Source organism: Octopus bimaculoides, chromosome 9 (genome assembly GCF_046866305.1).
Source record: "Octopus bimaculoides isolate indiv1 chromosome 9, ASM4686630v1, whole genome shotgun sequence".
Taxonomy (NCBI): Eukaryota; Metazoa; Mollusca; class Cephalopoda; order Octopoda; family Octopodidae; genus Octopus; species Octopus bimaculoides.
Genome location: NC_142936.1, coordinates 35,686,069 through 35,758,157, shown reverse-complemented (window position 1 = coordinate 35,758,157; position 72,089 = coordinate 35,686,069). Strand labels below are relative to the sequence as shown.

General features: G+C 37.2%; 2 protein-coding genes across 5 annotated transcripts; one reads left to right on the top strand and one right to left on the bottom strand.

Annotated features, from left to right (window-relative positions):
• Positions 1 to 18,917: 18,917 nt before the first annotated feature.
• Positions 18,918 to 33,583, top strand: LOC106874298 (trafficking protein particle complex subunit 5). Its single transcript, XM_014921979.3, has 7 exons — positions 18,918 to 19,003; positions 21,633 to 21,721; positions 22,676 to 22,802; positions 24,222 to 24,279; positions 28,100 to 28,159; positions 30,769 to 30,833; positions 32,244 to 33,583. Exons 1-7 carry the CDS (start codon positions 18,941 to 18,943, stop codon positions 32,340 to 32,342), a joined length of 561 nt encoding a protein of 186 aa, XP_014777465.1. The 5' UTR covers positions 18,918 to 18,940; the 3' UTR covers positions 32,343 to 33,583.
• On the bottom strand, positions 33,401 to 66,141 carry LOC106874297 (biogenesis of lysosome-related organelles complex 1 subunit 6). Of its 4 annotated transcripts, none has more exons than XM_089357430.1 (8): positions 65,997 to 66,141; positions 59,652 to 59,867; positions 56,774 to 56,846; positions 53,852 to 53,948; positions 52,591 to 52,678; positions 52,087 to 52,173; positions 41,428 to 41,582; positions 33,401 to 33,785 (listed from the first exon to the last, which is right to left on the bottom strand). In XM_089357430.1, the coding sequence occupies exons 2-7, from the start codon at positions 59,814 to 59,816 to the stop codon at positions 41,463 to 41,465; spliced, it is 630 nt and encodes a 209-aa protein (XP_089213556.1). In that variant the 5' UTR covers positions 59,817 to 59,867; positions 65,997 to 66,141; the 3' UTR covers positions 33,401 to 33,785; positions 41,428 to 41,462. The 4 variants fall into 4 exon arrangements, with proteins under 4 accessions (XP_089213556.1, XP_089213555.1, XP_089213557.1 ...); XM_089357429.1 differs by lacking the exon at positions 33,401 to 33,785 and adding an exon at positions 35,929 to 36,583; XM_089357431.1 differs by lacking the exon at positions 33,401 to 33,785 and adding an exon at positions 36,665 to 37,145.
• Between the last annotated feature and the right edge of the window lie 5,948 nt (positions 66,142 to 72,089).

Here is a 72,089-nt window from a genome sequence, read left to right as displayed (position 1 = left end):
CATCACATCACAACACACCACCACGCACACACCAGCACTGACCACTTCCCAGCCCCACATTTTCACACATACACATACAAACACGCACACGTCAAGATCACCAGCCCTCTTCCACACGCACATACAAACTCTCTTATATACACGCACGTGCACCTTCGTTTTGGGATCACCACTACTTTATTATCTCCCCTGCTCCCTAGCTTTCCTGTGTGACCCTTCTGTCCGCCATTCGCCATGATAGATCGCTAGCCACTACACATTCTTTATTTTCTCTCCTTGTTTCTTTCTGTGTTCCTTTCTGTGGAAGAGCGTAGGCTCGAAAGGTTAAAGACTTTTTCACTTCCCGAGCGTTATACTAATACATCTGTTTGTTGTCTACACCACCTGTCTTCGTCTTTTTTTTTTTTTTGTGAATTCTCTCCTTACATACATACATGTGTCATTACACAAAAAATGCATCGCTTAACGTATGTATGTGTGTATATGTATTTGTGTGTAAATGTATAAACACATTACACGATAAATAACAGATTATATACTGTGTAATATGTTTATACACACTTATATGTGAGTATGTGTATGTGTGTGAGTGAGTGTATGCATATATGTATGTATATACATGTATGTATGTATGTGCATGTATGTATATGCATATATATTTGTATGGTGCGACTTAAATTGCATGAACATGTAACAAGTATTAGAAATCCATGTATATTCTTATACATCGAAAGACAAAACAAAAAAGAAAGCTAGAGATATTCGTCTTAAAATATTTTGTATCTTATTACGTCACCTTCTACATGTTTCGGTGAAGATTACTGAAGACTTAGTCTAAGCCAGGCACGTTTTCTAAGTTTTGACTTCATCAGAGATTCATACAAAATGCATAACTTTTATCAGCGCTTCTTTAGGTAAGAGTCGAATAAGAATAAGAAGCATAATGTATGTGTTTTTATGCTCAATACATATATGCCCTGTGCAAAAAAAATCATTTAACATTGAAAATAATTAGAAAAATAGTAATTCTTTTTACTATAGGCACAAGGCCTGAATTTTTAGGGAAGTAGGCTAGTGGGTTACATCGACCCCTGCTCTTCACTGGCACTTATTTTATCAATCCCGAAAGAACGAAAGGCAAAGTCCACCTCCGTAGAATTTGAACTCAGTACGTAAAGACAGACAAAATGCCGTGAAGCATTTTATCCATGCTAACGATTCTTCCAGCTCCCGTTAATTAGAAAAGTAAGATTGTAATTTTTTTTTTTTTTTTTTTTGTCTTTAGCTTCTATTTAGAAATCAAAGTAAATGTCTACTATTCCCTTTAAACTTTGCTTTTGGGGCCTGTTCATCAATGTTTTGAAACTGACCTATTTTCCATTACACTTCGGACAGATTCAGCGCAGTGTTGCTGAAGCAGAAATATCGTTATAGCAAATATTCTTCTCAATACCACAGATTTGATTGTCAGTTGCTTGACCCTAACCACTTGAGCATGTCCTTTAGTGGCTGACAATATGTGCATCTCTGATTATGAGCAGGAATTGAGGGGGAGCATCATAGCCATGTGTTGAGAGGAATTTTGGGGGTTTGAATGAATATAACAAAAGTAAAGTGTGGAGGAAATATTAGCCATTTTTCACAACTTTTAGGGGCAAGCAAATAGGAGATAACAGTTGCTACCCAAGGACAAAAATCGTGTTACACAATGGAATAATTATTTCTGCACAAGGCCTGAAATTTTGTGAGGAGTGTCTAGTTGATTGCATCGACCCAGTACGGAACTGATATTTATTTTATCGACCCTGAAAGGACGAAAGACAAAGTCCACTTTGGCGGAATTTGAACTCAGAACATAAAGGTGGACGAAATGCCGTGAAACATTTTGCTCGGTGTGCTAACGATTCTTCCAGCTCACTGCCTTAATTAGAAAAATAACACCAATTGAATAGCGTTACCTCATGGATAATGGATGATTAAGATGTCGATAATTCCTATAATTTTCTGGTTTGAAAGCATGATACTGCTATGTGGTTCGTTAATTGCTAGAGTACTTTATTCTCCGCTAGATCATGCAAAGCCTACAATCTCTTTTGTTACCTTTGTATGCTGGAGCTGTGACTATAATACTTGAAATCGGTACCCGTTCATTTTAAACTCCATATGTATTCTGCTGGTGATGTAGAATTGCTTAATATTGTGTTATCATATGTATGTTTATGCATATTATACCGTTTCTTGTTTCTTTATTGCCCACAAGGGGCTAAACATAGAGGGGACAAACAAGGACAGACAAAGGGATTAAGTCGATTACGTCGAACCCAGTGCGTGACTAGTACTTAATTTATCGACCCTGAAAGGATGAAAGGCAAAGTTGACCTCGGCGGAATTTGAACTCAGAACGTAGCGGCAGACGAAATACCGCTAAGCATTTCGCCCGGCGTGCTTAACGTTTCTGCCGCCTTATTATACTTATTATGCATATTATACCGTTTCTTAGAGGGATTTCCATGTGGAGCTGATACAATACCCATGATTAGTTTGAGTAATGACATTGCATTTATAAATTACTTTACTTAAAAGGCAACTATTTTCAGGAGTAGCGGATCTACAGTTACATTAAGGTGAGTTAATCGAGTCTTTGAGGCCCTATAAATCTATATTTTACCAGTTGATATTCATATTGTTTTCCTCCACTATTACTATTGTGTTATTACTATTGTGTACTATTACTAATGTTAGTCTTTTTGCTATTATCCTTGTGACTGTTTTGATTCTTATTGTAGAAAATTTTATGATAGGGAAAGGTTCTATGTTAGTATCCTTTATGCATAGGTTTGTATCATTTCATCTCTTACTCTCTGAATAGTTACACTTACTTTGTCACAAGTGAGAACTAATTTTTTTCTCTACCTTTACTTTTAGATTGAGTAATTAAGAGGATTAGGTCATTATCCCTACTTTTATTCCTAGAATCACTTGTCATAGATCGAGTACTGGGATTTTTATCTGCATTTAGGTTTTTGTCATTATATAGCTAAATAAGAATGTTTCGTCTAAAATTGAAGTACATTCGGTGTATTTGTCATTTTTAAGAGACATTCTTTTCTACTTCAGGCACAAGGCCCGAAATTTTTGAGATATTGGAGAAGTTAATGTTATCAGCTACAACAGACAATTGAATGTGAGAATTTCACCGTAAAAAAAGGGATCTATTTTAAAACGGGGGCCACATTTTTCATTAATGTTTTACGTAGTGTTTTTGGTACGGAAAGACTTTCAAACTTCGTATACTTATCTATTTTGTGTTATAGAACAGAAAAATATTTTTGTATTCGAATTTATTTCATGTAAAAAATTGTCTTATTTCGATAATTTGAACCAATCACTGACAAGTATTCAGTTGTTTACATTTACTCCTTTGGCTGATTAAGCGATGTAAAGCGTATTTAATCTCCATACCTTCGTTTTATTTGCTTTTTTCATTTTAAATTTGCTTTAACCCTAACCCTAACCGTAGGGTTAGGGTTAGGGTTAATTGTTTCAGAATCGTTTGTTTATGTAGTCGGCACTTAATGTATATCGGCTGAATGGACGTCAGTGATTGGTTGAAATTACAGAAATACGACAACTTTAACATGGAATAACTTATGGATTTCTTTTTTTTTTAAGAAGACTAAGAGAAAAAGATGTTTTATATGACACATTCTACCAGTGTTCCAAGTTTCAAAGTGTTTCGTTAATGAAAAATGTGGCCCCCGTTTTAAAAAAGATCCAAAAAAAGATGCTATGGTAGTCAGATCGCTCTTGTGTACTAGTGGTAACATGTAACCCAGTACAATCTGTCGTATGGTCGGGTCGCCGACATTAAACTGGCAACCCCACCAAGCCTGCTTGGTGAGGAGAGTGCTTATTGGGCACCCTGCGAGATAAAAAAATTAAAAAACGACAAAAGGCGGAAGAACTCAACGGCCATCCAATATTGTGTAAGAAACGAAAAGGGAAGAAAAGGGATGACTACCTTGTATGGAAAGATCAACAGAACGAAAGGAAATAATGAGGGTGAGACGGTGACTCAGGAAAATCACCCGGACGGAGGTCTTGCGCGCCACATTTTTGTATTCAACGGTCGAAAGGCTGAATAGTACGACCGAATCAAGCACCAGGGTTGGGTGTAGCAGTCGGTCGTACTGTGAATCCAACGACTACACTAATCGACGGATTAGTTGTTGAACCACGTCGAACGATGATGATGATGAGGAGGAGGAGGAGGAGGAGGAGGACGACGACGATATTTATGCTTGAGTGAAGTTTTCCATAACTATGGTATTTACGTTTGAATGGAAAGTATATCACTGAAAATCTTAAGTATGTTTGTTCATACGTTCCTTGAATAAGAAGCATGAAACCATGTTACGGTTCTTTTCCTTATTTACTTAGTGTTAGTGTTATCAGTAGAAATTTGATCTGAAGTATTTTTGTTATTGCTGCAATCCCTAGATTTAAGCCAGTCACAGTTTTTTGGTACTACAATTAGAAGAATTTTCAGAAGAAAATACCTCTGCGTTCTCAACCTTACCACTACAGTTATTCTTTTTTCCCTTATTACAGGTGCAGAATTTATTGTTTCATCTCATATCTAATACGGTGATAGTTCTACCGCTGCGTTTGTCTCTTAGATGAGTTTATTACTATATCAAACGCTCTTCCTTAATCAGTTCTAGATCACTTAGTCGTATTTTCAAATCTATTCATTATAATGCTACAGTAGTTAGTAACTTTTAATCGTTGAAGATTTTATGTCACCCATATCGGTTTGTAATTCTCCTGTATTTTTATCTTTATTTTAATAATATTGATTGGAAGACCATTTATTTGGATCATTATTTACTTTTTGTCCAGTTTTTATCTCTACGATACGGTTTAGTTGTTTAAAAATGGACTATAAGCTTTTTTTTTTTGCTTTTTTTTTCATTATAGCCACTTTTTTCAAGGCATCGTTGTTATATTCTGCATTATCATTGAATACTTGTTCATTTGCTGACAATATTGATAACCTAAATGAAATATTTCTAACAAGATTATCTATAACAGACCTAAGATGATTAGAATGATTGTGTATGAAATGTAGGTTTTCATATTGCTTATGATAAGGATAGTGCAAGCCAGTGTCAAGATCAAGAAAGTTCACCTCTTTTGTTCAAATTAAGACATTTAACCTCTTTTGTTCATCTTTTTTAAATAAAGAAGAAAATACGAAAGATGGTTTGGGGATTTTTGAACACTAGAGTTTCAGAATCTGAAAATTTTATTATTAAACACCTTTTTTAAAAAATCAATAAAGAATGCCAATCCAATGTTTTATAAATGTAATAATTGGGTTACCCTTATGGTCTTTCAAATTAGATTTTGAGTTTTTACATATAAAACGCTCCATTGTATCAACTAATTTGCGTCTATTAACGAACATGTCTCCGCCCGTTGATTCTATTTCATGTCATATTATCCATATTTTTGTATTTCAGTTATATAGTTATTATATGTATTTATGTCCATGCTATAGAGTCCCAAATTTCTAAATTTAATATTCTTAACTAAATGGAATAATTGCTCCTGAAGTAGTCCAGTTCCTCATGCTGAGAAGGGTTTCGGTATTTGAACGAAAGGAAATCTTTTATTTGCTTCAATCATTAGACTGCGGTCATGCAGGGGCACCACCTTCAAGAATTTATAGTCAAATGAATTGACACTAGTACTTATTTTCTTAACCTTGGTACTTATTCTATCGGGTCTTTTGCCGAACTGCTAAGTTACGGGTCACATAAACACACCAACATCGGTTGTCAAGCGGTGATGGGGGTGGGGACAAACTCAGATACAAAGACATACGCACATAGATATATACATATATATATCATCATCATCATCATCATCATCATCATTTAACGTCCGTTTTCCATGCTCAAAAATGGTAAGCTGGGGAACTGCACCAGGTTTCAATCTGATTTGACATGGTTTCTACAGCTGGATGCCCTCCCTAACTCCAACCACTCCAAGAGTGCTTTTTACATGATTATATATATATTCTTTTACTTGGTTCAGTCATTTGACTGCGGCCATGCTGGAGCACCGTCTTTAGTCGAGCAAATCGACCCCAGGACTTATTCTTTGTAAGCTTAGTACTTATTCTATCGGTTCTCTTTTGCCGAACCGCTAAGTTACGGGGACGTGAACACACCAACATCGGTTGTCAAGCGCTGGTGAGGGGACAAACACAGACACACAAACATATACATACACACACACACATATATATACACACATATATATATATATATATATATATATATATATATATATATATATATATATATATATTCTGTGTGAGTTAGAGGTTGAGAAACCAACTAAGGGATAGTACCTATCCAATATACTCTTGGTAGTGTACCCAATTATTCTTACCCAAGTGCTAGTTATCTAGTTATTGCGTGGCAAGCTCGCAATTGAGTGTTATATATGGGCGGGTGTAAGAAGTGGTTTACCCTTGATTTGTACTTCAAATAAGAAAGTGGAGAGGATACAAAATCGACAGACATCAGCCGGTAAATATTCTAGTAGGTCTATTTATTCTAATGTATTAGATGATTACATACACATGTATTAGTAGTACAGAAATGAGCAAATGAGCAAATTGCTAGTAGGCATGGTTTCTAGATTGTCAGTTCCTTACGGCCGTTTCTGCCAAGAGACAACGAGATCCTCCAGGTTATTTCCAACTCTTCAGTTTTCTGCAGGGATGGGCAGATAAAGCTTGGATGATGAATGTGCCTCTAGGCTTCTTCACAGGGTCTAAGTGGTTGTGAGGGCTAATACATATAAGAAACAGTTAATAATAGGTACAGTGTGTTTGTCTTTTTAAAAAAGAGCAGAAAAATAATAGGAGTAAGAATAAAAACAAACATGAGGATGTGAGTGAAGTACATCTTAGTATAATGATTTGAGTATAGCAAGGGGAAATAAGAAACAGACTTCCCGTGATGTATTATAAGATCCATGTTATTTTGTCCAATAGGGGATAGGTGAATATAGTCGTTCTCAGGAGGAGTTTTTTCAGGAATGGTAAATTTAGGCAGTAGTTCACATTATGTTTACATAGAAGTTCAGTGGTGGGTTTGAAGATATGGTCCGTGTTACGGAGGTGAAAGTTTATATGTAAAGCGCCAGTTAGTAGGTGCAACGTTGCGGATGGTATGGCATAAGCAGCTTATGATGATGAAACCATCTTGGGAAATTTAGTATATGAGTGCATTAATGAGAGAAAGGAACCAGGTGGGGCCAAAGTGCGATGTTAGTGTTCGTTACTTTTTGCCGATCAACAAGTTTCGGAATCCCTATGTGGCTCATACCCACACCCTTATCTCCACACATATACACACACGTATATATCCATTTCCACACCTATGGATGCATATGTGTGTAAACACCCAAAAACCCATGCCTTCTTGCATAGCCTCTCATATAACTGGTACTAATGGTATTTAGAGAAGGTGCACTTGGCCTTGTGAAGGCAGGAAACGTTTCTCTCCTTAAGAGAATTAACAAGCGGAAGGTTGGCTTTAATCATGAAGAAAATTTCATTTACACAAAGCATACATTTCCTATTCTTTGTATTATACGCTGATGAATAACTACAGGTTAGCATAACAAATAACCACCACTCGTCCGGTCCGGTCCATTTTTGTCCCTATTTACGAAATCCTCCTTCTTCCGCCCTCCGTCAACAATAAATCCCCTGTCCAGCTCCTATATCACAATAATACTAGACGTTTAACTTTATACAGTAGATCCCCCTCATAGATAGATATATGTTTTGTATTTCTATACTTTTATACGTTTATACTCTTTTACTTTTCTTATGCTATCCTATAGGATTCTCTTCCCTTACTTCTAATTGTTTTAGTTATCGCACTTGTTTACTTGTTTTTTTAATTTTATTTTGCTCGTTTACTTGCTCATGGTGGCCATTGTTTTATTTATTTATTTGATTTGTTTTTGTTTTATTTGTTAACCATCAACGAACCAGAACCATGTCATGGTTTTCAAAAAAATAGCTGACCACTTAGGTTGTAGGACTGACCATGTCCTTTAGGATTCTCTTCCTTTAGTTCTAATTGTTTTAGTTAGGGTGGTCGAGGCGGTCAGAGATGACGGTGAGAGTAAGCAATGTGAAAGATAGTGGCGATGGTGGCGAAGGGGAAGGCGGCGAAGTCAAAGGTATTGATGGTGGTGGCGTCAGAAGTCTGAATGGTATGTGTATGGCGGATGTGGTGGTGATAGTGGTGGTACTGTTGTTCATCATGCAGCTTTGTAATAAGTTCCAAGTCAACAAATTATATTATAGGAAAGTTGGTTATACATCATTAGATGTATACCTGACTTTCCTATATAAAATTATAGAAATATAACGGAACGCTGAACTCCGGACTATCAACTTATACAACATTTATTCAGGTGGTAAATATATACATCTTTAGCTCTTGTTGTTACAGCTTCTGATTGTGTGAGCATAGTTGTTGGGACGTTGTTATGTAGATGTAAGCGAGCTGTCGAGTGTAAGTCCGAAAGATGGAGAGTGACAGCTATACACGTAAAGAGACTGTCTCCAGAGTTGGGTGTTGGAGACACTTCTTGACACGTCCATGCTCTATTGCTGGCCAGCAAGAAAGAGAATGAATTGAGCGGGAACGCTTGGTTGTTTAATTCTACGCATGCGTGAGACTACGCATGCGCACGGCGTTACTACAGGGCTCCCTTGCCAGTGCGAGAAACGCACGATAATATTAAATCTGTTAGAACGCCTGAGGCAGGATGGCCACTGAAAAACCACCCACAAGATGTAGCACAAAACACACATAAAAAAAAATGAAAGAAATGAAATGTACACTCGTGTGATACATGCATGCAATGTACAAATGAAAGAAAAACATGCAATATGGGCAGTAAATGCCACCTAGTAAAAAACAAATGAGACAATGAGAAAACAAATCGTGATGACTACTGTCCAGGAACTGGAATCACGGAATGTGAAAGTCTGAGTGTTTGTTTTTACTGAAAGGAAAGAAAATGTATGAGTGCTCAAGTGTGTGTGTGAGAAAAAACACAGAACATAGTAAAAGTGTCTGTAGAGACAAAAAATCCAGTTCGTATAAAAGTTACACAAGTTGATTTTGAATGTCCGCACTCAGGAAGTTGTGGTCAAGGAGCAGAGCTATAGTTGAGCGTCGGAATGCTAGTTGTGACCGGTTACCCGGTACGGAATATTCAATGAAAGTTACACAAGGAAAATTTTGTCTGTTGATCGTGAGTGGAAACATCCACTCTAACAGAGTCGACAAAACCGAGTGTGTTGATATTGGTGTGTCCCTGGTGGTGGGGTTATTGGCGCACGACATTGTGGTAGACAGTACATTGATGTTCTGCATGTGTGGTGGTAATGATCTGTTGAAACTTGGCGACGTCGGGGGGAATGCTTGTAGTTGGTAGTAGTAATTGTCGTCACGGTGGTAACCTTGGTTGAACGAAGCTGGTGATGAAAAGCTGTTCGTTGATGAGTGTTTGAAGAGGTGCGCTTTTACAGACAGTCGACAGGCAAATCTCTGTACGACCATTTGCGAAAACCTCGAAGAAAAATTTTCTTAACCCAAGATGAAAAAACGACCGTGCGAACTCAAAAAGGAGAAATGGTGACGAATGGAATAACAGAGGACTCCTTTTATTTAAACGTGTCACACGGTCGAACACCAAAATATATATCAAAGATGATATACAAGTAATTACGTTATACTACGAACATTAGTGAATTCGTAAATACCAGTAATGAGACGATAGAAAAGACAACCATATGAAATGAATAACAAGAGTTATTGTGTGGCATAAAAGATGTATGTATATGTGAGAGTGTGAATGCGACATATAAGAACATGATAAAAAGCAGGCCGTCTATATATATGTGAGATATCACAGCAGAAAGAAAGTCAGAACACGTGAAAGTTTTATACCAAGTTCTTTGAGTACACAATTGGAAAGTCGCAGGCTGTAATTCTTGTCTGTTTATCGTGAGTGGAAAAATCCACTCTAACAGAGGCGAGAAAAAAAACCGCGCTTGTTGGTGTTGGTAATACGTAGTTCAGTCTCCATGGCCGTATTTGTTCTTTAGTCGGGGTTCACCAGTTATAGGTTGGTAGTCCAGAGTCCATGCTGCGTTTGTTTCTTCGTCGAATCACCACTTTATAAGAACGTGGGTTATTGCAGCTCAGTGGGCTGCGTGATCGAATCACGTCGGGGGTCACCAGTATAGGAAAGTTGGTTATACATCATTAGATGTATACCTGACTTTCCTATATAAAATTAAGAATATAACGGAACGCTGAACTCCAGACTATCAACTTATACAACATTTATTCAGGTGGTAAATATATACATCTTTAGCTCTTGTTGTTACAGCTTCTGATTGTGTGAGCATATTTGTTGGGACGTTGTTATGTAGATGTGAGCGAGCTGTCGAGTGTAAGTTCGAAAGATGGAGAGTGACAGCTATACATGTAAAGAGACTGTCTCCAGAGTTGGAATGTTGGAGACACTCTTGACACGTCCATGCTCATGGTCGGCCGACCGTAAAAGAGATAGAATTAAGCGGGTACGCTTGGTTGTTTAATTCTACACATGCGTGAGATTACGCATGCGTGAGATTACGCATGCGCACGGCGTTACTACAATATCATTGTTTTGATGAAAATTGTACATTGCTTGAAAAATGTTGTTCAAGTTTAATAAAATTTAGTATGTACTCAATACACGAAGTGTCATTGTTGGGCCCAAGGCCTAATGAAGAGCCCTCCGCAGGAGCTAGCTTAAAAGCTGCCTTATCGGGCGACTTTTAAGCTAGTTATACATAAATAACAAAAATAAACCGTGCGACTACCAGACACAAAGAAGCCTGTCGTGTGTATATAATTGTGTGTGTGTGTTTGTATTTGCCCACCACCACCACCATCACCATCGCTTCACAACTGATATTGGTATGTTTACGTCCCCGTAAACTAGCGGTTCGGCAAAAGAGACCGCTAGAATAAGTACGAGGTTTACGAAGAATAAGTCCTGAGGTCGATTTGTTCGACTAAAGGCGGTGCTCCAGCATGGCCGCTGTCAAATGACTGAAACAAATAAAAGAATAAAAAGATATTATTAACGCTTTAAGGTTTTCCTAAATATTATGCATAATAGCAACGTTTGGTAAATGTCTGATGAACTGTGCCACTCCACGCTATTGATAAATTTACGTAGCTCTTAAGAAATCTATTGCACTTAATCAAGTGTAAGTAATGTGGTTTAAAACGGAATGGTACTAAAACAATTGTAACCAGTATTAAAGTAGGCAGTGCCCCCGCATGGCCGCAGTCTAATGACTAAATCAAGTAAAAGATAGAAGAAATGTGTTGACGGAGTTGTTACACAGTCGTATGTACATAATGCCTTGTGGTATTTATTCAGGAATAGAACCTTTATACCTTTGCAAAATCACACTGGTGGAAGTCCACATCCAGCAAAAATTGAGATATGCGCCTGTCAAGAGAGTAGCTTTAATTTTCACATGCCCTCAGCAAAGCACGATATTTTGTGCTCGGATGTGACAAACTTATAACAGTAGAGCACTAGATCGTAGACCACTACTCAATATATTTGCGACAGACTAATTGGAAGGCAGCACAAATTTTCAGAAACCTGAATGAAAGACACTTTGATATATAATTTGGATAATATAAACAGTAGTCAAGAATCGAACAACTACTAATGGTTTAATCTTGAATTAATTCTTTCTATCTATACTCTACAACATTGTCAGTAATGTGATTACAAGCAAGCCAACTGATATAGACGATTGCCTGATGTCTGCTGTAATGTGTCCACATTTTATACTTCACGCGATTAAATTCGGTGACACAGAAAAAACATCTGCCTCAAAACAGTAATGAAATATGTACCAACTCATTGACATCGTTAAGACTGACATGGTCTGAATTCCGCCACGAACTCACACAGGAACTACAAAATTATTACCAATTTCACAGACACCTTTTTATTGTGCATGGCATTATTCTACACAAGGACCGCGCAGTTATAAACCATCTTGAGGGAAGCATTTCACTCTTCGTTTTATTTCGCACCAAACACATTAATATTTAAAGTTGGGATCATATCGACCATTACCATACTTCAAAGCTATATCCACATCGTGGACGGCTTCTAATCCATCTAACCGTGATATTAGCAATATTCTGACGCTTAAGCCTGGAAATATCGTACCCGAATGGTGCCTTGCGAATGATTTACTCGGAGACTGACAGAGAGTATAGCCAAACCACCTTAAGCGTCTTGTGAGCAGAGCTTGTTGCAGAGAGTTGATGCGGTAGCTGTCGTATATTGGGGTTCGAAACGATGTCCTATGGACGAACACGCAGAATTCGTCATAACCAGTAGTAGTCGAAGACTTCGAATTTTCGGAGGCTTTCATGCTTCACTGGCCAGGATTCGCACCCATATAGAAGGATGGTCCGGATGAGCGTTTGGAAAATATGTGTCCCTTACACCACAATTGTCGCTGATTTACCTATTTCAATATATTTTCTGTTCAAACTACATCAAATACCTCACAGTTATCGATCTCATTGGTCAACTGTCGAAACATCTTCGAAGAGACAAATGGATTTAGTACCCGTCTATGTTGCACATTCGTCACATTCGGCATCCTAGTGGAACCATCTTCCAGCACGCCGGACACTAACCCGGAATGTCTGAGGGTCCGTGCTATTGCTAAATTGTAGTTGAACCTACATAAGGTTCATTCAGCTGCGTATCTAGCAATCCTCGTCACCAGGCAAGCCTAGTTGGGATACCGGTTTAGTCACGAACTACCCAGGTTATACTAGATTTCATGTTACCAGTAGCACTTAACAGAGACATCACAAGTAACCTGATATGCAGAAGTACCAATAGAGAGGATGTATCAATCGTTGAAGCACAACGTCAAGGAGGCGGCTAAGAAACATCTTGGTGTCACTAAACGTCAGCATAAAGAGTGGCGGAGTAAACCAAACAGGCTCGTAACAATGGCTCTAACGACTATCGTCGCCTCAGAGGACTGATTCCTTGGGAGGACCAGAATTCTTTCTGGCACTCGATTGCTACGGATATGGAGAGTACTGCCTCAGTCAGCGTTTCAAGAAAGTTCTGTCGATTCGGTCACTAAGTTCCATTTAACTTAGTTAACCGTGGTGAGTTGTGGGAAGTAACGATTGCAGATGGTTTTTCACCAAAACTTCTGAACCTGCTGAAAGCCTACTATCATACAACATGAACAAAGGTCCGGTTATATGGACAAGAATCACCGTTTTTCGATGTCCGTTCCGGGGTTCGACGGGGTTATGCGTTATTTCCAATCCTGTTCAACTATGCCATCGACTGGATCACGAAACATGCTCTGACAGAGTTTCTAGATTTTACAATGGGACCGAACTTTGTTCTCACCGATCTTGATCACACTAACGACATAGCGACCCTGAGGGACAACTATGCTGACCTCCAAACTGCTATCAACAATATTAATAACTGAGCTCTCAAGATCGGCATGAAGATAAATATGTCCAAAACCAAAATTCTCGTGGCAAGGATCCCATCCTCGGAAACGTTATCAATGGTTCTCAATGGTTAAGTCCTCGAAGAAGTCGACCACTTCAATTTGCTTGGATCGGCATTCACGGCAACCGGGCAGAGAAAGGACGAGATTGACCTACGCGTCAACAGCGCTTGTCTGTCGCCTTCAGAACTACCTTTGGCCGCCACGAGAGATCAAAATTCTCACGAAAGTGCGTATTTTCCAAGCGTTCATCCCGACCATCCTTCTCTATGGGTGCGAATCCTGGCCAGTGAGAGCTGAAAACTTCCGAAAACTCGAAGTCTTCGACTACTACTGCCATGAGGCATCATTTCGAACCCCAAAATACGACAGCTGCCGCATCAACTCTTTACAACAAGCACTACTTGCAAGATATCTAAGGTAGCTTGGCTTTACTCTCTGTCAGGCTCCAGAACTGAAGTCATGGCTGGCGACAGTAAAAAGAGATGTGGAAGTAGACTCGGGCCCCTGCATCTATAGTCTTTGGCAGTGGAACCGGAAGTGGGTATCCATTATAGCCCCGACTGCAGCCGACCATGGGATATGGTCCGTATCCGTGAGCGAGTGGTGAACTCGCTGGTTGGAGACGGTTCAACCTACTCCGGGTGAATGCTGCTGCAAGTACAAGTATATTTCAATGCTCGTGTAGTTACTGCAATATAAAAGTACTTTAACAACTATGTGTGCCCTCTACATCACAATTTTCGCCGCTTTGCCGATTTGCCTATTTCTGCTCTCATTGCTCATCTGTCGAAATATCTTCAAAGAGGCAAATAGTTTTAGTGCCTGTCTATATTGCACATTCGTCACATTCAGCATCCCAGAAGAACCATCATTCGAGTATGGATCGGAGTTCCTATGAACAATAACCTAAAATGTTCCGAAAAATTGGGGCGTATACCTTTCCTCTGTGGCCTTTCCACATAGCCAAAATTATTGTAACCAGAGCGAAGCGCTTTATAATTTCAACGTGCAATCCTACAATACTGTAACACAGACATGTGTAAACTGCAGCCCATGAAACTTCCTAATTGGCACGCCTAACGAAAAATTATCTGGAATTGTTTTAGTGGTGCCGGCCCGCCTGATGATGAACCATGTCTCATGCGGTCGACTCTCCAAAAAGGTTGCTTATGCCTGCTGCTGTAACACAAGTCTGATAGAGGTACAAATTTTTCCCAGCGGGGTGGCTTCTATATCACTCATCCAGTTACAAATATCAACCAAATTCCCTTCAAATAACATTTCACCATCTTAAAGAAAGGAAGAACCTGTCAGTTAGTGAAGTCGTGGTAGTGTAATCCTAGTGCAGGCTTATGATGGAATCGTTCATGGTTGGAGCGGTTTCGTCACAGGTCAGCTTGATCAGAAATTATCTAGGATGAAACAACACAAGCTTTCCCAAGCAAAGTGCATTTTCAGAAGACGTGTTCGTGACTTTATGACAATTCCATAGCTCGATCAGTGTGTCTTGAAAGTAAACTGGTCTATGAGAATCACTCAGCAAAATAGAAGATCCCTTCGTAAATATTTGCTAGTCCAGTCTGCCAGCACTCGGTTTGCCATTCAAAAACTGCATCCTATATTATCAAATACAGCCAACATTAATAGCATCTCCCTCGTCTACGATCTCAACAAACCTTAGTAATCGTATCCATGCCGTAGAGTTAACTCCAACTATGGAGAGCATGACGGGATAGATCTACCAATCTACCACCAATGAAGTATCCTGTATTGAGGTGTTCCAGTCCCAACACTCACTATTTGGATAACATGGCCTAATTAGGCAGCTTATCTCATGTTTTTTTGTTTGTTTGTTTTTCTGTGTTTTGTTTTGTTTTGTTTTGTTTTGTTTTGTTTTGTTTTGTTTTGTTTTGTTTTGTTTTGTTTTGTTTTGTTTTGTTTTGTTTTGTTTTGTTTTGTTTTGTTTTGTTTTGTTTTGTTTTGTTTTGTTTTGTTTTGTTTTGTTTTGTTTTGTTTTGTTTTGTTTTGTTTTGTTTTGTTTTGTTTTGTTTTGTTTTGTTTTGTTTTGTTTTGTTTTGTTTTGTTTTGTTTTGTTTTGTTTTGTTTTGTTTTGTTTTGTTTTGTTTTGTTTTGTTTTGTTTTGTTTTGTTTTGTTTTGTTTTGTTTTGTTTTGTTTTGTTTTGTTTTGTTTTGTTTTGTTTTGTTTTGTTTTGTTTTGTTTTGTTTTGTTTTGTTTTGTTTTGTTTTGTTTTGTTTTGTTTTGTTTTGTTTTGTTTTGTTTTGTTTTGTTTTGTTTTGTTTTGTTTTGTTTTGTTTTGTTTTGTTTTGTTTTGTTTTGTTTTGTTTTGTTTTGTTTTGTTTTGTTTTGTTTTGTTTTGTTTTGTTTTGTTTTGTTTTGTTTTGTTTTGTTTTGTTTTGTTTTGTTTTGTTTCGTTTCGTTTCGTTTTGTTTTTGTTTTTTTTTCAAAGAACTTGGCTCTGATAATGAATAAATATTTTATGGATAACAGATTTACTTCTGAAATATTCAGAGGTCTTTTTATCATATTGATTGTTGCCACTCGAAAATTATTTTCGCCGTCTGTTTTTTTTTTTTTGTTGTTTTTGGGGGGGTTTTTCAGATCCATTGAGGTCATTTTTTTTCATACAATTAAAATTCGCCTTCAATAAAGTATTTCAATTCTTATTTACATATTTTTCTCTTACTGTTTACAAAAAGTTGGTAAAAAATTAAGTGAACTTCAAGCTGCTTACCAGTTATCTCTATTGTCTTCTCCGGATTTCCATTTTGGCATTTCAGTTCATTTCTTGATATGTCTGCCCAAATACATTTTCTGAATTTTCTTCTCGCGTATTCCCTTTACCAGAATCAATGAAATAAGGTTATTTTATTATTATTGATGCTCATTTCGACGAATTAACCAATAAACCAGGTTTAAGTTGCTGTAGAGTCCAAGGGAGATAACTATAGTTGTTCCTTTTGAATCCGAGTTTGAACTATCTGTTGGGTTACTGAAGCACTTGTTTAAAAGGCGATGGGACTGAACAGTGGTTTAAATACATTACACAAATTAGCTTCATTCTTTCTGGTTCTAAATCCAAATCCAACCAGGATTGCCTTAGCATTTTCATCTCTAAGTGATCAATAAAATTAATACCAATTAACTTTATAACTTTGGCATTGCATCTAATAAAACCATTTAGTAACCAATGCTTTGAAGAGTCACATCTTCTTCTCTCCTTGAAATTCTGGGATACCATACCAATATGGAAAATTGTCATTTCTGAAGTTACAACAGGTAAAGGCTGACAGAATCGGTAGAGCAACAAGTTGCTCTTAATCTGTCGCCTGGATTAACACTGTCAACTAGCCCTTGGGTGTTTTTGCCAGAGTCCTTCAGCTGTGAGAGATAAAAGGTAAGTGGCGTCACTGTGGTTGGTGATATCCCTTCCCATGTGGACTGGTGTTGTAAGACATAAGCATACCGGGATTGGTTATCTGTATAGGATTCCTAGTGAATTGCTTGCCCGGGATCATATAATACTGTTTAAGGTGGATCTCTTCAGGTACCAGATTATCCAGTAAATTTGTACCTACTAATGTTACTCGTAAATCGCATATATTCCCGTATATCACCGAACAGCGATATCAGAAACATAAATAAGAAGCCTAAATATGTTTACATTAGCATAGTTTTATGTGGGTGAAGTGAACATTGGTAAGAAAACGAAAGAATTCGAAATGAAAAAAATCTTTTAAGAATTACATCAAAATTATGTTGATTTTAGTTTTTGACCTTATTGTTACATGAGGTATATTAAAGAATAACGTTCACATTTTATATACCATTTTCTTTTATATTTGAAAACTTCTGGTGTCATCCTTCTTATTATGTCATTCGAGCCGATTCGTACCCTACTTGTAATTCGAAACTTTAGGGAGAGCCGAAGATATAAAAGTAATATCGGGTCCTAAATTCTGCTGAAGCAAGATACAATGCAGAGTGACTTTGTGGTGAAATTATTTGCTATAGAGTGAAGTTGTTTAGCCCCAGGTCAATCCCGATCAAAGGCCTTCCAGGTGTTACCTTGCCGACGTTTTTTAAAATGTATCAAGAACTGTATTTTCGAATGTATCCATCAACAATCAAAGCTGGTTGTGTAAAATTTGTGGAAATTCAGTATTTCTCATTACAAGTTCATCAATTTTGTAAAATTAATTTATTCAATTAAGAAGTTATATTGGGAGTTTGGAATCAATGTTATTCTTCTGAAAATTGATTGTAATGTGTCTCCCAAATCTTGTCATGAATATTTGTTTTAATAGTTTCTTGAGTAACGATACATTTGGAGGTTGAATTCATAGAGCTGAGGGTAGGAACAAGAGATTGGATATTTGGAAATATTTCATTTTAGTTTTCTTCTCTATATAGGTTACAAATTTTATAGTCAGTGAAAGAAAAATACGGTCTTTTACATCCAATTATAGACATCATTTTAAAATGAGATTAGAAGTGTCAAAACGCGTGAAATACATCTGAAGAGCATCTTCAGAATTTATTGTAAAAAAAAAAAAATTCTGAGTATGGGAGCAGAGTTTCGGAAAATTCACTCGAGTCTGCTTTCTTTTCTCATAACTTTCAGAAAAATGGGTATTTTTTAATGAAATTTACTACAAATACCTTTCAAATGGTGTAGATTACGATTATATCGGAATTTTATATATATATATATATTTTAAAAAATGGTGAACTCGCATACATACATAAGGCATTTGTAAAAAAATTTCATCAAAAAAAACACCTATTCTTCTGAAAGCTACGAGGTTACAAAGCCGACTCAGGTGAATTTTCCGAAACTCCTCTTCCCACTCTCGGAAAAATTTGTTTACTACAAATTCTGATATAATCAGAATCTACAGCAATTGAAGCGTATTTGTAGAAAATTTCATTGAAAAATATTATTTTTTTCTAAAAGTTATGAGGAAACAAACTTGGTGAGACACAGTTGTGTGGATATCCCTACCATAATGTATAGTAGGGGCATTCGATTCAAATATAAACCCTCAATAAATATTAGAATAAGTAAAATAAAGAAAACATTTTTATCAACAGATATGTGTTTGAGAAACAATGGAAAAAACAATCAGTGCTACGAGAGAAAAAATCACTGACGGAAGACATTGTAAACTAGAGTAATTTTTCTGTAGGACCATATTCTCTGTTTACACCGTGTTTCCGTCAACATGTCGGGTGGAAAGCAGAGAATTTCCAATCTCGAAAAACCACTGGGCAAAGGAAAGCCCGAAGTAAGTAGAAAATATCAATTAACTTATGTGTTGTATCTATTTTACTTTATATGTTCTTTATGTATGTGTAATCAATTAATGTACCGTATGCTGATTAAACGTCAGCGTAGAAATTGTCGAAAGGAAAACTGCTAGTTTCTTGTCTTTTCAATTTCAAATAATTTTTTTATTAATCGAATCTTAATTATATATATATACTTACAATACATGTCGGGTATTTTAGATAGAAAATCTAATTAATGAGCTTTTAGATAGGTATAGCATTTTATTTTGCCTGGTGTTTTAAAAAATGGGCGTTATTTTTATGTCTCTTATTTGCTTCCCAGACCTTAGTTATATTGGTCTATAAACCAACTTACATGTCTGATTACAGTCATTTCTCCTCGATATTAATGTTTTTTAAAGAATATGGACTTTCCTGGCTATAATCTGGAGCCCTGTCTTTAATCAAAATATTTATTAATAGTTTTAGAACTTGATTTCAGTATTTTGCCATTTCACTTATTTACATTGTCAATGCGCTTGAGGAGAGCATGAACGTGATTGATTTCCATCCCATCACTTCTCTTCTAAATCTGAAACTTTAATGCCTAAGAATCAGCATGTTGGCACTCAGTCGTTGTTAGAATTCTGTTAAAGTAATGGTTTTCAAACTTTTACTTCGTGGCACAGAGAAAATGATAGTAACATTTTATATATATATGGGCGTTGGGTATACAAACTTACATTTGCTTTTATTAGAACCATCAAGTTGCTAATGTTGTTTTATTAGTAATACTTGCCTGTAACAAAAAAATAAATACGTAGTTCAAGACACTGAAGCATTAGTTTAAATTTTTCTCAAGTCTTAAATTCCACTTTTAAAAACCAGTGACACATCTAGATTCTACTTGTAATGCACCATCAAAGAATCAGTGTCTTTAAGACTTCTTGATTTCTTTACGTACAACAGACGTTGACAATGCTAAGTTGATATATTTAAAGAACTCATCTTTACTATTAATTTGTTGTAATGTCCACATCATAAATATTGGGTTTTAATTATAGTAGCTAATTAACAAAATCATTTGGGCATCGGAGTACTTGCAATATTTGTTCCAATCCCCTGTACTCTGTCAACTTTGCTTTTCATAATAATACTTGCTGTGTCTGGAGAAAGGGACAGTGTGTATTAAAAATGCAAGCCCTCTGAGACCAGTAATTTGCTGTTATTAAAGTTGCATTGAAACTGTTGCAGATCAAAATGTGCAGGAATGACCCAAGATGGGGGGAAATTCCAGAGACAGCAAAAGTTCAGGATGAGAAGACTGTGCAAAATGGGTAACGGGCAGTGCAAAGCTAGAATAAGGATACGACAAGGGGAGGCGAATAATAGAAAGACAAGTACCATGTGTGAATAATATGTATATATCCCCTCTTGTCTATCAAATGAAGCATGGCTGCTTTCACACACATAAATATATATACGTGACAGAATTTCCACCTACCAAATTCACTCATCATCATCATCATTTAATATCTGTTTTCCTTGCTGGCATGGGTTGGATGGTTTGACAGGAGCTGGTATACAGAGGACTGCTCCAAGCTCTACTGTCAGCTTTGGCATGATTTCCACAGTTGGATGCCTTTCCTAAAGCCACTTAACAGAATGTACTGGGTACTTTCTGCATGGTGCCAGCACCAGTGAGGTCACCAAGTAACTTGCCAGACAAATACTTCTCAATTGAGTGTGGGAATGGTATTGATGGAGGTGGCTTTGTGCCAAGGGATGAGAGGTCAAACTATGATACAAGGACAGAAACAGGTGTCTTGCTGTAGAGGAGTTACATGGCTACCGCAATTAGAGACAGAGAAAGAAAATGGTGGTGCACATTGCCAGGGCATACCCTCAAAGTACAAAGCAGTGAATGTAAGTGAAATGGTACAGAGAATTGGTCAGAATGAGTGAGCAGGGAGTTCACCAGTGCAAAATGAGGGTGAGTGAGACAAGAGGAGAAGGGGAATGCAAGCACAAGCATAAGGGAAGTGACAGGATAGCAATAGTACAGGTGACAGGGTTGGGAAAAGGAGAGAGATTACAAAGTGGTGTTGGACTGCAGGAGCAGGGTGGGGAGTGACATGCATAGTGTATAAAGATGTAGTTTATTTCAAGGTGAGAAGGTGAATTAATGTAACCTGTGTGTGAAGAGGGCATAATACACAGCACTTGCAGAACTCAACTTCACTGAGGTAAGCGGGTCTTCTCAAGAGCCTAATATTGCCAAATATCTCAGTCCATTGTCATCACCTCCTTTGAGGCACAGCATCCTGAGATCAGCTCTCACTACTTTATCCCATGTCTTCATATATATATATTTATATATACTCACTCATACACACATACATATATGTATGTGAATGCATGATATAAAGATTGTCATGTAAACATAAAAGCCTGTGCCCCTCAAATGAATCTCTTGTTCTACATTGTGTTACAGGCACTCCCTTATAACTCTTATTATAAGAACCCAATAACTAATGGTCCCATCAGTCACCCTGATATAAAATATGACAATATTTATATGCTAAATATTCCTGTTGGTCTGTCATCTTCAAACAAAAACTTAGCATGATTTTTAATCTTTTCCAGGTGAACATTGCAAGTTTTGCTTTGCTCTTCTCTGAGATTGTCCAGTATTGTCAGAATCGTGTTTATACAGTACCAGAGCTTCAGAATAAGTAAGTATATCACTCATTCTATTGACTAATCCTTGTTGTTACTGTCCATTTGAATGAAGCGTTTAAGTTTGTATGGTTCTCAGATAGTGTAACTTGGGATAAAGTAGTGCACCTTTCTTGCTTCACTTACCTATCAGTGCAGAGGTATGTGCAACAATAAAGCAGTCAGAAATGGAATATCTGAGTCAATAAAAATTACTTGACCTTGGCTGTAGGTTTGAGATTAAATCAATTTCTTGTTTCATTATGTATGTGACAAAGGTAACAGACTGGCAGAATTGCTAATGCTTTGGACAAAAGCATTTCTTCTGGCCCAACTTTTCTTTTCATCCTTGCAGGGTCAATAGAATAAATTACCATTCAAGTATTGGGCTTGATGTAATCGACTTAACCCTACTCCTCCCCTTAAAATTGCTGGCCTTGTGCCAAAACTTGAAACAACTATGCATATGACAGATACTGTTCAATTACACTAATCACTTCATTTTACTATTAAGTATAAAAAGCAGATCTTCCAAAATTGTTACTTGTGATAGATTAACTTTTTATCCAGAAGGATATATCTATTTCACATCCATGAGCTCAGGTATGGCTGCTGTGCAGTTAAGAAGTTCACTTTGCAATTACCTGGTTTTGTGTTTGATCCTACTTCAAGACAAATGCTTCTTCTGGCATAGCCTTGACCAAAATTGTGAGTAGAATTTATTAGACCAAACTGTGCTGAAGACCTTCATGTGTGTATATAGACCTCTGTGTGTATGTGTGTGTTTCATCATTGATAAGAAAACTGAAAACTAGTGCTTTATGCATAAAGTCTCTCCTAGTATTCATTCTGTGCAAAGTTCCAGACATTACCTTATCAACTCGTATTTTTTTTTATGATCAGTGTGTTAAAAATAATGTATGATTTACTTATTTGATCAACCTATATTTTTTTTCTGTTCCCTTCTTCAGATTGTCAGAGTTTGGCTACCATATTGGTTCCCATATCCTTGATCTTCTTTACCTTCGTGAAAAAGGCTACAAGAGAGAAATCAAACTCCTCAATATGCTACTGTTTGTGAAATCTAACCTTTGGAAAGTAAGTCAGTACAATTCATAGAAAACAGAGTTGGGGAGTATTACCTTACTAGGAAGCAGGTGAAGATTAGTGTCAGGATAGACAGTTGAAAACTCTGCCTCAATGTAATCTTGTTTGTCCCATGCAAGCATGGTAAAACAGAATTTAAAATGATTGCCAGTGCCGCTGGACTGGCTCCTGTGCAGGTGGCACATAAGATACACCATTTTGAGCGTGGCCGTTGCCTGTACCTCTGGACTGGCCTTCATGCCAGTGGCACGTAAAAGCACCCACTACACTCTCAGAGTGGTTGGCGTTAGGAAGGGCATCCAGCTGTAGAAGCTCTGCCAAATCAGATTGGAGCCTGGTGTAGCCATCTGGTTCACCAGTCCTCTGTCAAATCGTCCAACCCATGCTAGCATGGAAAGTGGACGTTAAACAATGATGATGACAATGGTGGTGGAAGACTCTTCACAAATTTCTCACCTTTATTGTTAAGAAACTAAAACTATAACATTCTCTATTTGAAGAACAAATGGAAATTTTTCTTTTAATAAGTAAGGAAGGAATACAAGTTGTTGTATTTTGAAGTGGCCAACTTCTATCATGAACTGAGTCTTCCGAGAGCTAATGTAACATCAGTTTTACATTAATGTTGTTGTTTGTAGCAGTGAGCCATGGTACCTCCATAAAGCTAAGTAGACTAGTCTTAGACATATATAGTGCAAGAACAAGTTACAATTTACCAATCTAACATTTCTTTCTTTGGTAACATATTGTCTTGACTATATATGGCTTTTGCTATGCTGCATATGTTGGTAGACACACTGTTGGTAGACTAACACATAACTGACTTGGAAAAAGGAAGGAACACATTGACTAGTGCTGTCCTAAAGATACAAAATGATGTGATTTGATCAATACTTTACTTGACCTATAGCCTAACTCATTAGTGACTTCATGAGTAGCTAATACTCACTGCATCTATTTTATCTTATTATGGAATGATGAAGATATTTTAGGAGTCAACTTTATTAATAGTAGTCCAGGAGATCCCTAATATTAAGGTATTGGGAAACCAAAGTTGATTCTTAATTGAGTTATTAAAAGTCTAAAAATTAAGTTTGATAAAGATAACCATGAGAGTAAAGCAACACATTTAGTAACATTGCAGTTGAGTTCAAATCTTGTACAAGTTGACTCTGCTTTTCACCTCTCCAGGGGATAAAATAAATTGTTTAGTCCCAGGTTAGCTCTGATTGAGCAAGCCTATGGTCAAAACTATTCCAACCATGGCCCTCCACTCTTTTTTGCTTGGGAAGCAAGCTTCTTAGCCACACCTCGAAAATTGGGTACAAAAAAACGATTCAAAAAAGAAAAATTACAAGTAAAGAGAAATAAATATTTCCATTCACTGTTTTTCCTTAATTTTTCTTTCAGACATTATTTGGGAAAGAAGCTGATAAGCTAGAACATGCAAATGATGATGAACGTACATGTATCCTTTTCAATTTACTTTTCGCTGTATGTTTGAACTCTCACAACAACCACTAAGAAGTGGTATCAGTTGTTCTGTATGTTCATTTTATAGTTGTTTAGATGGGTTTATAGATGAGGAAGATTACTAATACATACTGCACTAATATATTATATTACAGACACAGATATTAGAAATTTGTGTGGCTCCTTGGTTAAGTGACTTTTAAGTCCAGTCAAAACAATGTGAGTAGATGTGATAGACAGAATTTGCAAGAAGCTCGTGTGTGTGCGTGCGTAAGACAGTCGGCAACTGTCCTCTTATATCCAGACAATAAGCCTACCTATTTCCTTAATGGCATGTCAACTTTGAAGGATTCTTGAGATTATCTCCCCTTCTTATATGGAGCTGTCTTAATTGCCATTTGGTAAATGTTACACATCCTCTCGAGGCAAAGATAATTTTAATAATCAAGAATCTATATTGTATGGTATTTGATATATCTGTACTTGTTTATGTTGGTCATATACATACCACTGGCCAGTGTGAGTTATTTCTCTTAGGTTATTTTTTTTTTAATTTTTACGTTTGTGTGTGTGTTTTTATATTTCTTTGTCTTGATATCATGTGATGGTTGTAAGTGAACATCACTGTCATACTGGGTGGGACAGAGAGGATGGGCGTTTTTGAAAAATTCACAAAATCCTTAATTTTAGCTGCAAACAAATTTTATTGACATCAATGTGTTCGTATTGAATTAGCATTTGTCAAAATCAAGTGTGGAAAACAACATCCATCATGTGATGTCCATTTTCATTGATGCATTTCTGAAGGCGTTCTTGGAAGTTGGCTTCCACTCTCTCTAGCATTGTTAATTTGGGCGACTTCTACTCGAATAGCTTCCTTCAAATCATCCAATGTACAGGCCTTATGCTCATACATATGTGCCTTGAGGTTTCCCCACAAGAAATAATCACACATGGACAAACCAGGAGACCAAGGGGACCAAGGAACATCAGCAAAACTGGAAATGAGGCAGTCACCGAAGAGAGGGCGAAGAACGTCCATTGATGCTCTGGCTGCGTGGGCCATTGCCCCATCCTGCTGAAACCACACATGTCAAATAGGCATACGTTTTCGTCATAATTCAAGTACAAAGAAGTTGTTTATCATCTTAATGTAATGCTCAGGGTTCACAGTAGCAGCATTTCCATTATTGTCTTCAAAATAGTAAGGACTAATGACGGCAGCTTTTCCAACAGCACACAGATTGTCACTTTTGGGCTTTTGTGCAGTTCTCTCGGATTTTCAAGAGCCCAATAACGACAGTTCTGTTGATCCAACATGCCATTGAGATGAAAATGAGGTTGTCATTTGCCTCAAAAATTGCTTCTATCTGACGTGAGAAATTAAGCCACTGTGCATAGTCCCATGGTTTCAACTGTTGCCCAATGACCAATTTGATGGGTGGAAATGCAGGTCTTCATGCAAAATACGCCTTAATAATCGATTACCAATGTCAAGTTCAGTGGAATGCCTCTGAGCAGAGTGATTTGGACTTCATATCAAATTTTGTCTGCCACATTCTACATTTTCAGGTGTTCATACCGTTCATGGCACCCCCACCCATTTCCTATTCATTAGTGTACCTTGTGTATGAAGTGCATTCACCCAATGTAAGATTGTGTAACTGGTGGGAACAGCCTGATTTCAGTGAATGTTGAAGTGATGCTGAACTGCTGTGGCAGATTTGTTATTTTTCCTGTAACTATCATAGGCAAACATACACTGCTCTATCGTCCACAATACCATGGCTTCACCTGCAAAGAAAAAGAAATGCTAAGACGCCATAGACCGAACGGTACCTGTCGGACATATGTCCCTCCCCCTGGGGCTGAGTAATAGCCATTTCAAAAACGTCCATCCTCTCTGCCCTACCCTGTACAAGTCAAATCATTTATTTCTAATCTTCTGTGAAACATGTCCAGTCTAGAGGAAATATTACTTTACTTGGAAACAATTCCATTGTTCATCTTTTCTTATATAAAAGGTTTTTACCCCTTTTGAGATATTGTATTATTATTATTATTATTATTATTATTTTATTACTAAGTGAGGATGCATGGCCTAGTAGTTAGGGTGTTGCACTCATGATCGCTAGATCATGGTTTCAATTCCTAGACCAAGTGGTGCATTGTGTCCTTCAGCAAAACACTTCATCTTATGTTACTTTGCGATCACTTCAACACCTGGCATGTGGTACAACATGCACCTTTTCAGACAACATCAATTTGATGGAGGGAGTGAGCTAATGTACATCACATACATTTGATCACTATAAAAAAATCATTTGTGCAAGTCATTCAGCAAAAGCTGAACACTTATATGTTATTTTCAACGAGAGAGTCCGTCATATTACTAGCAGTACTGGTGAAAATTCCACAGCCAATTTTATGGTACAGTGTCAGCCATAGACCTTCCACTTGATAATAATATCTTGTCATTTCCTTCATAATCTTTTGGTTAATTTCTAGGAAGTCTTGTCTATTCTCATTGGTTGTATTTTCTCTTCTAGCTTGGCTTCTCACACTGACTTGTGAAAAATATTCTTGCCTATAATCATCATTCGTATTTTGCCTTCTTTCTTGGTTAACATATCTCATTCTTTCCTCATTAGCTTCAGCTTCATTGTTCAACACATAACACCTAGTTCCACTCCTTGTATTAATTTCATTTTTTTTCTAATGAGTTTCATTGTTCCTAATAAAATGTGTATGTATGCGCATGCCATTAAATTTCATTTGAATCTCTTTTTCTCTCTCTTACACATTTTTACTATCCCATTTCCACAGCTTGAAAAATATTTTGCACCACAGGAATTTATAGTTAACACACTCTCTCTCTCTCTCTCTCTAATTATGAATCATTATATGTTTGTAATGTTATTGATCTTTTTTTTATAGCTTCAACTCTTTTATAACAGAATAGGTTATATATAGTAAATAGTTTGTTCCCACAGGTTTTGGAAGCAAGTTTTCATCTATATATATATATATATATATATATATATATATATATATAAGGCCTTGCTGTCCACTCATGAAAACACATAGTAAATGATCCACAAGCATTCAAGTAAATTGAATCCTGAACTTGGTCCATTTGCCAAAAGGTTTGCAAGGCACCAGCAGGCCTCAAGAGACACATTCGTGTCCATAGAAAATGATTAACACTTTGTTTTACTGAACCCTCATTTGTCATTTATGACGAGAGAATCCATCATATATATATATATGTATATATACACACACACACACACACACTTTAAGTTGTAATACTGAAATCAAACCAAATAATATTTTGAAATCAGTTAATACATACATTTCAGGTTTACATAATATATAATAAGGAATTGCATCCATTATGCAATCCTTGTTTTAACTGTGGAAGGTTTACATAATGGATGCATTTCCAATTATATATATTACATAAACCTGAAACATACATATTAAGTGATATCTAAATATCACTATTTGGTTTCACTTCATTATTGCAACTTATATGACTCAATGCCAGTCTTGATTCCACTTATGTGGATACTCTAACAATGATTTGGAGTAGTTTGTTATATTTGACTTGAGTCAAAAATTGTACCATTAACCGGTTCTTAGTGTAACCCGAAATACATACATATATATACACACACACACTCTAGCATATTCTGTTCTTGTTCATTTTACTCTTAATATTTTCATCATATAAATTAATTATATCTGTGTTGTTGACCTTTCCTGTGAATTAGGACCCTACCCAGTTGTTTGTCTTTAACTTTTTTGAACAGATTATATCATTGAAAAAGAACCTTTGGTTAACAGGTTTATTTCAGTTCCTAAGGATAAAGGTAAGAATTTGTTTTGTCTTAAATCTCTCTCTCCCTCTCCCTCACACACACACACACACACAATTGAGTAAGAAGACAGCATAAATGAGATACAGTTCAGTTTTTTGTCAGAAAGAGGTATTATCAGTGTCCTCTTCCTGGTGAAACAAATGCAGAAGTACTTAATTAGAAATAAGCCACTCTACCTCACATTCATCAGTATATAGAAGGCTTTTTGATAGGGTACTATGCCTGTTAACTGGTGGTGGCTAAGAAACTTAGGAGTAGATGAATAACTTGTATGGTTATGCAAGCTACATGTGGATAAGCAACCAGCAAAGTGAGGGTTAGCAATAAGTTCATCAAAGAATTTACCAAACAGGTTGATGTTCATATGGGCTTAGTTCTAAGCCCTTTCCTGTCCACCAAACAATAACAGACAACAGCTGTCCATGGGAACTTGTGTATGCTAATGACCTAGTTCTTATACCTGAATCTATAATAGAATTAATGAAAAAAATCCAAACATGGATGTAAAAATCTAGAACCATGGTGTTTGAATGTATACTTAGCAAAGACTAAAGTTTTAAGTACCCGTGCCAGTGCCATATAAGTTGCACCCATGCCAGTGCCACATAAAAAGCTACTTGTTCAGAGCCACTTAAAAACCTCCCATGCCAGTGCCACATATAAAGCACCCAAGCTTGTGCCATATATAAAGCACCCATGCTGGTTCCACATATAAAACACCCATGCCAGTACCACGTAAATAGCACCCAGTATACTATATAAAGTGGTTGGCATTAGGAAATGCATCTAGTCATAGAAACCATGCCAAAACAGACAAATTGGAGCCTGAACAGTTCTTTGATTGTCAAACCATCTGACTCATGCTTGCATGGAAAACGGATGTTGAATGATGAGAAAATATAAACAGAATCCTATTACATCAAGGGTAAAATGAAAAAAAGCAGTTGAAATCATATACAGTGTACCTAGTGCAAGCTAGGGCTGTACAAGAGGTGTTGTAGGATTACAGGCAAGCTGTGAAGGTAGACTTCTTACATGTCTCCAGTAAGAGTACTTGTGAAATATATGTTTACAAATACCCAAAAGGTTCCTTACATGTAGTTGATAGCTTTTGTTACATAACTGACCTAATTAGCAGTGGAGGTGGGTGTTGTGAAAGTATAGTAACCCGAGTAAAAAAGGGAAAGAAAATTCTAGAAGCTATTACCTCTGCTGATAACAAAGAGTTTTGCTCTCAGAGTGAAAAGCAGATTTTATGATTCTTGTGTGTGAACTGCAATGCTACAGGGTAGTAAGACATGGGCTCTGAATGCAAAGCACTTGCAAAGAAAAGAAAGAAATAAAGCTTGCATGTTCCATTGGATGTGCAATGTAATTGTGCATGAATGATAGTGTACAAATTAGCTGAAAAAATAACTGAATCTCATGAAAGTGATGACTACTGTCCGCAAAGACTGGTAATTTTTGCCACTAAAGATCCACCCACCATCAAAGTATGACAGAACAGACGTTAAAGTGATGATGGCAGTTGGCATCTTGGTTTTGTCTGTGTTCAACCTTCCCCTTCTCTTACCTTTTATCAACTTTCACCCATCAAACAGTAGTGAGGGATGGTATCAAATCAGTATCCAATCCTCTACCATCATTCTTTATCACGCTACCTTTTCCTTGGCATATCACCTGAGTGGCAGGAATGGCATCAGATCTTCCTATATTCAATCTCCATTAGTGTTACCCTTTTTTATTTCTAACCATCACTTCTCTCTCTTCCATCATTCTTATTGACTCTTCTCTCACACACACATTACTCCCTTTAACTAATCATGTGAAAGTGTTACTGATAGGCTAAGTAATGTAATGACAAGCAGAATAAGATGACTTTAGCTGTTTTGTTAACATATTTCTTATGAAATACACTGCCTTTGTTTCAATTTTGAAAATAATAAAGAATTTATTAAAATAACTTTGTCGTTATTAAGCTAGCATTTGGAATATAAACTAATATGAAATTTTGATGGAAGCTTTTCTTGAATCAAAAAGTTTGATTCATAAAGGCAAGTTGGTGTCAAAAGTCATGTGATTAGTGTTATAAACTATAATATTCTCTTATTAATTTGTTTCTATAATAGTAAGTAGCACATAAAATATAATCTTATTTTGAATTGAGCATGAAAGTGCAGCACAGTGTCAAATGATGTTGATGGATGGATACTGTCTTTACCTAATATAAAACATGTCTTAATCATTGGACAGCCATGATCAATGGATTAGATGGCAAGTAGAACAAAGTTTGAATAAAATCGTTGTTTAGCCTAATCAAAAGAAGGCTTTTATTCAAACTTTGTTCTGCTTGCCGTCTAATCCATTGATTATGGCTATCCAACAATTAAGACAGGCAGCATCCATCCATCAACGTCATTCAACACTGCACCACACTTTCATACTGAATTCAAAAGAGGATTTCTATATTTTTATCTGCTATTATTATAGAAAAGAATTAATAAGAAAATATAGGTTTACAACATACAGTACAGTAAATGGCTATATTACACACATTTATTTAATCCACAAAATTGTCTTCTTGTTTTCACTGACATCAGGTAGTTTGAACTGTGCAGCATTTACAGCTGGAATTTTGGAAGCAATACTAAATGGAGCAAATTTTGTGAGTACTATTTGATTTATCTGGCTTAGCATTTTTATAAATTAACAGATTTTGTTTCCAAATATTCCTGAACACATATGCTAAACAAATACACACTATATTTAATGTGCATTTGTTTAGCTGTGAATTTCTCTCTCTATAAGATAGTAGAAGTTTAGCAACAAAAAGGTTGCCTGAAAAAATATTAATCTACAGTTTAAATACAATAAACAGAAAAAAACTAATTAGCAGAAATTGCTACTTAGTTATTTATTATTCAGTTTTTGACTAGAATCCTGATAATAGCTGCATTATTTAATTGGTTCTGTTGAGATATTATATCATCATTATTGTTTATACATGTACTTTTATGCTGGCATCTTTTGTTACAATATTTTTGTTGAAATATAATTAATTTTGAAAATAATGAAGAATAACTTGGTCATTATTAAGCTAGTGTTTGGAATATGAATTAAATGAAATTTTGAAGGAAGGTTTTAATCTAAATCACTTTAAACAAAGAAGTTTGTATCATGGGTCCAGGAGCAATCCCATGTCTGTTAGTATCAAAAGACTAATCCATTCAGTATGGTTGGACAAGACTTGCTGAAGCAGTGTTCTACAGCCTGATATTCTTCCTGTCAACAACCCTCACTTGTTTCCAAGGCAGATAGTATTTCCCTATGCCCAGATATGTTTTTACAAAATATTGGAAATGAATGACATTGCTTGTATGACATTCATTTACAGCTATTGCACACTGTCAAGACAAAGAGACACACACATTATATATATATATATATATATATAAAATCTTCATTTAGCATCAGCTTTCCATGCTGGCATGGGTTAGGCAGTTTGACTGAAACTGGTAAACTGAAGAGCTGCACCAAGTTCCAGTCTGATTTAGCATGGTATCTATGGCTGGATGCTCTTCCTAACACCAACCTCTCCAAGAGTGTAGTGCTTTTTACGTGCCACTAGCACAGGTGCCAGTTATGTGAACCGGCATTGGCCACAACTTCAATTTCATTTGGCTTGATGAATCTTCCCAAGCACAGCATATTGCCAATGGTCTCAATATACATACATGTATATATACACACATACACATATATATACACATGTTTATGGGGCATGTAAACAACACATCATTGATTGAATGATGTCAGTGTGAAAACATGCAGAAACACACATACTTCTGTAAGCTTACTGTCTACAAAATTTCATTAGCAAGGTATTAGTCAACCCAAAGTTATAGTGGAAGACACTTGTCCAAAGCCCTATGCAGTGAAATGGAACCTGAATCCAGGTGATTTCAAAGCAAACCCTAACCACACCGTCATACCTGGTGATGATGATGATAATATATTTGTAGAATTCCACCTTTTCAAATTTTCAAAGTTGGTTATTTTTATCTTTGATTTTCAGCCTGCCAAAGTGACTGTCCATTGGCACAAAGGAACCACTTTCATGATCAAGTTTGATGAATCAGTAATTGTCCGTGACAAAATGGTTGAAGGAAAATGAGAAGAAAATTTCAAATAATTTTGTTATAAGAAGAAACTTTACATGAGAAAGTGTGTGTATGTATGTGTATTCTGTATGAACCAGAACAAAAAAAAATAAGCTTATTTTAATGTAAATTACTGATATTTAAACTATAATTTAATGGTTTCGCACCTTTTGTTGTTGTTTATTATTCTGTAGACAATCGTTATTTCCAAATAATACTAAAACCATTCAGAAATAATTTCAACTTTTTAGTTAGGTTCTCTTCTGTGGACAAGTTTAGAATAAGCTGTTTTTTTTTCTTTTTTTTTTTTTAAATGGATGTTATTGTTATAGATGGACATTAAATTCTAGTCTTTGAATTAGTTTCTACCTCTCTCTCATTCTGTGAGACATTTTTATTTATACTGCAAAAAAGCCAACACTAAATGTCAGAGATTATTTAGCTCAGAGATCAAACACACCAACATCTTTTAACCCTTTTGTTACAATATTTCTGTTGAAATACAATTAATTTTGAAAATAATGAAGAATAACTTGGTCATTATTAAGCTAGTGTTTGGAATATAAATTAGATGAAATTTTGAAGGAAGGTTTTAATCTAAATCACTTTAAACAAAGAAGTTTGTATCATGGGTCCCGGAGCAATCCCATGTCTGTTAGTATCAAAAGACTAATCCAGTAACGTCATCATTTATAGTATCAGTTATGCAGCTATCATCCCTAAACAGAGCCATTGCTGGTAAACTGAAGACATTAGAGTGTCAGTTTTACATCCTGACGAATCAACAGTTTATATCCTATCATAATTCCAACACTGTGTTCCAAGCAAAGACACACAGTTTCCATATATCTTCACTTCTTTAAGACCAGGGACACTGTAACTTACAAATGTTTTCTTTTTTTTTTTTTTTTTTTTCTTTGTAGTGCTGAGCTCATATCTTAAACATAAGCTTGTCATAACAATCCTTTTCAGTGTCTCTGGAATAATTGATATATAAATCTCTAGAATACACAGACATGCAGTACCATCAATAAGAACTATAATAATCAAAGACAAAACTAAAAAACTTGAAAATATTTGTACACTCAAATTTTTTTTTTTAATTATTAAACAGGCAAAGATCCATTATATTATGAAAATCCAAAGCTTTCGTTAACTTTTCTTTCTCTCTGAACAAATTTTACTGTCCTGTTCATGTTCCAACATGTCTGTTAAATATCTGTATTTAATATTAAAATTACATTTTTAAGCAATTTGTAACTGCTTTGTTTAAATGTCTGTGGTGAATTACTAATACAATTATAACATTTTGGACTATTAACCCTATGTATATGTGTTAGTGGCTTAGTGAATAAGTGAGTTAGTCTTTGTTTTAGCAATAACAGTTCCCATTCTGAATCCTGTCAGCCATATATATATCCACATATAAGAGAGCTGATGGTGAGGGGAGATCAAACCTATTGATAAGAGGAAGGAAAATGAAATTTTGTGATATGCTTTTCTTATAGGCATTAATATTGAAAGCAACAAAGAAAATTAACTCCTTAGAATAAAGGGATCCCATAATTTGGTAGTTAACACAATTGGTTGAGCATTAAACAGAATAATTTGTGGTATACTCTTCACTCTCTCTTTTACTTGTTTCAGTCATTTGACTGCGACTATGCTGGAGCACCGCCTTTAGTCGAGCAAATCGACCCCAGGACTTATTCTTTGTAAGCCTAGTCCTTATTCTATTGGTCTCTTTTGCTGAACCGCTAAGTTACGGGGACATAAACACACCAGCATTGGTTGTGAAGCGATGTTGGAGGGACAAACACAAACACACACACATATATACATATATATATACATATATATGTCGGGCTTCTTTCAGTTTCCGTCTACCAAATCCACTCACAAGGCTTTATCGGCCCGAGGCTATAGTAGAAGACACTTGCCCAAGGTGCTACGCAGTAGGACTGAACCCAGAACCATGTGGTTCGTAAGCAAGCTACTTACCACACAGCCACTCCTGCACCTGAATATCTCTTTACATTATAAACTCAAATTATGCCTAAGGTCATAGGTCTCAAAAAGATAAAAGGCAATGCACCAGACTACAAGTATTAGCATGAATATAATAGACAATGCACTTGAAGACATTATCCCAACTTGACCACAGTCCAATGTCTAAAACCAGGGAAAAGAATGAGTCTGCTGGATTTTCCTTTTTTCTCTTTCTTTCTCTCTTAGAATATACAATAAAAAGAACAACAGAAGTATTAATTTCATTACAATAAAGAATTCACTTTGAATCTCAGTAAAGTTTAACACTGAACCACTCAACATAATATTTTAGTTATTTATATCCTCGCATTGTTGTAGCTTCCAAATGATGCCATACCATTGGCTTGGCAGGCAGGTCAACATTACCCCAGAACAGAATGTCAGTGTATCACAGGGTTAACCATTTACAGCTGAGTGAACTGGACCAACATGAAACAGTGTTTTGCTCAAGAACACAACACACCACCATCTGGGGATCAAAACCATGATTTTGCAATCATGAATGCAACACCCTAACCACTAGATTAGGGTGTTGCATCTTCTCACACACACACAGAAAAAGAGAGTCATAAAGGGATCTGAAATTTTAATAAATTTTAAAATCACTTAAATATTGAAAGGGTTTCAATATTTTAAGAAAAATACAAAAGTAACTGAAAAAAGTTTATAAAATTCCAGGCATCTTCATCGATTTTGACTTACCCTGAATGTGTTTGTGTCTCCACTCTTACTCTCACTTCCCACCCTTGCTTGCCTCCCTTGTACCTTTCTCTTCTCTCTTTCACTCTGTTTCTCCATTCCCTTTGCTCCTTCCTCCTCTCTCTCTCTCTCTCTCTCTCTCTCTCTCTGTATCCCTTTCTTTTACTCTCATAATTCCTTTACCCTACCACATGACTGGTGTCCAGTGAAGGCAGTGTTGTTCTTTTTCGCCTAGCCTTTGACCAGACTGGACATGCTGGTCTGGGCTCCTGCTACATCCATTAGGACTTGCTCCATTTCACCCTGCACTACCCCACTTAATTTGTTTGATAGCTGCAAAGCATTTTCTGTTGTATTTGTGGTGTTTGTATAATCATTATTATTTTTTTTTCTTCTGTTGTATATAGCCGTAAGGCTTTGCATTGTTATATATGCATAAGTCTTCGTCTGTTGTATTTATATATTGTCTTGTTTGTTTCTGTCTCAGTATACACTCGCTAACTTTTTCCCAGTAGCTTAATAATAGCACCTCCAAGATTGAGTGGTCTCAATGAGAATGGTATGAAACCACGCTGATATTTTGGTTCACTGACTGATAAGGAAAACTCAGCTGCGAATATTCCGTGTATTGTGTTTTTGTCTATATTCCCCGGCCATTAAGTTTTTGTCTAGTTTCCGTTTGCTCTACTTTCATCTAACTTTTTTTTCCTTGTTGTGCTCTGTCTGTTCAATCACATATATATATATATATATATATATTGTATAAAGGATTGTGGGTAAAGCCTTACCCATGATCCTTTATACAATATATTCTACACAATGCTTCGTAGTAATTATTCCATTATCTATATATATATATAAAGTTTAACTCAACTTCAAATGATTTAAAGTTTTGTGGACTTGTTAGACCCCTGATAGAGTTTGTCCTCAAACTTTAGGTTATATGGAGTTGAGTCAAGCTGTAATTGAAAAAATACATGTAACTGTTACATATGTTTAGCACCACTTTCACTTGCTTGTCTACTTCAATGGGTCATTTGCCTGAATGTTGCCCTCTTCTTATTACTTCAAGTTTGTTAAAAGTTGCTTTTGTTCTCATTACTGAACACACACATCATTTTTGATGGGGATCCCATATTTATCATCTATTAGCAGAAGTGCCCGGCGTTGCTCGGGGCTGAATTGCGTTAAAGTACTGTTAATGATTCTATTCAATTATGATTATTGAGGCAAAGATTGATATAAGTTAACACCCAACATTTCGATTTGCAACTGGATAGTAAGCCCTGCAAAGAGCATTGCAACACTCTCAGAAGTGGGTAACAATAGAATGTGAGGTGGCCCTGAAAAGGCTGTGTTATCGTTCTAACAATTGTAACAATTTGGTAGGTAGTCCTGGAAGGGTGTGTAAAACGTTCGCAGGTGAATACAGCGTGTTCCTTTTCCACCAACAGCAGTGGACGTGCTGTTACAAAACTTCATGCTCTGTGAAAACAGAGCAGATGCCCTATGGAGGAAAGAGGGGGATTAATCACGGGTAAGTAAATACGGGTAAGTTTGAAAATATACAACAATAGCATCTACTCACCATATTGTCAGACCGGCAAGAGTGTAGTGGTGCTGAATAGATGAATCACAACACCTCTGTCATGGAGATGTTGTGTAAAGTGACCTGTTACTTTTGAATATTTTGTATTTGATGTAAAATGCAATGGTGTAAAATATAATGGTGAGAGAGAGGATGTCTGTATTTGGTTTTATCGACTTTTGAAGTCTTGTTATTTGATGTAAATTTTAACGGTGTGTAAGAGATAGTTACTCCATGTAATTATTTTTATCCATTTGTTTCATTGATCGTCGTTATGATTACATTTGTTGTTGCATAAAATGATATGCTGCTTGGTTTTCAAATTGTATGTTGCAATCCTGTTTCTGCTGATGTAAACATAGGGGGGAGATGTTTCATGTACGTCAGATGTAGACGAGGCTGCTGTGCTGACGAAGGGAGGGAAATAGAGCTGAGCGGAGGCCAGGTGTTGGTGAAGTGTGAAGTAATTGCAGGGAACCGCCTAAAAATGTAAATGTTGTCATAAAAGTATTATTGACCGTTTGAGAGTCGTACAGAAGTGAAATAGTAACATGTCCATGGTCCTCCGATGCCCGCCAAATGGGAGTTGGTGAGGAAGAACAGCTGATTTTTGAGCAGGGCCTAATTTGTAATGAAGCTTTGTAACGCCGCGAGATCAGCCTTTTTACAGCTGATGGCTGGGAGTGTCAAATGCACTGTAATGAATATTAACCTACACCTACTTAGAAATTACTGACGAAAAGGCAAAAATTAGAAAAAGTTATAAAATTAGGAAGCAAAGTAATCCTATAAAACCAAATGTTTTTTGTTTTTCCTTGTGGAACAAACGCGAAAGCATCACTCTTGCTGCCCACACGCAAGCAGTCAATGTAAAGCTGACCATGAGAGAAACATGGCTCCCCCAAATGTATTCCCGCAACAGACAGCGTTTGCCCTTGTGCTTTGTTAATTGACATTGCGAAGCATGGCCTGACTGGAAACTGGGACCTCCAAAATGTGAAAGGTAGGTCTGCTCTTGATGGGAAAAGATGCATCCTTGGTTTGAGCACAATGTTGCCTCAACCGCACCCTGTGATTATTGTGGCCTCAATTAGATCGTGAGATAAGGACTTAATGATTAAACGTGTCCCATTGCATTGTTTCAGCAGAACCAAATTTTGAATGAGCATTATAGGGGCACCAAGTTTAAGTTTCAGAATGTGTGGGGGTAGTCCAGGGGGCTGAAAGGAATTTAGTACCTCTATTGGATAGTTGATGACGTCCTCGGGGTCAGGAGTTCTATCAATAGACTTACATATATAGCAATCCCCAGAATGAGTTTTAGCATTTGATCATTAATATGGTTAACAGTTTTATTCTTCGGGGCCAATCCAATCATATTCTGATAATTTGCTTGGAGATCTGGGAATACTGCATCCATGAGATCAGAAGGCGTATTAACAATGGTACAAAGTGAATCGATGGCAACATCACCCTTTTCGTCGCAGGGACTTTTGCCTTCGCCAAGTGCAAGGAGGATGTTAGAAAATTCTGCTGATGTTATGTCACCTCACATATGAGCATGCATGTTAGTGTTAAGTTTGAGAGTTTTCACCAGGGGTCACAATGTGGATGATTTAAGACCTGCACATACTGTATCAGCTCTAGTTGAAGACGGCTGTCTCGGCTATGAATAAGTATGTCTCGCTTATTGTGCTATTCACAATGGAGAAGTACAGCCACTTCATTGCACGAAGGAGCGTTATAATGGCATACGTGCTCCCCAGAAGGTCTTTTGTTAGCATCGACGACAATGGTGAAGTTTGGTGAAGAGGCTGTTTGCAAAACGTATTTGAAACTGTGAATATAGCTGTTGTGTTCATGAAGCATGTTTTGCAGACTGAGTAGAACGTCCCTGTCAAAAGTGTCAGCATCAGTGTTTGCAGGTGGTGGTATAACGCTGAACCACACATCAAGTTGCCTACGAAGTAAATTTGGAGGAACAAAGGCTTGCAATTTTGTAGTGGCTGGAGTGACCCAATAAGATGGTACACCTGTCCCTGGACCTTGAAAGTAGGCATCCAACCACTGTCTGTAACAACATTAGCCCCGAAAGAAGTCATCTGAAACGCACAATTGTAATTTCTGATGATTTGAAGGAATTTTAATGACCTTGAGGTAGAAGCAGCAAGTAGTTCCTTCAAAGGCTGTGGCGGTTCTGCAAGAGGGGGCAAGCTGACCTTACTGTTTAAGCAACACATTCCAGGTGGCTCCCCAGCCCACTTTTTAGCATTGCAGAATTGGCAATTGAAGCACATTTCCCCTATATTTATATCAGCATGGATGGAGTAATTAAAGTTGGGCTCATACTTGAAAGCCCGTAGGTGCCAGCAAGGGTTGTTGGGACTCGTCACACCGCATGCAGGTTCTCGCCGTCAACTGTTCTGCTGCAATGGAGAACATAGCTGGTGTTGGTCGTGTGAAGGTCTCCGCAGCGGTAGCAGAAGGCACATTTGCGAATGATAATGGATAAATTGCACTGCACGTGCTGCCAGTGCTTATGCGGTATGGCGACTGAGGCAACTTCTCTTTTTCAGTGATATTAAATGTCCAAAAGAAAGGGTGAAAGTACAGAGAAATTGTCTTGGAAAGTATGCGTAAAATTGAAGTGGGGAAAAGGTGATAAGAAACGGCAAATAAATAAATAAACTGACAGGTATTAGTATGTATGTGTGTATTTGTATGTATGTATTAGTGTGTGTATATATATATATATATATATATATATATATATATATATATATATGGTAGTAAGTAAATGTGTTTTAAAAAAGATTTTCAAGAAACTCACAGTTTGTAGGGAATAAATGTTTGACTGTCGATCGTATTTGGAAAAGACTGACAGGTATTTGTATGTATATGTTTATTTGTATGTATGTGTGTATTTGTACGTATGTATGTATAAGTGCATATTCTCTGTGTATATATATGGTAGTAAGTAAATGTGTGAAAAAAGATTTTTAAAAAACTCAGGTTGTAGGGAATAAAAGTTTGTCAATCGTATTTATGTATGTATGCCTGTATATATGTGAGATAATAGTTTCAGTATTAAAGTGAAACTATCTGACATTAGAATAGAGAGATGTTATTGTTTTACTTATGACACGTAATACTGCAATAGTGGAGGAAATGTGATATATTGCACTGGGCTCGCACTAGGCAAGAAGTTAAACATTTTTGGGGCCTAAAACACTACCTGGACCCTAAGTAAGGCATATGTAAAATTTGAATGAAATTGGTTGTGTAGTTCTCAAGTTTTAGGGATTCACACAGACAGACAGACATTCTCATCTTTATATATATAGATATCATCATCATCATCATCATCGTTTAACGTCCGCTTTCCATGCTAGCATGGGTTGGACGATTTGACTGAGGACTGGTGAAACCGGATGGCAACACCAGGCTCCAGTCTAATTTGGCAGAGTTTCTACAGCTGGATGCCCTTCCTAACGCCAACCACTCAGAGAGTGTAGTGGGTGCTTTTACGTGTCACAAAATGTAATTTATGCACATCCACAAATTAGCACGCATGTCACTCCAATTTTAGGAGGACATTGGTCACAACCATGGCTGTGCTTTTGTCAACTTATTTTTCCTGAAGCACCTGCAGATAGTGGTAAAAATTGATTTTCAACTATAACTTTTACCAATTTTGAACATCAGCGAAATCCTGCCATAAAATCTTCAATGATATAATGATACCAGAAATAAATCACTGCTTTAATCCACCCCTCAAAAAAACCTACTATCCAATGAGTGGAACACCTCAAACGCCACGTATTCACTCAAATGGAATAAAGAGTACATGCATCACAACAACATCAAGTGTGTGTGTGTAGACTTAAAATATATCCTATTGTTACTGTAGTCTCATGTCAACCAAAGTCTTGTGAATAAAATGTGGTAGATAGAAACTATGGAAACCCATCAGAATGGCTGTTCCTATTTCTGGATAATAGACTTAATGTATCATCTGGTTTAACACCATCACCTAGTTTGGGATACCTTTAGTGAAGTCCACTCTGCTGGAAGTTCTCCAGTTTAAGGATAACTTCCAAGTCTTGAATGTTTTGTAAAGGGTCATGGGTGCCTATCATTCCTTCTCTGACAACCTATGTATTTTTTTTTAAAGATATGTATTGATTTCAGACAAACAGACAGACAATGAACTATGTTTTTTTCAACTCAATGTTATAAAATATAAATTCTGAAAAGAAGTTTTGGATATTATCAACATTTTTTTTTATTCTTCCAGTGCATCTATCAGTTTCCTATGAAATTGATGCTAAATTTAACAAATAATAGGCAGCAGTAGATAAAATGTTTCACCTCTGAACTGCTGTTGAAATGTCTTTGCTAGTCATGTTCAAGCAGATATTTCATTGTTAGGTTCCTTTCTTCCATCTTTCCTCATTCATCACAATATTAACATCATATGAAGACATTATTATGCAATGAAATAATACACAATATTCGTTTGAAAGAAATTCAACAGTTTTCTGAATTTTTTCTTTTTTTATGTTTTCCTTTTAAAATTTCAATTGAGAGAACCATGGCAGCATTAAGTTTTACTAAGTCTGTAAATCCTTCACTTTCCAAAAGAGGCAGTGAAACAAGATTAAAATTAGTTAAACAAGTGGAATAAAAATCAGATTTTACAGCCTTTTTAAAAAAAAAAACTGTTTGAACCAAAAGAAGAGATAAATACAAGTGATGATTACATTTGCAGTCAGTTTCTAAATCATTGGTTGGAGTTTCATGGTTTTGGAATCACTTTAGCTTCAAGCATTTGCTCTTTTTCTAATTCATATTCCTGTTGTTGTGCTCGCTGGAGTTCTTCTTTCTGCTTCTGTTGCTGCAGCCGTAATGCACGTTTCTGAAAGTTAAAAGTGATTAAAAGAGGAATTTAATTACAACCAAAATTTCAGATTCCTCAATTTTTAATTATAAAGTAACAAATCAGAGAACTGTTGTTGTCAAGTTGCTCAAGCAATTCTGCCTGAGACGATAGATCTACAGCATGGAGGTAGCTGATCAAACAGGAGGCTGTACGCAGGAGGCTGAACATATCATTACTTATCACACTTATTACAGAGAACTAAGGTTACAACAACTGACCTTATTTTACAGACAGCTTAGAAGAGGTGGTTACACACGCAGTGAACAAGTCAATAGCATCATGAAACTATATTAAATTAGTCTATGACAATACTGTTGTATGAAGTTTCTACATAACCATAATATTAATTTTTTGTAATGTCTTAAGTGCTAGCATGATTGTGTGGTTAAGAAATTTGCTTCCTAACCACATGGTTTCCGATTCTGTCCCATTGCACGGAACCTTGTGTAAGTTATCTTCTACTTTAGTCCCAGATTGACCAAAACCTTATGAATGGATTTGGTAGACAGAAACTAAAAGAAGCTTGTCATGTGTGGGCATATCATCATCATCATCATCATCATTGTCAGCATTGAACATCTGTTTTCTATGTTGACATGGGTTAGATGATTTGACTGGAGCTGGCAAGTCAGAGAGCTGCACCAGGCTCCAGTCATGTTTTGGCTTGGTTCCTACGGCTGGATACTCTTCCTAATGGCAGTCACTTTATATAGTATACTGGGTGCCTTTTACAATATGTCATCGATATTGGCCACAACTATGATTTCATTTACCATGTATATATATATATATATATACATATACATATTATATATATATATATATATATATATATATATACATATACATATACATATTATATATATATATATATATATATACATATATATATATATATATATATATATATATACATATACATATACATATATATATATACATATACATATACATATATATATATATATATATATATACATATACATATATATATATATATATACATATACATATATATATATATATATATATATATATATATATATACATATATATATATATATATATACATATACATATCCATATATATATACATATACATATACATATATATATATATATATATATATATATATACACACACACACACACACACACACACATATATATATAAACACACATATACATATCTATATCTATACATATATATATATATATATATATATATATATATATATATATATATATATATATATATATATATATATAATTTAAATATCGGATAAAATCTTTATAAGAATTTATCAACTAGTTAGCGTGAAAAAACGTCATAAAGGAAAAATTTATTAATCATTCCCTATAAATATATTTATATATATTAAGGGCATTACTATACATAAATGCCTCACGCTAGGAAGGACTCTTAAAGTCAAAACTACCATAATAAACACATTCTACCGAACGCAAGGGAATGCAACTCTCGAAGTGAGCCTCCTAAAATCAGACTTGGCGGTATATCATATGATTTCGCAATCAGTGCACAATATGCACTCTTTGCTCTTCAGTACACGCAGAGTCAAGACACATAAAAATAAATAAAAATCAAATTGCATCTCGGTACACGTGTACCGAAATGCAATTCGAAAAGTCCGCCTCTTGCATAGATATATAGGTATAAACAATTTCTATGTACTATGCTGGATACATGGAGTGTTCGTCTGGTATGTTGATTTTTGTTTATTTCTATGTGTCTTGATTATGCTTGTACTGAAGAGCAAAGAGTGCATATTGTGCACTGATAGCGAAATCATATGATATACCACCAGAATTGAGGTGGTTTCATGGCAAATAAGTCGAAAAGTAAGCTACTATAAATCAGCACGAAACCATTGGTTTACCGTTAAGTTAAAAGTTTTTAGGAGGTTAGCTTTGAGAGTTGCATTCCCTTGCGATCAGTAAAAATGTGCTTATTATAGTAATTTGACTTCTGGAGTTCCTCTTAGCGTGAGGCGTTATTGTATAGTAATGCCTTTATATAAATTAAATATATATATATACAATTAAACCTTGGGAGAGGCGTTATGCCGGTAATAAACACACGCACTGGTTTAGTCCTTTATTAATTTATATAGTTTTTTGTTAAATTATTTCATTGCACTCTTGCAGTAACTTGTCTCTCCACTTCCATTTATTTTGAATGTATGATCTGGCGTTGTTTTGGCGTTGTTTCGAAACTGTTTGGTATGAGCATGTGAGTGTGTGCAAGCTCGTATGTTTGCACGCACTTATGTGTTCGTGCTTATATGTAAGTATGTGCGTCCATATGTGTGTTTATAACAATTTCGTTTATATCAGATCAGATAGTGCGTGTGTTTATTACCGGCATAATGCCTCTCCCAAGGTTTAATTGTATTTCTTTCAACACACGTATCCACATCAAGAATCTTGCACACGAAATACACATACGAAATATATATACCCTCACATCACACCACACCAATACCCTCGCATCACACCACGCACACCACACCAATACCCTCGCATCACACCACGCACACACTACAACTGACCAACTACTAACTCCCTTTCTCCCTTTCTCCCTTCCCCATTTTCACACTACATACGTCAAGATCACCAGCATTCTACCTCCCACACACAGCCCCTCGTTCCCGATCACCGTTTGTTATCTCCCCCTTTCTTAGCTCTCCTGAAATAAGAATTTCTAACTTCCGGTCAGTCATTGTTATGATCGGCCATTATTATGATTGACCGTTGACTGAACACTATTCAATTTTTTTTCTCCGTGTTTTTCTCCTTGTCTCCGTATTCTTTCTGTATTCCCGAGCGTCATACTAATATATACTTTTGTTATTTACACCACCTGTCCTCGTCTGTTGTTATTATTTGTATATTCTCCCACATATAATACATGCTCACGTGGTCGCACCAGCTAATCCTGTCTCCTCTCATCACACACTACCAACTTTTGGATTCTACCTTCTTTCCTTCTGGATCTGGACTGTTTGATTCTGAACTTTATACCCTCCGGCTGCACCTCTCCTACCCACGGATTACACTGGACCCATCTTCTGATTGGAAATCGCTTCAATATACCACAACGTCTAAAAAACTTTTGAACTTTTCCACTTTTGTAAACCTCCTTTATCATCCTTTTTTACCTTACTTTCCTTCACCTACCGTCTCTTCGTACTCTGGATGTTCCTAATCTGTCTTCTCTAATCTGCACCTATTACTTTGTATTCTTCTCCCTCCCTTTCTTTTCTCCTCTCGTTTCTTCTCTCCCTGTCACCCCATTTTTCTCCCTATTGTCCCATCTTCCTTTTTGCTTTGTTTTTTTCTCCCACCTCGCATATATTTTCCTCTCACAACCCCTTTTTCGTTTTTTCTCCTCATGCCTTTATTTTTTTTCCCCCACACCTGTTAAAAAAGTTTTTTTTCCAGTTTTTTTTCCCCTTTTTTTTCTTTTTTTTCCTTTTTTCCACGTCCAATTTTCTCATCACGCTTGTTTTTTTCCACCACACCTTTTGTAATTCTCCTTCCCACGTCTAATTTTCTTTTCTCTCTCGTTCCATCATGCCTGACTACAAATCTTTCCAACTCACTCTCCACAACCGCCTAAAACTATACCTCCGCACACTTCCCTCTCTATACTTTCAACCTACTATACGACTCTCCTTACTCAAATTCAAGAAGACTCGTTTCTCTAGTCATATTACGTTTCTCAGTCGCTGCTTACATCACCGCCTCATCCCTAAGGGTTTCCGCCTCCATTTCCACCCCACTCTCCACTCTTCTACTACCATTCTACCCATACTCCGCACCACATCCTACCGCCTTATGCGGGCCACCATTCGCTCCAATCTCTCTAAAATCCACACTATCGACCGCCTTCTTCCTCCAGCCTTTTCCATATTTTTCTCCTCTCTGTCACCCTCCCATGCTCACAATACATTGCGCTTTATCATTCAACTTAATCATCTCTTTCATGCATTTCTTACCGACACTAAGCTCCGCAAACTTCACTCACTCCTCCATTCCTCTACACCCGATGCCACTACCCCAACCCCTCCACCACCCTTCTCCCTCCCTGATGTGCATTCCCCACCCACACCCAACCACCCTGCCTCTCCCACACACACTCCACCCCCTCCCTCCCAGCCCTCCACCATCCCGACCGCCCCTCCTAACCCTACTTCATCCCCTCCTACTTCTATTCCACCCACCCCTTCTCCACTTCAGCCTGTCGTTACCATTCCCCCAGATCTTCCTCTCTCTGAGGCGGAGCGCTCCGTCCTCAATAGGGGTCTGCGCTTCATCCCACTCACTCCATCCTGCAAGGAATTTCAAACCCGTGCTGATGTCCACAGCTTTGTGCGCCGCGTTAGGTTGGGTGCGCTTTTCCATAACACACCACCCGCACCCAACGAGGACTGCTTCACTGACCTGGGCCGACGACCATCCCAGTGGACGCCTGCTCCTGGCCAGTTCCAGGCAGTTGATCTTTTCGCAGGCGCCTGCCAACGCGCTGTGGGCCGGTTTAATTTTTCCAGGCGTCCATCTCGACTCAACATCTCCCCAGCCGAACTCTCGGCCCTTCGATCCCTCCGACGCCGCACAGACATCATCATAAGACCGGCTGATAAGGGTGGAGCCATGGTAGTATGGCGCGCGGACCTCTACGAGGCCGAAGCTCTCCGTCAACTTCGAGATACCTCATTCTACCGCCCTCTACCCTCCGACCCCACGCCCAGCTACCAACAGACTGTGTCCTCCACTATCCATGACCTCATCCTCTCCTCCCGTCTCCCCGCCACCGCCTCCAACCTTATTGTTCGCACCCCACGCACCCCCACCATTTACTTCCTCCCCAAGATCCATAAACCGAACAACCCTGGCCGCCCCATCGTCTCCGCCTGCAACTGCCCCACCGAGCTTATCTCAAAATACCTAGACCGTGTCCTCGCCCCCCTAGTGGCTTCTCTCCCTTCCCACATTCATGACACTAACCACGCGCTTCATCTATTCAACTCTTTCTCTTTCCCTCCCGGCCCTTCTAAGCTTCTCTTCACTCTAGACATCCAGAGCCTCTATACAGTGATCCCCCACGACGAGGGGCTGCGTGCCCTGAAGTTTTTTCTAGACCAACGCCCCAACCCACAACCCGACACCTCCACACTCATTCGTCTGGCCGAACTTGTCCTATCTCTCAACTGCTTCTCGTTCGCGGGAGATATCTACCAGCAATTCTCCGGAGTGGCCATGGGGACGAGAATGGGCCCCAACTACGCGAACCTCTTCGTTGGTTATGTTGAGGCCCAAATATTCTCCAGTTTCACTGGTCCCACTCCCGAACTATACGGTCGGTATATCGACGACTGTATCGGTGCCACCTCACTCTCCCGCGAACATCTTGACTCGTTCCTCTCTTTCGTTCAGTCTTTCCATCCTGCCCTCCACTTCTCCTGTACTGTCTCTGACACCTCTGTCCCCTTTCTCGACATTTCGGTCAGCATCCTCCACTCCGCCCTTAGCACCTCCATCCACTACAAACACACAGACTCACACTCCTATCTCAACTTCTCCTCCTCCCACCCTAGACACACAAAACTTTCTATCCCCTATTCCCAATTCCTCCGTCTACGCAGACTTTGTAGCGACAGCCATGACTTTGAGACTCAGTCTCAACTCATGGTTCACCACTTTAGCCTGCGTGGATATCCACCCACCACCATCCACACCGCCCTTGCCAGAGCACGTTCTGTGGACCGTGCATCTGCTCTCTCCCCCCGAACCCGCCCTGCCGTTTCCCGCCTCCCTTTTCCCCTTACCTACCATCCCACCACCCTACCCCTCCAACGCTCCATTCTCCGAGCTTTTCGGCGCCTCCAGTCCGACCCCTCCACCTCCCACATCTTCCCTAATCGACCCCTCCCCTCCTTCAAACGAGCCCACAACCTACGGGTCCACAGCTTCTTCCCCAACCTGGCTCGTTCCCCTGCTCCCGCCCACGCTGCCGCACTTGCCCTTACCTCTCCAACACCACCCTCCTCACCAGCACCCATCACCGACTCCTTCACCTGCACGTCTACCAACATCATATATTGCCTCTCCTGCTCTCTCTGCCAATCCCTGTACATCGGACAAACGGGGCGCCGCCTGGCCGACCGATTCGCGGAACACCTCCGAGATATCAACGTCGGCAATGACACCCCGGTGTCACGCCACTTCCGTTCTGCCGGCCACTCCTTGCGGCAACACCTGTCTGTGTTTGGATTGTCCATGCACAGGGGCCATCCGGACTCCCGTTTGCGCCGTGAACAGGGATTAATCTTCTATCTTTGCTCCTTTGCGCCACATGGGCTCAACTCCCCTCCACTCTTCATCTAACCCCCTCCTCCTGTCTCTCTCCCCCACCCTCCCTCCTACCACCCATCTCTCCCCTCCCCCACCTCCTGCTCCGATTCCTACTTCTTTGTATGTCTCTTCACCTCTCTTCATACTTCTCTCCACTCCCACTTCTCTTCACCCCTACTCTTTCTCTCCTCTCTCTTACTCTCTCTCACTCTCTTTCTCTTCCTCTCTTTCTCTTCCTCTCTTTCTCCTCCCCCCATACCCACCTTCCCCTCTTTCTCTCCCCCCATACCCACCTTCCCCCTCTCTTAATCCACCTTCCCTCTCTTATACCCACCCTCTCTCCTCTCTTCCTCTCCCCTCCCATACCCATCTTCCCCTCTTTCTCTCCCCCCATACCCACCTTCCCCCTCTCTTACATCCACCTTCCCCTTCTCCCTCCTCGTCAACACCCTCTCATAAGCTCATCCCACCACACCCCAACACACTCCTACTCTACCTTTCCACTCCACCCCATCCAATTCCTTACACCCACCACCCACCCCTACCCACAGACCCCTACCTCTACCCCACCCTAAGCCTAACCCACACTCCACCATGCCTTCCCCACCTCCCAACACCCTCACATCACACCACACCAATACCCTAGCATCACACCACGCACACCACACCAATACCCTCGCATCACACCAAGCACACACTACAACTGACCAACTACTAACTCCCTTTCTCCCTTTCTCCCTTCCCCATTTTCACACTACATACGTCAAGATCACCAGCATTCTACCTCCCACACACAGCCCCTCGTTCCCGATCACCGTTTGTTATCTCCCCCTTTCTGAGCTCTCCTGAAATAAGAATTTCTAACTTCCGGTCAGTCATTGTTATGATCGGCCATTATTATGATTGACCGTTGACTGAACACTATTCAATTTTTTTTCTCCGTGTTTTTCTCCTTGTCTCCGTATTCTTTCTGTTGAAGAGCGTAGCTCGAAACGTCAAAGACTTTCCGTATTCCCGAGCGTCATACTAATATATAGTTTTGTTATTTACACCACCTGTCCTCGTCTGTTGTTATTATTTGTATATTCTCCCATATATATATATATATATATATATATATATATTGTATTGTACCAAAGGTACCATCCACTCCATCTAAATTCAGGACCAGGTACTGCAATAGTCTAGGGTTCAAAGGCCCACAGCCCTTCAATGCCCTGCCACAAAAATTAAGAAATCTCCATAAGATGGAAGTAGATGTATTCAAAAAGGAAATAGACATCCTCCTCTCCATAATACCAGATGAACTAACAGCCTGACATGAGGTGCAGATGAGGGCAGTGGAATTAAACTCCCTTATACACCAGATGGGCCAACAGCTGGGATAAAGACTGAGGAAGCCAGAAAACCCATGGTGGTGCTCCAGCATGACCGCAGCCACATGGCTGAAACGAGTGAAAGAGTATATTATATACCAGCAGTCGCCCATGCATACCAGCCTCCCCTCTGCATGCCATCAATGTTATCCAAGGGAAAGGCAATGGCCAATACAGTTTAACACCAGTGACATGGCAACTCATTTCTACAGCTGAGTGAACTGGAGCAACGTAAAATAGTGTCTTGCTCAAGAACACAATACACAGCCCAGTTCAGGAATTAAACTCACAACCTCACAACTCTAAGTCTGACACTCTAACCACTGAGCCATGTGCCTTCAGAACTATAATAATAATAATAATAATAATAATAATAATAATAATAATAATAATAATAATAATAATAATGCAGTACCAGGCAATGGCTCTCATGCTTCTGATCTTTACTGATTGGAAGTGTTATCATGTACATTGTTTTGTCTTGGTATAAAAGATGGGCTACAGCAAATATTCACCTCAATACCACAGATTTGCTTGTCAGTTGTTTGACCTTAACCAGTTGAGCATGTCCCTTAGTGGCTGACGATATGTGCATTTCTGATTACCAGCAGAAGTAGTGAGGGAGCACCATAGCCATGTGTTGAGAGGAATTCTTCAGGTTTTGGATAATTCACCTTTGGAAACATGGGTGTTTCATTCAACATCCTTAAAGAACCCTTATTCAGGGACCTTTTGAGCAACATGACTTGAAGAAAATTCTAACTGGGTCCCACCTGCAAGGTCATGCGCTGTTTATCTTGATATGAGATCACCATGTCATGCCTTGTATACTCTTATCAGACGGGTAGTCATGATAGGTATACTGGGCTTCGTATATTTAACCCCAGTGTCACTTTGATGGCTTGTACTGCTCTCTCACTCAATAATAATAATGTTGTTGTTATTGAGTGAGAGAAATTATTATTATCATTATTATTCATATACACACAACAGATTAGACTGTTGGAAAATAAAAGTTCCTAGGCAGCAAGCTGGCAGAAGCGTTAGAACATTAGGCGAAATGCTTAGTGGTATTTGTCTCCATGTTCTGAGTTCAAATTCCACCAAGATCAACTTTGCCTTTCATCCTTTCAGGATCAATAAAACAGGTACCAGTTGTGTACTGGGGTTGATGCAATCAACTATCCCCTTCAACCAACTTTCAGGCCGTGTGCCTATCGTAGAAAGGCTTATTATTATTATTATTGTTATTATTATTATTATTATTATTATTATTATTATTATTACTATGAGGGCAAATGGCCTAGTGGCTAGGGTGATGCACTCAAGATCACGATTCCAATTCCTAGACCGGGTGGTGCATTGTGTTTTTGAGCAAAACACTTCATCTCACGTTGCTGTATGACCACTTCGACACCTAACATGTGGTACCCTATGCACCTGTCCAGACAACATCGATTTGATGGAGAGAGTGAGCTAATGTACACCAGAACATTTGATCCCTATAAACAAATCATTTGTGCAGGTCATCTAGCAAAAGCTGAGTGCTCATATGTCATCTTCAACAGCAAAGTCCATTATTATTATTAAGGTAGCAAACTGGCAGAATTGTTAGGGCAAAAAACATAGTGGAATTTCTTCTGCTTTTTTAGGTTCTGAATTCAAATGCCACCAAGGTCAACTTTGCCTTCCATCCTCTTGGGGGTCGATAAAATAAGTACATGTTTAACATTGGGGTCAATATAATCAACCAATTTCTACCCATAAAATTTCAGGCTTTGTGTCTATAGCAGAAAGAATTATTATTCTTATTAATATTATGGTGGGGGTGGTGGTGGTAGAAACATAATAAATATCATGATGATAATGATGATGATAGCAATAAGAAGCACTGATGTTGATTGCTTCTATATTATATAATAAATGTATAATTAATTCTACATTCTTATGAGAGACCACCACAATAATAACTGCCATTTTCACTTTCACTATCAGCACCAATGCTTCTTAGTACTGTCATTATTAATATCCATCAGACTAGTAAGGCAGCAAACTGACATTAGCATGCTGGGCAAAATGCTTAGCAGCATTTCATTCGTCTTTATGTTCCAAGTTCAAATTTTGCAGAGGTCAACTTTGCCTTTCATGCTTTCAGGAATGATAAAATAAGTACCAGCTGAGGTCTGGAGTCAATGTAATCAACTTACCCCTTCCCCAAAAATTACTGGCCTTGTGCCAAAATTTGAAACCAATATCCATCAGACCAGTACCAACTACAACCATCATTAATATTAACATCCCCATTATCATCATCATCAATTCCTTGCCTTCAACTTACGTCCATTATCACACCTCCACCACCATAATCCAGCATTTCTACCACTACTACTATTATTATAATCCAACTACTAATATGTCACTACTACAATAGTTATATTCTCACCATTCTGCCAACACCATCACACCACTCTACTACCACCAATATACTACTAGCACTGCCACACCACTTTACCACTACTACAGTATGCTACCATCATACAACTCTACCAAAACCACCACAACCACTACCACCACATCACACTGCAAATTAGATCCTCACCATCACACATACCATTCTCAACAATAACAATATTTACATCAACAAAAATTATTTTTTTCCAGTGCAACCCAATGAAGGTTAGCTTACGCTAATAAAGAAAAGGAATGTTATAAAATAGAAGTCAACGTACTTTCAGCTTCACCGATTTGTCTTGAAGTAAAAACATCTGCTTCTTTATTGATAACAATTTGCTATGGTAGATCTTTGCATTAGACAGCTACAAGTAAAAAAACATAAGTTGCATCAGTGCACAGTTAGCTACTGAAATTTTATGCAAGTAAAAATATTTTACATGTGTTTTTACAGGCATTGGCACGACTGTGTGGTTAAGAAGCTTGCTTCCCAACCATGTGGTCTTGAGATTCAAGCCCATCGCACAGTACATTGGGCAGGAGTCTGCTCATATAGCCCAGGGTTGAACTGAAACTTATGAGTGGATTTGATAAATGAAAACGGTAAGATGCCCATTGTATACATGCATGTACTAATGTGTGTGCATGTATGTGTGCGTGTGTGTTTGATTATGTGTATGTGTATGTATGTATGGATACTTGTATGAACTAATAAGATATTAGCCTTTTTGTTATTGTGTGATGAGAGAGAGAGCGACTCAGTTAGATAAAGTATAACTTACAATTTCAGCCAGCTTTTCTCTTGATGAACACTCATCAAACTTGGCATTCTCTTGCTGAACAGTCTCTATAAGAATTTTCTGGTTTTGCCTGGAAATAATTTACAAACATTAGACTAGTGAACATAAATTCTAAAATTCTTTCTATTAGGCTAACTCTAGTGTTTTTGTTATTCCTTACTACTTTCACTAAATAGAAGTAAAAACTAATATTTTTTTAATAGAGACAAGGAAACAAGTTTTCCTTACAAACAATGACGTATGTTAAAAAGTAAACAAACATTGGGTTAATTACTTGGCTCTCAGCATACAAACACAGGCAGGCAGGCAAATAAGTAGATGGGAAAGAAGGAAAGAAAGGCACAGAGAGAGAGAGAAGGGATGTAAACGTGAAATGAAGACAATAAGGAAACCATTTCATTAGTATTGCCAGTATTTTACACATTGAAAAGTGACGAGCAAATGTAAATTTCCAAAAACCATTTCTCCCGAAATGATGATTGTTATATTCAGTAAGAAAAAGAAGAAATCACCTTTTCAATATATTTATTGAGTTAAAGCAGAAACAGTGGAATCCTTGGAAACTAGTGATGTTATGCATCAGTAAAAAGTAATAGAAATAATTTAAACTGTGAAATATATGTTTTATACTGTGAGGAAGAAGTGTTTTGAACAGAAGCCTTCACTGGAGAGAAATGAAGATATATAGTGAGATGAAAGAATGTTATAAAAACAGTCAATATATCTTCACTGTTTGTATTCAGTTAGATATATTGATATTTCTCATTCAACTAGATATTCTTTTACTTGTTTCAGTCATTAGACTGCAGCCATGCTGGGTACCACCTAGAAGAATTTTATTCGAATGAATCAACTCCAGTTTTTTATTCCTACTTTTTATTAAGCCTGGTACTTATTCTATCCATCACTTTTGCTGAACTGCTAAGTTAGAGACGTAAACACACCAACACCAATTGTCAAACAGTGATGGGGAGACAAACAAACACACACACACACATATACTTATACAATGGGCTGCTTTCAGTTTCCAACTACCAAATTCACTCACAAGACATTGGTAGTAGAAGACACTTGCCCAAGGTGCCATGCAATGGAGCTGAACCTGGAACCACATGGTTTGGAAGCAAGCTTCTTACCACACAGCCACTCCTGTGCCTGATACATTGATATTTCTCATCAAAAAGAAAAAAACTTCTCAAACATTTTCTTCTAAGAAACAATTATAAACCAACAACCAACTTACGTCAATTCATGAAGAGATTTTTTGGCCAATTCCAAGTTTGGTAGGAAAAGATCCATTAAATCATGGCTCAGTTTTTGGACATGTTCTTCTGAGATATCTGCAATAAACAAGAACAAAAATCATGAATCAACAGAAAAACTACTTTTGTGAGCATGACCAAAAGTAACAACGGAAACACCACCCATGTTGATAACAATAACAGCAGGCCAATGAAGGAGTCTCTATGTCATCACTTGAATTGCTAGAAATAACAACCCATCACCATCTTTAAAAAGAAAGCACATTTTTAATAATGTATTCTCAGGAAAACTATACCTGAAAAGACAGGGTAGTTTAGGATAGACTACATTTGGTTATAGGTCTGCTGAATGATAACAGCAACACCTAACAGCTAATTAGAGAGATTTTACCAGCATCATTTTAAATGAAATCAGTAAGTGTTCCCACAAATCTTCTATTATTATCTCTGTTTACTGCTACATAACTGGATGGTCAAATGAGTGATAATGACTTAACTGAAGAATCAAGAATTTGTCAATATTCCAGCACTGCCTGAAGCAAACCTCATTTCATCTGTTCCACTTGCTTGGCAGCTGAGCAGGTTAGAGGTAATGATTGAAAGATGTGTCAACAGATGATAATGAATAGTTTGACAGATTAGAATACAAAGATGAAATTGTCTTCCACAAGAATGAGAGTGACAACCACAGACCTCAAGCATAAAACTTTGGAATGATCAGAATAACTCAACATTTTATAAACAGTCCATCTAAAGTATCACCAAAAATATGTCTAATTTTGAAGTTGAATGCTTTGAGCCCACAAGTATGCTTTAGCAGGTGTTATGTTATTTAATTGTAACTCATGGAAGATACAAAAACAGGCAACCACATGATTTTGGGTTAACTAATTTTCAGCCATAAACATAAAACCATATGGCGACCCACTTTTGTGTCTTCTCAGGGTTTAGTCACACATAATCACATTTGCAAAAGCATGCCCATGAGTTCAAAGAGTTAAAAGGCCATCAAAAAGGTTGAAGGTGTCTTAGAATCACTTAGAAAGATCTTTGTCTGCTGTTCACCAGCTATTCATTTAAAGTTATAAATGGCTGTAGTATAAATACTGTAGTATGTACTCACTCATAGTCTGCCTCACCAGTCTGGAAGCCCCATCTTGTCCAGAATATTGATCTACTGGAAGCTATCCAGACAAGTACCCTCTGTCAGTTACTTACCATATCTTGAATGTATTGCTTCTCAAAGTTTCAACATCCAGCAGCTGACTTGATAGAAGCTCACAAGATTATCCACCATCTTTCTGACAACTTTGGCCACTGTCTTTTTTATCAATTCAATACTACTACCATTCATGGACATGCATATAAGATAAAAGGAAAAAACAGCACAACACCTATGACTTTCAGAAACATTTTTCATGTGCAGAATTGTCAAAGCATGGAATAAAGTACCTCCATCAGCTGCTAGCTGTCAGAACACTGCATCCATCAAACATTCCATGCTTCCTGAAGTTCACCAATATTTCTCCTGATGTGTCTTTGCAACCCTTTCTCTTTATGACTATCTTTCGTTTTATTTGTGTGCAGTGCATGTACTTCATTGCTGCCTTTTATTATCTGACTTATAAGCATGCTTTCTGTCCCCTACCCTCATTTAACCTTTTCTGATGAGTTGCAGTGTACCTGAGCACTGTATACAATAAGCTTATTATTAACATCAAGAATTTTTATCAATGAAACAATGTTGCAGCCATGAGCATATATCCACCCTTATGTGCCTCTGACCTCATTCCCTCTCCCACACCTCACATCATTTCCTTATATCTCATCTATCAATGATTATATCTGCTTTCTACACACACTCTTTTTATGTATTACCCCAATAATTTCCTCCTTCCAACCCACTTACATTTTACTTACATTTCCCAAACTGAGATTCACCATTGTCCATACCTTCATCCATGTTCACCATTCACTGCATTCACTTCTATCCTCATCTCTACCATCTGTCACTCTCCTTTCACATTCACATGAACCTACCCTCTCAGCGATTTTCAATTCTCAGTACCTAATCCCTCTTTATCCACCCTCTTGTATCTTCAGGGTATGCCCTGATACCTCATCTCTACCATCCTTTCTCCCTTTTCTGTTGGAACAGCCATGTATCTCCTCTGCAACAAAACACTTGTCCCTGTCTCTCTATTATATTTTAGCTTCTCAACACCTGGCACAAAGCCACCTCACTTAATACTACACCCCAACTTTATTAAGGGATCTAGCCTTGCAAGTTACTTGGTGACCTCACTAGTGCTGGTGCCACAAAAAAGCACCAGTACATTATGTAAAGTGGTTGGTATTAGGAAGGGCATCCAGTCAAAGAAACCTTGCCAAAGCAGAGTCTAACACAGTTCTCTAACTCATCAAATTCTGTCAAGCTGTCCTTCTATGCTAGCATGGAATACAGATGTTAAATGATAATGATGAGGATTACTATCTTTAGTGAATATACTTGAAAATATAAAGTGCAAATAAACTTTAAGTTTTCAAACTTTAAAGAATCCCCACCACCACCATTACTAACACATCTTCTCAGGGCCTGAAAGCAGTCTTGTTCCAAGCCATGGCAATGAATTTGTGTGCCGAGGTACATACTTGTTTAAACCTTATCAAGTAGCTTCAGTTAGTATCATCAGCAGTTTGGGAGGAACTGATGGGCAAATGAATTGTTAAATAACAGTGAAACTTATTGGTTTGATCTCCATCTTAAGAAATGGCTCCTGTGGTGCTTCAGCACTAAATACAAATGAACATGATCAGTATATTTAAATATGAGTCTGAATACATATGGATATGAGTCTGTATATTTATATAGTTGCATGCCTGAAACTTATAAAGTTACTTACATTCAGAAGAATCAAGCTGGTCTTCAATTAATTCTGTGACCTCAACAGCTTCCAAATGATCTTCAGATATTGTCTGCAATTAAATCAAAATTGGTAAAACAAATCTATTCTTTTTTTATTTTTTGCATCAGTCACAAAACTGTGGCCATGTATGAGCAGTCATAAAAGGTTTGGGGCTCTTATATCAGCCCTAGTATTTTGCCCTGCTATTCTTGTTATGACCCTTATAAGGAAAACGTTGACCTGGATGTAATGGGATATAACCAGGATGTAACGAGATACCACAACATTCAGTACACTGAGTTTACCATCCTTCATTGATGTACTCACACATATGTACATACGTACATACGTACCTATGTGTGTATGTATGTATGTATGTGTGTATATATATATATATATAAAATTAATCCCCCAAAAAAAAAGAAAAAACACAACAAAAAAAAACAACAATGCGAAGATGTGGTACATGCAAAGTATTAGCAGACGCTTAGGGAAGGAAAGAAAGGTAGATTTACGTTTCGAGCAGAGCACTTCTTCAGAAACAGGTGACAGAGGAAGGTCCAAGTGAAAAAAAAGACAGAGGAAAAAAATCGCCAACAATCCACATGTGGTTACAAACACACCTTGCCCTCTCCCCATCACACCTTCACCCTCTTTTTCTACTTTCTCTTTCTCTCTTTCTATTTCAGGTAGCCATGTTTTTCTGTTAATGCAAAACACACTCTCTGTCCCTCAATATTATTCCCCACTCAATTAAGGGGTCTTGTCCTGCAAGTTACATGATGACCTCACTACTGCTGGTGCCATGTAAAAAGCACCCAATACAGTCTGTAAAGTAATTGGCATTAAGACGGGCATCCAGCCATAGAAAACCATGCCAAACCGACAGTAGAGCTTACTACAGTCTTCTGAGTTGCCAATTGCTGTCAAACCATCCTACCCATGCTAGCATGATAAACAGACATTAAATTATGATGCTGGTATATATATTCGCCATGATATTTTTTTTTCTCCTTGTTTCTTTCTATGTTCCTTTCAGTTGAAGAGCGTAGCTCGAAACGTCAAAGACTTTCTCTATGCCCGAGCGTTAAACTAATACATCCATTTGTTGTTTACACCACCTGTTTTCTCTGTTGTTTTTTTCGTAAATCCTCCCATATATATATATATTTTCATTCTCCTTCTTCTTGATAATTTGCTTTTTCGCAATGAAAACCGGTTAGAAAAAATCTTTATTAAAATATGCTTCCAGTTCAGCATTCTGGCTTTTTTTCATTTTCCTATTATTTCTCCACGTGCGGTTAACACAACCCCACTATTTACTGACTTATATATATATATATATATATATATATATATATATATATATATACACACAGAAAGAGATGCACACATCCAATTGGCTTCTACATAATCTGTGTCAACTAAATTTCACTATAAGGGTATTAGTCATTCTGAAGATAAAGTCGTAGAAAGACTTGCCCAAGCTTTCACATAAATTTTTCTACTCTACATTACATACTGTGCAACTATAGTCAGCAGTATATCTATAATCACAAGCATCTACTCAGGGAAATTTAGAAGAAATACATAATGATTTTTATCAAGAAGAACCTCTTATCCAAGCTTCTCCCCAACTCAGTAGTTTCCACTTTCTACACAGAAATCTGATACATCTGAACTCTTCCTCTTACTCTTTTAATTCTAAGAAGCTTTTCACTGTACCTACTGTTTCTTTTAGCAACATTGTAGCATTCCAAACAAGTTGTCTATTTTTTATTATCCACAGTCTGTATATTAAAACCTTAAGCAAGATGCATGACAATATTTAGCCAGTATACTTTGCTAAAACAAAAGATACTAATGTGTTAGAGGGTCACAAATGCCTGCCAATTCTTAGACAAGCATTGAGTCAGGCCACTTGCATACATACCCGCATGCATGTACATTCACCTCATTTACATGGAGACATCATGTGGTTACAAAAGAATATGCTCATTTGATGTTACAAGCTTTCCTTCAATTAAACTTATATGTTAACGCATTACCTCCAGTAATAAATATGTTATGACTTATTACAAACGTTTTGCAAATTCTTATTTTTTTGTCATTACATACAAGATGGTGACCCCTCTTTGTCTCACGCTTATTAAATTATAAGATGCCACTTAATTGACATCACTGTACATGCTTACATGGATCAGACAGAGTGTAAGGGAGATTTTCTATGGACAGATGCCCTACCTATCATCAACCCTCACCTGTTTCCAAACAACATAATATTTCCCCATGCCCAGAATGTTTTCACAGAATATTGGAAATGAGTAACTCGTTCACACAATGTCAAGACTTGGAGACACAAACACACACACACACACACATTTGTTTGCCATTTGACTGCAGCCATGCTGGGGCACTGCCTTGAAGGATTTTAGTCGAACAAATTGACCCCAGGACTTATTTTTTAAGCCTAGTACTTATTCTATCGGTCTCTTTTGCTGAACCGCTAATTTACAGGGGCATAAACACACCAACACTGGTTGCCAAGCAGTGAGGGGATGGGGAATACAGACACACACAGACATAGCTATATATATATATATATATATATATATATATATATATATATATGACGGACTTCTTTCAGTTTCTGTCTACCAAATCCACTCACAAGGCTTTGGTTGGCCCAAGGCTACAGTAGAAGACACTTGCCCAAGGTGCCACACAGTGGAACTGAACCTGGAACCATGTGGTTGGGAAGCAAACTTCTTAACCACACTACTCAAGTATCATCATCGTTATCATCATCATCATCAATAACAAAACCAAATTTAGTACTAGCAGTAAGGGCAATAAAAAGGACAGTTCTCATTACCTCTTCATCATCTGTTCTGGTGGAAACAGTGCCAGCCTCACCATCTGCACTCATGGAAATGGCATCATCCTTGTCATCTGAAGTTATACAAGTGGTGTCAGCTTCACTGTCTTTGCTTTTAGACTTGAAGTCTTTACTGTCATCGCAACTAGATGGTAAATCCATAGCTAGAGCTCTTGTAGTAGCTTCCCTGAGAATCAATCTTTAAGCAAGGTACTGTAGATAAAAAAAAAAAAGGGTTAAAATTTTTTTTTCTTTAGTCAGGATTCTTAACTTTCCAATATTTAGTCATATTTCCTGCTTTTTAATTATTTTAAATCTGAATATATTACATCAACTTATATCTTTATTAATTCATGTATCTGGAAAGAATCATATTGTCTTAATGCCTTATCTAACCCACTCACCGGTTCGATTTCCACTCATTTATTATTTATATTTTTCCTTCCAAAATTTTTGTTGGATGCTGACTCTGTTATTAGAGCTGCATTCTTTTTTGCTTGCTTGTGTATATAAATATATATATATATATATATATATATATATATATATATATGTGTGTGTGTGTGTGTGTGTGTGTGTGTGTATGCATATATGTATGCGTATGTGTACATATGTATGTGTATGTATGTATGTATTCTGCATATTCATGTGTTTGTGTGTGCATGTTTGTATTTATGTGTATACATGCCTCCTTGTGTGTGAATGTGTCTATGTGTATGGGTTTGAGTGACTATGTAAGTGCATCTGTTATGTATGGATGTGTCTCCATATGTGTCTTTGTGTGTATGCATGTGTGTGGAGTGTGTGTATATATGATCATGTACTTCCAACTCCTTTTGTGTATGTGTGTGTGTCTTGTCTGTCCATATTACCTATGTATCTATCTATGCATTTATCCAAGCACCTGATGGACCTATTACTCAGACAAATACAGGAGTACATCCTCATAAATGAAACTTGCCCCATACTATTTAGTATAGGGCAAGTTTCATTTATGAGGAAATATACATAGGAGGTAGTGATACCCCAATACCCACAGAATATACATACGTACATTTGCTAGTAGGCTGTTATGTAGGTATATATATATATATATATATATATATATATATATATATTTTAATAGGGAAGTCAGTTTATGAGATTACCCTGGGTTTCCCATCCATAAAGGGTTTAGCTTTATGGCATATTGTGAAACCCCAAAACCTGCTGACACATGAATTCATATAAAGAATCTTGCAAACCAGATTAAAAAACAAAGTTAATTAAATCAGTTACACAGTGTTCATTTAAACCAGTGGTTCTCAACTGGGGTCCACATGACCCTTGGGGGTCCATGTAAGATATTTGCTGTTAAAATTTATGTGCAATAAATTGGTTACACTTCTACAATGCAGGAAGTATTTCAACAATTTTTTTTATATAATTCCTAATAATATTTAATTGTAAAAATATTGTGGGACTCTTTTAAACATTAAATGTCTATGGGGTCAAGTAGAGTAAAATAGGAATTGAAGGGGTCCATAAGTAAAAAATGGTTCAGAATCACTGGTTTAAACATTCATTAAAATACTTGTATGATTTTACATACTGACTTGCATAGGCTTTCGTTTTGCCCGTATTTTACACAAGTTACAGAGATAGGATTCCATTCCCCATTTTTGACTTGTCCTTTACTTCAGGATACTCAATCAGTTGATCAAATGCATTCAGCATTGTCATGGATACCAACCCTCTAAACCAGGCCTGACCAACTCGAATTATATTGTAGGCCACTTTAATCACAGAAAGTTTTTTGGGGGCTGCTTGTAAACTTTATATACTGATAGTCAAATAAGCAAATTACAGAATCAAGAATTTTTCATACTTTTTGTTTGTTTAAAATTATAATATTGTAGACTATTGCTTTATTGCCACTTTTCATTACAATCTTTAATTTTTGATAAAATTTTTTAAATGTTTGTTTAAATAAACCCATTTCAAGAAAGTATCAAGTGGGCCGCAAGACAAAAGTCTGTGGGCTGCATGTGGCCCATGGGCCTCAGGTTGGACAGCCCTGCTCTAAAGCAATGATTCTCAATCATTTTTTTATCCATGGATCCCTTTGATCCTTGTTTTACTCAACTGGACCTCCATAGACATTTGAAGTTTTAAAAAGTCCCCTAATATTTTTATAATTGAATATTATTAGGAATTGTATAATAAAAATTATTGAAATATTTCTTGTATTGTAAAAGTATAAAAGATTTATTGCACATAAATTTTAACTGCAAAAGTCTTAAGTGGACCCCATAAGGGCCATGTAGACCCCAGTTGAGAACCACTGCTCCAAACCAATGAATTTCTGTGGATTGAAATTAGACCAAGATTCAGTTTGCTAGAAAAATCTACCTGTAACATCTCCATTACAAGTGGAACAACTTTATGCAAAGTATCCTCAGTTCCTGTTTCCTTTTACACTTATCAGCAAAACTTAGTCAACTAAAGAGAGCTATTCACTTTCACCAAAAACTATTAGCCACTACTTCAATCAAGATTATCATAAATTTTAAAGATATTTTTATCTATAATCATGGCATATATATTCTATATTCATCTCAGGATTTATTCCCATTAATAATCTCCAAGATATAAATTGACTAATGCCTTCCTATTATTTATTAATTTGGAATAAAGCTACTGTTTTTAAGGAAATACCTAAATAAATGTCTTAAGTATTCTAATAAATAAAATTAGAACCATTTTTGAAATTATACCTTACAAATAAAGGTACCTGAAAGGCTAAGACATAGACATGATTGTGTGGTTAAGAAGTTCACTATCTAACTATGTGGTTTTAGGTTCAGTCCCAGTGCATGGCACCTTGGTAAGTGCTTCTACTGTAGCCCCAGGCTGACCAAAGTCTTGTGAGTGGATCTGGTAGGCAGAAATTGAAATAAGATTTTGTTTGTGTGTGTGTGTGTGTGTGTGTGTGTGTGTGTGTGTGTGTGTGTGTGTGTGTCTGTTTTTCCCCCACATGCTGTCTCCACCAATCACCTCTTTTCTGTACTTTCTCTCCCCCTCTGCTGTTCTCCATCATTTGCTACAGTCACTTATTCTGCCCACTCAGCCAGCCCAAGCCTCTATATCACCTCACCTATTCACATTACCCCAAATGTCCCTCAAGGGTATGTCCTGACACATCTTTGCCATCGTCTTTCACTATCGCTCTCTTTATTTTACTCTGTAACTCTCCCTTCTTTTCCAACAGGGGTATCCTGTTTCTATTCTACAACAAGACACTTATATCTGTCCATCTATACCTATAATCTCTCAACTAACACAAAGCCACACCCCATTAATACTACTCACCCCCTCTTAATTAGGGAGTTTTGTCTTGCAAGGTACTTGGCAACCATGTTGGTGCTGGTGCCACGTAAAAAGCATTCAGTAGACTTTGTAAAGTGGTTTGTGCTAGGAGGGGCATCCAGCTGTAGAAAACAAGCCAAAACAGACAATGGAACCTGGTGCAGCTCCTAAAAAACTGTCCAACCCATACCAGCATAGAAAACGGACATCAAATGATGATGATGCTGCATATATATATATATATGTGTGTGTGTGTGTATACACACACATATATGCATATATGTGTGTATGTATGTATGTGTGTGTGTATATATATACATATATATATATATATATATATATATATATATATATATATATATAGAGAGAGAGAGAGAGAGAGAGAGAGAGAGAGAGAGAGAGAGAGAGAGAGAGAGTATGTGAATATGTATGTGTGTCACATGTGGACCTGTTTGTCTACATTTGCATTCTAATGTACAACCTACAAGTGATAGTGTTGCCAGTTATCCTGTCAACAAGTCTGATCACTTCTTACCTTGGAAGCTGTATAGGAATAAAAGATTCCTTACTAGAAAAACAGGTAAGGGTTGGCAACAAGGACATCCAACTATAAAATAATGCCTTACTAACATATTCATCTAACCCATGCTAACATGGAAAAACGAACATAAAAACAAAAATGCTCTGATGATAGCCCATCTCAGTACAAGTCTGATTCCAAGAAGGAATCCTTACTGGATTTATTCTTATTGAAAGCAAGTTATTATAGTTCCATGCTGGTTCAAAAATCAATATAAGCAAATGCATATCACAAGCAACATACTATTTCAACTCTCTCAACTCTGTGAATACTAGAACTTGTATCTTTGTGAGAAATCAATACCATCCAAGATAATTTATTGATATACGCCATTGCGAAATGAAGAAAAGCATAAAACTGATAGCCTAAGGAGAATTGTTATCAAAAATAAAATTGATTGTTTCATGTAAAGTTGCATTAATGTTGAATATTGTTATTTTATGCAGATATAGTTGAAATAATAAGAAAATAAAGTGGTTTTCTGAAGAGTGGAATCAATTAGATATTTCATTTGATTATAGCAAATGGAATGGTGAATGCCTTTGTGTCATAGTAAGTTCAGTGTAAACTAAAAGAATGATATAATTTAATTTTAAAATAGTACTGCTTCACTTTGTATATAGTGCAAATCCTCTTGACAAATGTACAAATATATTACAACAAATTATTTTGCCTTCCCTAAAAGCTTAAAATTTTATCTGCTTAAGCATAGCACTGATATGTCACCTTGTTCCTTTACAATTCTCCTCAGAGATATCAGTAAAAAAAAAATCTCCAAATTTTGACCTTTAATTCCAATATATTATTGATATTCAGTTATTTCATCAATACCCAGAAGGAAATAAAGATTAACCAAATTTCTTAAAACTTGAATGTAACACTGAAACCTTACTTAAGAAATATTTGATCATTTGTCTGCCATTCTATCACTTCACTATTAACTCACCACCACCCATACCTACCAGAAACAATTTTTAACTCTTTAAAATAACAAACATCATAGTAATCACTCAATCCAACAAAGAGCTTCTGCATTTTCGTTTGACCTGCTAGAAATAGCAACCAAAGTCCCCTTCAAACCACAACCTACAGTTTTAAAAGAAAAAGGAAAATATATCTAATAGTGTAGTCCTAGATACACTATGGTTGAAAAATAGACGTGGTCACAGGAAATATGTTTAATCACAAGTCTGTTAGATGAAGCTGACCTAGGGCTAAACAATAAGATAGTAATAACAATGCGCTTAATATTTCCCGTTTTCTCCTGCTAAACTGAGATGAACGTTGCATGAAGTTTCTATGGAATACAATCACAGGAATTCGAAGAGATGAGTTGTAAAAGGGAAAAATATCATGCATCATTTTCACCTTTGCCCTTACGGTATTATTTGATCCTTTTACCCGCACGATGTTCACTAAGAAAAAAAACTCGGATTTTTTTGCGTGGAATCAAATACCATGCAATTTACCAATCTTTCTATAGTCGGATGTCCTTCCTGCTCTAAACTTCTTGACATATCAACTTTAGCTTCAACCTTTGTGCAACGGAAATATATATTTATAATTTAAACAATGGTAAATATAATTAAAATGTAATAATCCGCTTAATTGGAAGTAATCGAAAAATATATATATTGTAAATTAACCCACTACTTTACTTCTGAACATAGGGTGAGATGGTCAACCCCTTTCTATTGTTGTTGTAGACCCAAATCAGCCCTGTTCGAGCATATCAAAGATGATAAAAGCCATTGACCATCCCGTTTTTTAACATCGTCCAATGTTCCTTTTTTAAGAGACAATATTTGATAAGATGGATTTAACTGTTCTTTCAAGTAAGTCGATAGTTTACCTAGTGGCTTCATCGTACTCACTGTAATTAAACAGTTGTTAAAGTAAAACTTACAGAAAAATTAATTTTATTACCAGAAACGTAATAAAAGCAGATCCTAAGACTCAGTTTTCTTTAACGAGGTAATTCTAATACGATTTAAAAAATATCCTAGAATCAACTTATATAATTATATTAAATTATAGCTTATATAATTATATATTATAGTATACAGAATGAAAATGAAGAAATATTAACTCAATGCTCAATACACTTGGTGGTATTTCTCGAAAATATAAAAATTCTAATGTGAACAGTGTTTACATTTTGGCCTGGATATACGTAACGTTGTTGTTACTTCAACTGATATTAAAATAACTCTAAATTTATTTACAGTTGAATGGTTACGTATAATTGACTTTTTAAAACTTTTGTTCAATACAATTAATTAAATTTAAAAGATTTTAGGTTAATACTTGGTGATGGGTGTTTAGCAAATACTGAACCATTAACAACAACATACCCATACCTGAGGAGAGAAATCTGACATATCATTCAGTAATGAAGGAATAATTTTCCATACCTTGATCCGTTACAAATACCACTCATACTTTATACACTGTCACCATTTATAATAATAAAACAGAACATTTGTTGCTTAATGAACGCCTCTACATCACTAGATATTCCAAAGAACTTGGGACTCATTCAAGTCATGTGACTAGAAATCATAACGAAGTTATTCCCCTTCGTTCTTCGGTTGTTGCTGGTCTATATTACTCCTTTGGTCTACCTCGATAATCCAGCCTTCATATCTTATTTTTAGACATAATATATCCAGAACCATATTATCTAATGTATCTTATCTTGTCTATCACAGCAGAATGTGGCTTTAAAGATATTTGGCTGCTATCTCCCTAGGTAGACCCACCCACTTGAGCTCTCCCTCTAGCTTTCAATACAATTGTATTTTATCAAATGCAGCAGGTCCGTTTATTTATTTATTTTTTTACAAACTCAATGCTCATTACCTTCGCAGACTCTCCAGGGCAGATTAGACCGAAAGGGTTGTTGCTCAGTTTGAACATCTGCAAAGAGTCATCTGCAGGAAACTGAGTAGAACGGGAATCCGTAGCTTGAATATTCTTAAGAGAAGTGTGCCGCCGAATTTGTTTCTTCATGACGTTTTGCAAAATAGATAATTTTTCATGAAATTTTCTACAAATTCCTTTCAGATAGTGCAGATGGCGATTACATTGGAACTTGATTTGAAAAACTAGGAGAACGGATATTACACGCATCTAGACTTTGTTTCCTCATACGTTTTGATTATGTAAATTACAATTATGTAGAAAAACATTGCTTTTGAGGACCTTTCCTTTGTTAAATGAATATTTTTTTTTAATAAAATGAAATTGGCTAAATTACGATATGAGTACCATAGTTGTCAAAAAAAATGCACGTGTATTTGTTTATGTTTCTGAAGCAGATCGTTGCTTGCAATAGAAATTTCTATTTTTTTATATATTTGGGGTGGGGGTAAAGGGGATCTTGCAGTCGGGGTAAAAACGAAAGAGACTGAGAGGGCATGATTGGATTAGGGAAGTTCCTTTGAAGTTGACGTGCCGTGTGTGTGTGTATGTGTGCGTGAGAGAGTGTGTGTGTGTGTTTGATGGGGTGTGCGAGACAGAAAGTGTGGTGTATGTGAAGTTCTTTTGTTAGTGTGTGTGTGAAGAGACAGAGAGAGTAATGTTGCTGGTGTGTGTGTGAGAGAGAGGTTCTCTATGTATGTATGTATGTATGGCTTCAGTGATCTGGCTAAACAGAAACCGTACTTGTGGTTCGTCAAGGAGAGAGAGAGAGGGCGAGAATAATTATAGCACTACAAAAACGGCAATATGATACATTTCCTAGAAAGTTTTAGACAATATCATATTGTTACTATGTGCGACTGTTGTAAGATACTCTTCAAGGAAGGTAATTCACAACATTATTTTAAATATTAAAAGTATATTTTTAAAAATAAAAATAAAACGAGCTTTCTTTCAACCTTTCTCTTGACGATTTATTTTTTCTAATTTTATTTGATTTTTATTCACATTCGCTTTCGAAACGTTTTTTCATCAAAGCAATTCCGCTTACTAGACTTTCACTTCAGCTTGATATTTACAAATTACTATACATCTACAGTAGCGAGATGTATAGAAGATATGAACTTCGAAGTGAAATGATTTTTTTAGATCAAGGAATACTAAAAATGAAGTTTCTTAACACCCCTACCCGCAAATTGGAAAACGATTCTTCCTCAAATCTCTAAATGCACATGAATTCGCGTTGAATTAAGTTCAATACTCCAGTATTTCATCATTTACTGTGAACTCTCTAGAGGGAGGATATGATTGTATTATATTGTTTGAAATTTGTTGACCTTGAGCTATATTGCTATCTACTATTTCTACTTTTGCTAAAGAATTTTTTACTCGACAGAAGACTTTCTATTAGTTATTACCTGTGTAAGTAAAGGCTAAGAACTAACACAGCTGGTACAGTGCTTGGAATTTATGTTGAGAATATCACTAAGTTTGAACCGGAACCGGGGTAGGAAATTTGTAATACTAGACATTTCGAACATGCTAAGTGTAACTTGGTACAGCAGAATAGTATTAAAGTAGATTAGCATTTGCTTTTAAGACTAAAATTCAGAATAGAATATAATATAATCAGCTTTAGAATTAATTTGTACCTGTATCTGTTAAATCCAATATCCAAAAATAAAAATGGAAAAAGAGGAACAAGGAAAGAAAAAAAGACGAAAAACAAGAAAAAGAAAAGCATCAATTCAACACCAAGTGCCTCAATTGATCGCATTCCACAAGGTTCAACGAAACCTACTGAAGCAAGCCAACACACTTGCAGCATTACCACGGGCGATGGCGAGGCTAAGGCGTTGGAAAAGACAAGCACCGTTACGGGCATCACCTGATACCTCGGTAAGGCGAGCCGCCAACGATGACAAGAACTTTGCTGTTAGTGGCCCAGCCCCTTCAAACATCTCAAACAACACAGGCTGGAAAAGATAGTTCACTGACAGGTCCTGATAATTATGGATTTTGTTCCGTTCGGCTACGGAAGCAGTGATCCTCCCGTTTATTGCAGCATCCAGGATGTTGGAGGGGAAATAGTATGACAGACTGGGGTGTTCCAAATGAGGCACATACCTCTTACCCAGGGACAAAGGTTAAAACCATCTAGTCTCTTCCCAACACTTCTGGATAATCCCGCCGGCTCCAGAACTCGGGGGGATATTAACCCAAGCCAGGGTCCGCTTAATGATTAAGTTTAGCTCGGTGTAACGAGCGAAACGATCAGCATTTAAGCGACAAGACAGACTATGAAGACCTGTGGAGTCGAGGGGCCTACCACAGCGACATCTTAGTCCCCCACATATGTCGGCTCTCACTCTGAGTTTGATGGAGATGCGGAGCACATCTAAATTGAGTAGACCACCAATGTTGGCTACAGGCAGGGCACCACTCCAGTCCCCTGAGAATCTTACACAAGCAGAAAGTACGTGACACCTAGAAAACTGATCAGTTTGATCAAGGAGAGAGTTGAAAGTGGCACCTGAACGCAGATTGTCCCATATTCTCTGCTTCCATTTATACAAAGAGTAATCACGAAAATACGGATGACTGTAATAAGGATGTTGAGAATAAATGGGTAGTCGGTCAAAGCGGAAGGAAGGAAAAAAGGAAATTTAAAAGGAACCAGCAGGTTAAATAAAACCCCACAGGCTTCTTATATTGTAATAATTTAATTTTTAAATTCTCATCCGGTTTTCATTATATCGATTTGAATATTTTTAATCATGATTGCAACCCCATCTCTATGTTGTAAGTGTCCTTGTTCGACGCCTCTATGTATACCTTTTTATAGGCAGACCCCTTAAGGTCTAACCACTGACTACAAGACAGCCAGTTCCAACGACAATGACGACACCTCTACCACAGCAGCCACTTTGAAACTTCTGTTACTTTTTTTGCAAGATTTTTTTTTCATATGATTTGTTATTAAAAAAATTTCATGTTCATTGTGTGTGTGTGTGTGTGTGTATAATATATATAAATCTACACACATATATACATACATTTACGTATGTATATAGCTATACATTTATATATTTGTATACATGCTTGTATTTTTATTTAAGTGTGTGTATATGTGTCTATAAGGATGTTGACATGATTTAAGTTTTTTTTTCCTTTAGTAAGGAGAGAATTTTGTCTCCAGATTTCATTACCTAGGGAGATTAAATACTGACCAGCTTTTCAACCTCGTCAATCACCAACGCCGGTCTGTGTATGTATGTATGTATGTTTGCATGCATGTATGTGTATGTAAATATGTATATATCACACCTTTCATCACCATTACTTCGTTTTCTTGCCATTTAAATTTATTTACGGTACACCCACGTATTTTTTTCTTCGTCCGGTTTGTGGACTGCTTAAACTCATGGGCCTTTGGCCGCTGCCTTGGCTGACCCCACCTCTTCTCAGTGGGACTATATATATATATATATATATATATATATATATATATATATATTTATATAACGGTTAGTTCTACGTTGCAGTCGAGGGTCACCAATTTGTAATGGTTGTTGTTAAGGTGTTGGTTGCCAGTGTGCAAGATGGAAGAAGAACAGTGATTAAAGTTGTAAAGAAATATTTATTTACCGTTACTTTAATATATGCCACACAACGACGGGCAGGTGTGTGTGTTATATAAAAACAACAGAGTTATCTTTTCTTGTATGTTGTTGCTGTTTATGTTTGGTCAACTGCTACCTGCCTAACTAGGAATTAGAGGAAGGTAGAGTCAATGTTAAGTGTAGGAAGCCGATAAAATGATACCTTCATTGTGCCTGACATTTAAAAAGCAGTGGTGTTGTGATAAGATACTGTATCATAGTTGACATTCTCACTGTAAACCTCTCTCAGTTGAATTATCTCACTAACGGGATTCTGCCTGTGGTCGCCTCTGCGTCATCTTTTTACCAACTCTTTTTTTCCTACAGTGTTTTAGATTTTATAATTATCCAAAACTAGTTGGGAGAGACATATTGTTGAGAACAATGAATTTCGTTGACGGTCTGTTATCTCTATTCTAGCTTTTGGTGGCCTAGAAAAGGTTAGAAGGGTCAAATGGCAAAGACATTATTCTGCTTAGCGAAGGCATCTAGCAAATATAACTGCTGTCACTCGTAGAAAAACTATTGTTTTACTATGAGAAAAGTGCTCTTGAACTGTTAAGTGAAATTTCGCTATCGAGGATCGCATCCACGCCTTGCCTGCATGAACCACTGCATATATATATATATATATATATATATATATATATATATATATAGGTAATCTTCAAGTTTAGGGAGGTAAAAAAAAAGTAAATAAAAATATTCAAGGGAAGTAACTACTCTGTTTATAAATAAATCACACACGTGATTTGATGGAAGTTAACTGTTTATATATAAATCACACACGTGATTGAATATCATAGTACCGACTGAGAGATCGAAAATGCCTCGTGGAAGACCGGCTGCACAACAACTTATTGTTCCTGAAAATGAAATACTCACTCGTGAATTAATATTAGAAGAATATTGGAATATTACTGAGTTATGCAGCAATTCAAGACACAGAATGTTGGAATGGTGTGCGCGCCGTCGGCTTATTAGGAATAAGTTTACCTGCGACGATTGTCTAGTACCATGCGGACTTGTTGCACGTGGTGACAGAATTGATGGGAAAGAATGGTACTGTAAAAACTGTAAACAAAGGAAATCTGTTCGTTACAGTTCATTCTTTGAAAGGAGCCATATTCCACTCTACAATCTGGTGTTGCTTATCTACTGCTGGTGCAAAGATATAATGCAAAAACATATTGTAGATGAGTGTTCTGTTTGCCACACTAGCGTGGTAGATTGGAGCAATTTCTGCCGCGAAGTGTGTGACGAATGGCTTCGGCAAAACTCCGTGGAAATTGGCGGTGTTGACAGTAAAGGACAGCCACTGGTGGTGGAAATAGAGGAAAGCAAGTTCTTTCATCGAAAGTACCACCGTGGGCTGTGGAGACCTGGCCACTGGGTTTTCGGAGGTGTTGAAAGAGACTAAGGGAAGTGTTTCCTTGTAGAAGTGCTCGACCGAACAGAGCGGACACTGTCGGAATTGATACAGCGGTGGATTTTGCCAGGAACCCACATAATCAGTGACGGGTGGGCATCCTATGCCAATACCGGCAACTTGGGAGGATGTACATACACCCACGAAGTTATTGTACATGGGGACCACTTTGTAGAACCAAACGACAATGGAATTCATACACAGAATATAGAAAACTTGTGGATGAGATTGAAAAGAAAACTTCGGTGGCAATTTAGGACATCGGATGAATTATTTTCATCTTGTGTGATTTATTTATAAACAGCTAAAAGAAAACACATTTCAGAGTAGTACGAATAATACTGGTAAGTCGTTCAGTTATTTCCCTTGAGTATTTTTATTTACTTTTTTCTTCGAAAAAGCTTTCTCAAAAAGAGAATACATATTAAAATTTAACTCTACAACATATCTTAAAAATTGCGACGTTTGTTTTATATTATGAAAATAGTATTTAT

Coding starts and splice junctions, on each gene's coding strand:
- LOC106874297 (XM_089357430.1), bottom strand. CDS start 59,816: ATGGATTTACCATCTAGTTGCGATGACAGTAAAGACTTCAAGTCTAAA. Junction 56,847..59,651: donor CCAGAACAGATGATGAAGAG/GTAATGAGAACT, acceptor ATTTAATTGCAG/ACAATATCTGAAGATCATTT. Junction 52,679..53,851: donor AAATCTCTTCATGAATTGAC/GTAAGTTGGTTG, acceptor AATTATTTCCAG/GCAAAACCAGAAAATTCTTA.
- LOC106874298 (XM_014921979.3), top strand. CDS start 18,941: ATGTCGGGTGGAAAGCAGAGAATTTCCAATCTCGAAAAACCACTGGGC. Junction 19,004..21,632: donor TGGGCAAAGGAAAGCCCGAA/GTAAGTAGAAAA, acceptor AATCTTTTCCAG/GTGAACATTGCAAGTTTTGC. Junction 21,722..22,675: donor GTACCAGAGCTTCAGAATAA/GTAAGTATATCA, acceptor TCCCTTCTTCAG/ATTGTCAGAGTTTGGCTACC.